At 45.9% G+C, this 72,089-nt stretch overlaps 1 protein-coding gene across 1 annotated transcript; it reads left to right on the top strand.

Moving 5' to 3' along the window:
• The first annotated feature begins 14,152 nt into the window (after nt 1–14,152).
• LOC133346675 (uveal autoantigen with coiled-coil domains and ankyrin repeats-like) lies at nt 14,153–44,492 on the top strand. Its single transcript, XM_061558459.1, is given in 22 exon segments — nt 14,153–15,307; nt 19,964–20,088; nt 22,543–22,631; nt 23,348–23,412; nt 24,483–24,540; nt 25,936–26,006; nt 27,376–27,482; nt 29,215–29,420; nt 30,114–30,142; nt 30,606–30,683; nt 31,686–31,805; nt 32,821–32,949; nt 33,484–33,528; nt 34,097–34,195; nt 35,311–35,368; nt 35,957–35,965; nt 36,233–36,285; nt 36,287–36,340; nt 37,234–40,977; nt 41,250–41,414; nt 41,951–42,016; nt 42,981–44,492. Coding segments are annotated over 22 exon segments (5,757 nt in total). The 5' UTR covers nt 14,153–14,998; the 3' UTR covers nt 43,059–44,492.
• Nucleotides 44,493–72,089: the final 27,597 nt, after the last annotated feature.

The following is a 72,089-nucleotide window of genomic DNA, read 5'->3' as shown; positions in this document are numbered from 1 at the left end:
TTTGCCTTCAAACGACAAAATAAACATGCCGTGCCATAGGTTGTGTGAACAATGTCCACAAAGTTAAGGCACCCTCATTGCTGGCTGCAAAAAAAGCCCGCAACGTGACAGAGAAGAGAGTGGTAACCTAGACGGAAAATAACACCGGATACGGATAAAAACAACTTTCCGCGATTATCTCGGTTGATATCTCGCCATTAAGTAAATTATTAAGAAATTCGATTAAATAGTTGCAACTGGGTGACGTGTTTCATGTCTGAGCGTGTTTCTCATTACTTCATCTCCTCTGGCGGTCGCTGATGCGCGCTACGAACGCTCAAACGGCACTTGGCTTGCGTCGCCAAATGTGAAAAAGGACTCGGGTTTGCATTCTTGGAGAAGTATGAAATAAGTTATATTTAAAAGAAAAGCAAAAGAAGGGAGGAAAGGAGACAAAAATGGAATGGAATTCCACTTGGGCTGTTTTATGGTTATAGGCATGCAAATGGCCTCTGTTTTTATCGCCAGGCCGCATGCTATTTGGGAAGACAATGCGATACGCTCCTGTGACCGAATGACTCATTTGGTAATGCAGTTATTGAGTATGAGACATTGTTCATTATGTCTAATAATGACTCCGATGTGAAATATTGTGGGAATACGTCTAAAAATGTAATACTATGAAAAAAAGGTTCAATTTGGCTCTCAGTGTCACTTACAATCATGTGTTTATGTACACCACAAGTTGGTAAAAAAATTAAATCTCAACTTGTCCAAAGATGCTAAAAGTAATTCCATTGGCTGAGGCGAGACTGCTCGAAAAGGCCTCAGTTTCTGCCCATTGTCTGAACCTTGCACATCAATTACGTCGTCTAGTGAATACAGGGACTGTATTTTTGTACAGCCTTTTGTCAATCCAAGCGGGATTAACATGCCGTGTCGTTCATGGTGCTTTGTTTGACCATGCTTCTCCATGCTGGCCACAGTGCGGGTTGGTGAAGGTCTAAGGGCCCAGGACTGGTTCAAATGTCACTCGCCACTGATGTTAAATGTGGCCAGAAATAGAACTCGGGTCGCAGGGTGCACTTCACAGTGTGTTAATCACGGCACCACTGCCATTACCGTTTCCTGAATGCTGTGTAAAAAAAAAAGGATAAAAGGTGCAACGCTACGCCGCATTCTTACTCGCACAACTACTGGTCTACTTGTGGAAGGGCCTCCACTAGGGGGAACTCGAGGGTATTTTGGCCTACTCTTTCACACTGGCCAGGCACTTTGGAAGAGGGTTTAGGTACCCGCACTTGATTTCCGACCACACGCAACCTGCCAAACAGTGTGCACTTAATCCAAAACATATTCATGCTGTTCGTTACTTGTAACTGCAGAAGTAGCGAGCTTTGCCTGCTTTATATTGCCTTTTGGCATCAGTCTTGATGCAATGTAGGACTTTAGGTTGGCTCAGCTCTATGATTGAAACCTATCAATCTCCATAAATTAATTTTGTGGGCTTATAATATTTAAACATTTTGGTTTCCAGATACATATCTGAAAGTACAAATTGAAGGCTTGAATATAGTTGTGCAACATTTCACATCTGGTGCCCCTTTTAGAACACCATTGTAATTCATCTTCTTGGTTCTTTCGGTAAAGTCACGTAGAAGGGAAATAATAAAATAATAAAAATTAAACAATAAAATCATTCTTACGACGTTTCGGCCACAACGCAAGCAGCCGTCCTCAGGTGAAGAACAGGTCTGTCGGAAAGATAGCGTCCATTGTTATTTTCGATGTAATTTTAACGAGTCCCCATATCAGTGTTCCTCAACTCCAGTCCACACGACCCCTCGTGGTGCACCTTTTTTTTAAATGACCAATCTTTGCAATTCATATGCAAATTAAGACACGGCATCCACCTGAAGACAAGGACCTCAGGCAAGGGATCTCAGGCAGAGACCCTCAGACCTGAGTGGGCTTTAGAAAAGCCAAGGGGGGACCTCAGGGGCATCATCTGACATTTCACTCCAGGCCTCGAAAAATCTTTATTGGGTGGCCGTGATCACGGAAAGCTGTGCAGTCAGAGTCATAAGGGACTGGAGGTGGGAAACCGGTCGGTATGCAGGATGACATAAACAAGGCTTAATGGTAAGTTTGGTCGAAATCCATAACGTTATTCTACAACTCATTTAGAGCCGTGGGAAAACCACGAGGAAAATTGTTTTAAGGGTGCAATACTCATGCAGAACAAAACAAAATCAATTGACTACTCTATTCAGTAATTATAAAAAACCTCACAATTAGTGCTAATTGCATGACGCTATGCTGTATTTGCACATCAGCTAAATTCATGTCAACACTTGTTTAAGGGAAATGTTTATATTAATTTCATACCATACAGTATACGGCACAATATAATAAGCGCCAAACTGATCACTTAATATTAATGCAATTTGATTTATTAAAAATGACAATAAAATAAAAAATATTAGAAACCAACCCATGACAGTATAACTCAACACCTTTGGCTCTCGATCCGATATTTGAGTTACTGTAGTGCCATTCACTTTTCTCACTAGCTTTCAGAATCTGCACAGGCCAAGAAATGTTGACAGACGAGGCCAGGTGAAAGCTTTACTTGTCTGCTGTTTTTCAGTGTCCACTGGGGTTGACCTCTATTGCTTACATGATTGCTATGAAACTATACGACAAAATTTTAATACATTCTGGGGGCGTTCAATCCCATTAAACAACAAAACGTTTTTTGGTATTACTTTTAAATCATTCATGCACGAGAGGGTTAAGGTTCAAAGTAAGCAAAATTAATCACGTGGTGTATGGCCTTCGTGAGTTATATACGCAACTGAAATTCATACTTTAGGATTTGGAATACTGTCAAAGAGCTTGAAAGAGCAACCGGCTTATCTAGCTCTTGCTTATTTCCACTAGATCTGTGCCTGGCATAAATTGCAATGAGAAAGATCTTACAAAAAAAAAACATTTGCATAAACAGGGCAGCCAAAAATGTAACCACGATGGAATAATTGTAATCACTGTAGACAGTTATTTGAGCTGGGTCAATATAGCTACACACACACACACACACTTCGTGGTGTGAATATTTCGCCATTTCAGACTAATCCCCTCCAAAGTCTTGGTGTTTACCAGCATCTTGGCTGTGACTTTCGACTGTTGCTTTCTGTCATGTGCTGTTCATGATCACTCAAGCGTCATGGGGGAAAGTGTAGCAAAAACGTTATCTTTCCCATGTCTCTAACATTCAACTGTGCAATTCAAACAACTGTCAAGTTGAGAGAACCAAAAGTAATGGAAAAGAAATGCCGTCTTGTATGAGCGCCATTGGGCGAGATGTTAACTACATCGCCTGGTTTGCAGGAGGTCGTGGGTTTGATCCCCACCCTGTGACGCCTGCTGTATATTTGGAGTTTGCTTGTTCTCCCCGTGGTCGCGTGGATTTTCTACTTCCATTTTTCCCTCCACATGTATAAACATGTGTTGAGAGTATTTGGCTGCTATAAATTTCCACATGATAAGCCACTTCGTTGAGTTATCATTTGTGGCCAGGCCACTTATGATAAGAGCTATATAGTATGTTGAACTTCTTTCACACCATACGTACGAGGCGGGTTTTAAACACCACCTTTGTCTTCAAATCAGCTAATGTGCTGTAAGTCCGAGGGTTTGTGCAGGCATGCAGAGCCAATTCAAAAAAGAAGTCGTTTTTTTTTTACGGCTGCTCCCTTCCCCACCCGTTTGGTGAACCCAATGAGCCGGTGAAGCCTGCAGTGCTTGTTACTGTGTTCCTAAACGTGGTGGTGTATTGTACTCTTTTCTGCGCAGCGGATTGCACTCTTCTTTTACACCTGCGGTGCGGTACGTTACCCAGGTACAAAGGTTCATACAGTGTCTGCAGGGCCTTTGTGTGTTTGCCTTTTCCAGGCCACCAAAGCTTCCTTTTTGGGACCAATCAAACATGTCACGCCACCTGGCCCCTAAAAACTTCTGCGTCCAAGCAACTGCTTATTCATAATGGCCTCAGACAATGCTGTTTTCATGAATGCGTATAATGCCACCTGGTGGTCTTATTTTTCATCGCAAGGGGAAAACCGTTGAGCTTTTGTGTCACCAATCTGCCTTTTTTATAACAAAAAACTCAACACATTCATTATTAACACTGGCTTACATAGGAAAACGCATAATAGGCAACTTTTCGGGCAATTCAACTTCACATAAATAGGTAGTGAAATACAAATCGATAATAGTATTTTTTTCCCTGCTTTAGTGTGGCATTGGTGAATGTGAGTTTTTGTTACGTGTGTTTGTGCATCACTGCCAACGCAGTATCACAATGTTGGGTTTTGTTGAATCTACATTTAGGTTTTCACAACACTGTTTTGCCCACGTGGATTTTAGCCATAGCGGCAGTGAAGGCTCTTGGTGCTATCTGTGGCAGATCATCCGGATATGTTTAAGCCAAATATTCCTCCTTTCTCTTCTGTTGTCGTGAACCACAAAGCGATGTTGTCTTGCACCTTCAGTTAAGCTTTATACCCCATTTCTGGCAATATCTGGATACCCTTGTTAGTTCCTGAAGAAAATGGCAGTGATATTGTGGCTTCTGCCTCCTTGTGTGGAAATTTGTAAGTGTCTGGGAAAGCAATTACAGTTAATTTGTTACCGATACACCGGATTCCCAATAAGAAGATGGAGGGTTAACTCGGTTTATTCAAATTAAAATGTATTCATATAGGTCCAGTGACTTAATCAAATACTGTATTCCCCCGTGACAGCAAGCATGGGAAGGTGGCCTTAATCCTGCAGTGTATTGACAAAGGGCTGTAAATGATGGTTATACATTTTAGCCAACCACTGATTTTACAATTTATTTATTTTGCACAAGTGGCACTTATTTGAATAACCTGTAATTTATTTTGGATGCTGCCCTGGTGTGATTGGTTTAGCACACTCAACCAGCAAACCAGAGGTTGCCGGTTGGATCTCCTGGTGTGGCAGTTAAAACAAGGGGCGCGTTTCTGAAACCAACCAACCACCGCCTCTATCCTTTGAGCAGAGTAAATGGTACAACCACAGATGTTAACTACCTCGCCTGGTATACAGGAGGTCGTGAGTTTGGTCCTGACCTTGACGCATTAATATTTGGAGTTTGCATGTTCTCCCTGTGGTCGAGTGGATTTTTCTCTGGGTCCTCCGGTTTTTCCCTCCACAGGTCACTTCTGAAAAAGAGCTATGTAGCTCAGTGGGCCTTACCTGTTGAAATAAAAAATAGTTTACAGTTTAAATAGTTTTAGTTTAAATTGTAGGTATTGCCACCTCTTCCGAGTCATCTGGCCAGTGTGAAAGAGTTGACCAGATACCCTTTAAGTGGGGCTCTCTGGAGCTCCCTCTCATCAAGGCCCTTCTGGCAGCAGTGGCATGAGAAAATAATTACAAGGCTGAACCTTTACATTTTTACGTATTTTAGAACGCTTCCACTGACCTTTGAGGGTTTTTTAGAAGCATAAATATAATAATCATTTGATTCGATATACAGCAAACAGCTTCCATTTGTGATGCTATAAACATAGAAAATGTATTATGCAACGTGACAGTTTTTCATGCACAGTGTATACGGTCGTTTTGTTGACGTAACATGTTCTGCTAATCGCCTTGCGTTGCCATAGAGATGTGATTTACTCTGAACCTAATCCAAAAATATATTTCTGATTTGTTTTTTAAGTGTGTCACGTTACAATATTATCTTGACACGTGTTGCACAATATGCATTATTCGGCTGCTGTCGTGATTTTCCACATTTAGCCGCTGGGTGCTAATGAACGGGTGGCTAATTATTCGGCCTGCTTGTGTAAAATACTGCCGCATACACTGTAATGGCCCTGTTAGAGATTCATATTTTGGTAAGTTGGAGCTGAATTGCACACAAGAAATTTACCACGTAATTAGTCCTCGGATCTTGGATTCACACCAACACCAGCGTTGTCTCTGAAATGCTGACACGGATATCTTAATGTGGAGATTATTATGTTTTCATGTGCTTATTAAAATAAGGCTTGCCACTTTTTCACAGGCCTTGTGATCAGACATATTTAGATTATGACACTACATTTTGTGGGCAGCATCGAAACAATTAAACATTTTAAAACAAACAAATATTAACCGTAACAGCTGATACTTCCTAAACTTGTATGCCAATAACATCATGTGATTCGCACAAAAATACAGTCTTGCCCAAGTAAACATCAGTTGTAGCCACAATACCATGTGACATTACCGCTGACTATTTGTGGCCAATCCCTGTTTGAGAGTAATGCCGTAACTTTAGTAGACGCAAAATAAAACTCCCAAAAATGTTTTATGACGGAGATAGCTGTTTGTTTGGAACTTTGCACAGCACACACTCTGGTTGAACATGTCCTAACCTTTTGTCAAGGCTTTGTAAAATGTTAAATTAGTGAATCGTCAGTCCTGACTAATAGCTAGGTGCTGACATGAGTGCTTTTGCATGGCTCGCGTTGAGCCAGGAAAACGTCAGCTGCGGCCATGTATAGATTACGCTGCGGCCCTCAGTCGCTTAATATATCACGCGCAATGTGCACGTGTTAAAGTTTTTCAAAGTATTCCCGTTTATATTTTGTAGCTTTTGCATTCATTGTTCAGCACCATCATCTCCGTCGGCCATGTTCTATCGACCGCAATTTCTCCTGTTCTTGTGATGCCACAATCAATCTCGCTGCTGCGCATGAGATTATCTTATCGCTCCATCTGTGTGGTAGCCCGTCTCTTGGACGTGTTCCCTCCTTTGGCTGCAATTTAATCTCCGCTCTCGTCCATCTGCTGTCATCGTCCCTTCAACAAAGGACGGTATCAGAGAATGTTGCAATTGCTTATTACTCTTCAACATGGCCAAAGACAGGACGAAGATAATGACAGGGTTTAAAAAGACGGTGACCATAAAATATGTCGTTCTTACAGGTGAATAATTTTGACTTGCTCTGAGCAACACATGCAAATGCCTAGAGATGTATAATACGGATATGAACGATGCGCTGGGTGAGCCGATGTGAAAGATGGGGCTGGGCTGATTGATGAGACAGATTCTGGAATAGTTTCCACGGTGTCTAGCTACCAAGGGGGAGGACCAAAGACCAGATTGTGGGATACTGTTAGTGCAGCTCTTGGAAGTTACGTGTCAGCTGCGCAACAGCTGTGGGATCTGGCAAAGGGTAGAAAGCGTTGGTGAGTTGTAGTGGCATCAACGGCTTTGGCCATGATGACATCTTGATCTTGAGCATCAAAGAAGTTGGGACCAGCTGTTGAATTCGAATTATTGGACTTATTTACTAAATGTTTGCACAGTAATGAAACTCCTCACTCATAGAATGATGATTCGGTCATTCTGCTATAAAAACAAACTGAGAAAAAATTTATTTTAAGAATTACAGACCCATTTCCCTCGTATCACAGTTACATAACCCCATCACCAAGATCAAAGATAACCAAGCAATGGTCAATTTCAAAGCCAACTAACCAATAGGGCAAACTAATGTTCAGAATGTATGACCTTGTACATACATATCAACCAGACTGGTTTTTGCATTATGTCATGTAATAGATATGTTTTTAAGAAGGTGACATTAAAACCTCGGATGAACTATAACGGGTTCACTGACCGCTCATTTTCCATGACCTATGGTGACAAATATGCCTCGTGTACGGCAGCAGCAAGGCCACCCAACACTCATCTCGCCCTGTGTGCCCTCCCCCCGTTGGTCCTCACCAGAACCTCGCTCACGCGCCCACCCCCTGCCAGGCTCGGGGAGGCCGGGTGCTTGTTGATGGATGAGCGAGGCTCGGCCCGCGTTGGGTTATCGTGCCGTGATGGCACCGGCTCAGATGTATATTCCCGGTTATCCTTGCCAAATTGCATCATCAGTGTCGGCAGCCGCACTGCTAAATACGATGCAGCCTAAAAAAAGAGCCGAGCGGCGGTCGCATGCTGGACGATGGATTTACGACGCGTGGGGCATTGCCGTAATATTTTCAACATGATTTCTAAACATATCTCTGCGGAGCCGCCCTTATTTTGTAAGTGTTTTATAAAACCCATTTCTTGGCACAGGGGTGCCTGTCTTATTTATTTAATATGCAACAGCAGCCCTGCTTAATTCTGACTCTCCTATGCCTCGTAAGGGGCTATCCCCCACCCACGCACGTGTACGTGTGCGGGCATGTTTACCCGCGCGTGCGTGTGTGCGCGCGCGTGTTTACTGAAGCCATTGCGAGATGTGTGGATTGTCTCTGGGTCATTTGTGATGCACATTGCATCAACACGGAGCATCCCTTGCATACTGATGGCGGTGGTAGGGAGAACCGCTGCAGCTTTTGCAGGGTTCCGTAATAAGTGGCCAAGGACTGGCCTGACGATAAACCATGCCATGAAGTCAATTCACAATACAATACCCTATTCTGCAATACCTATGCTGCCAATCTACAGCCTGGTTCTCCCTCCGTTCTCTCCCGCTCTCTTTTACTCTATTAAACCAAAAAACAGAGCATACTTGTACCTGTACCTAGTTATGCACTATTCCTCCAGGACCCGGTATGCGTTCTCTGAAATATTTAACGTTTTTATCTTTGTTTCGTTGTTGCTGTGCTCATGAACCACGGATCTCCCATGTAAAGTATCCAGGAAACTGGCTAAATGGGATCATCCGTGTAACAGATAAAATAAACTTAAACATAATTCACATACCAAAATAGTTTTCCATTTATTTAAAGTATAATGGCAGTCGTGTATATATTTATACTAAGGTGCATTGACTTAAATTAGCAAAACTTAGGGTAATCATGTTTTATTAACTTTGGAAGGTCTTATGGCTCGGTGGGACATCCACTTGAAAATTACTGCATGTGATTTTTTTGTTTCATTACAGAAATGTGAATTTGTAATACTGGAAGAAACCATGCCACGACACTAGGCAGTATTAAACATTTGTCACTGATTGTTTAGTCTTGTCGTGAGCTGTATTATAATTGATATTTACTCATAGTAGGGTTGGATTATCTCTTACATTACTAGGAACTTGATTAAATATTGAATTTTGTAATCTGTTCAAATAAAAAATATACTCCCTAACAGAACATTAAATAACTGCTGTGAATATACTGTTCTGCATTTATTTTCGGTACATTCGTGCCAAGTGTAACTAAAAATGAAATCGTGAAAAGTTGGGGGGCCATGCGACTTGTCGTGGATTTTCCCCCCCCCCAACATTTTTGCTGATAAACAATTACCATCCGATTAGCACGGTTAGCTACTTATGGTGTGAAAGAGGTTCAACATAGATATATAACCTGCAGTGTGGCTGGATGTCATTATATAATTCATGTGGGGCTGTATACTCATATTTGTAATTCGAAAAATATACCAAGTCAATTTTCGGCATCACCCTGAATAACGGTTTTGTGGGAGTAATTCCAGCAGTTTATTCGATGCGTAATATTTTATTTGAAAAGTGGTAAAGACGTTTGTTTGTGTTTGTTTGGGAGGAAAGGCAAACTGTAAATGGTAATTGATACCACAAATGCCTGCGAATTTAAGAAATGCCATGCTTGAAAGGGCACAATGGTTACGTTTCAATTAAATGATAAAATAAGTACTTTTTTACCCACCGTGCGATTAGACATAACGTGAAAGGTTATCTTAATGAAAAGTGTTTCCAAAACAAAGGCGTGCAGAAAGAGCAAAGCCGACTGATTTGCACTGACGTCACCAGCTTTTATAGAAAATTCTTGGCACGGTGGAAGGCGTAGAAAAATGGAATAGTAATGAACTCATTAATTAACTTCATTTCGCTATATTAATTAAAGTCATGGTCCTGATGGTCCGTGGGAACCTTGTGCGAACACCGCTTCTTTCATCGAAAACTTAAAAGAACTCTGCTCAGTGAATGGCAGAACATTTAACCGTGACTTTCAAACATCGGCTGCCATTTCTGGGATGAAATGCTATCACTCGAAAGTCATGTGAATATACGTGATTTCACGTGCTTGCATTCGAAACGCAAGTGTGCCACGAGCATTTAATGATTTTCTTAAAGTGTGGCGGTGCAACATTGTAACAAGCAGCATAATTGTGCACATCGATGTACGCATTTATTAATTTGTTAAACTTGTAGCAAGTAATATGCTGTGAATACTAAATACGAACAATTAGCATCGTGTGCCAAAAGTTGACAGCCTGCACGCTTATACAGTACATAAACATAAAGTCTGCATGCGTAGAAACTGGACAGACACAACAGTGGTTCAACACACAGCAGTACGGTAATGTAAGTTATGGAGGGATACAGAAGGGTTAAGGATATTTAACAGCTGTGCTCGCCTTGGGGTGCGTCACACCAGATTTGACAGGTTTTCATTTGGAATCTGAGCAATGGTGCGGGAAGATTGACATTTATTACATAGCAAGTAAAAATGGTGGGGCAGGTTGGCTTAAAACACAGATTCATAATACCCTTAGTGTATTGCCTGAAAGCATCTACCTACATACGGAGTGGCAGGATAGAAGAAATACAATCGCATTTGTACAATCCGGGTTGAAAACAAGCCTATACAAGCATGTAAGACTTGCTTTTTTTTTATCATCGACTGACCTATCCCTGTGTGTGCTTGTGCCAAAAATACCTGCAAAAGTATGTTCAGTGGGCAAGGAGGTTCGCTCTAATCCCACCACTCACTCGTGCTCAGAAAACTCCCTCCAGTCCGGGAACATTCCCACGCCGAGACACCTCGAGACATCTCCCGCCGTCTCGTTCAATTTCTGTTGCTCGCTCCCCCACCCCCTCCCCAACTCTGCCCGCCGTGCCGAAGAAGCGAGTTACCACTTCGTTCCATCTCTGTCATGACTCTGCCCTCTCAGGGCCGAGTACTCCAAATCAGGTGCCAGTGCCATTTCAGGATGGGTATTTTTCACGTCGTCATCAGAAACCGGACTGACACCATTAAACGCGTTCCATGTGCAGCACCTTTTTTGAAATATACGGAGCGGGCCGCACATTTTTTTGCTGATCTCTTCCAGCTTGGTGCAGTGTCAAGGGCATCGATTCCCTATTTCAGCCAAGCGCCTTCCTCTCCTGTGTATGGTAGAAACACCAGGGCACTCGGCTGTGGGCAAAGTTTTGGTTTAAACTGCCAAACGGAATGCGGTGTGGTGGCGATGGAGCTATGAAAAATGATAAATATACAGGTTATACAACGCCCACATGAATAGAGGCGATGGTAAACATGTCTTGTGTAAATAAATGAAAGCGCGCAAAGAAGCGCAGAGAGATCCACGCTTTGAATTGCGTTGAAAGGCATAAAAAGGACCACGTGAAATAGAGAACATATGCAGACTGACAATATTTAGGCTCTTAAAAAAAGTCTGTTTGCTTGGGCAGGACATGTGACGAGAAGAAATGATGGATGATGGTCAGGAATAAACATCAGGGCGAGCACCTGAGCGGGGAGATGGAGATGATATCAGCTTGTGTGCAGGTGCTATGTGGATTATTTAAGCCGCAGAGATGTGAGAGATGGCAGTTGATTGAAGAGGCCTTCACACACCAGGGGATTGAACATGGCTAATGATGATTAAATGAATGACAGTAAATGTCAGTCCATACAGTAGATGTCTGATACGTCTGTGATAGTTTGCATGTGTTATTCTTTAGCATGCATATTCCTTTTTTCTTAGGCACTGCAGTTTCTTCCCTAATGCAACATTTTTAGAAAATAGGCTGAACTTCCAATTCACTCTCCTAAAAAAAGAAACATGTTGAGAGTTTCTTTGAAATCAAATAACTTGTAAACAAATAATTACAGGATTAGACTACTGAGTGCCCAGCAGTGTGATGTAATCATTGTATTTTAGAATTCGCGCTCCGTTATGCACTTCCAACAAGGGTCAGACCTTAGAAGGGCCCTTTTAGAAAAGTTTTGTTTTTCTGTGCAGCTGACTAACATGACCTTTGTCATCCTATTCGGCATTCAGGAGATGGCACGCACCACAATGCCACAGCAACTGCCCTCCTCTCCTGAACTATTGCACAAAGTAGTCGTAGGCCTGCCATCTTTTAGGGATCACTGCCAGTTGCATGACCATGCTATCGAATTCATCATTTGAGAATCGAGGTTGTTTACGTTCAGATATTGGGAAAACGTGAAACTTGCATTTTAATTTGTGGCCTCTTATTTAACGATTTATTGCAATAATGAAACAATAATTTACAGCCTGAAATACAAGGGCGAGATGAAGGGCTCCCCCATGCTATGTCATTCATGGGGGGTTGTTCGACCATACTTCAAGCTGGCTAGTGCAGATGAGTAAAATAGAGGGGTGGGCAAGGTGAGTTCGGATATCACTTGCCATTAATGCTAGCCGTGGCAGAGAATCGGTCACTGTGTTCATAGCGCAGTGCGCTAACCACTACCTCACCAAAGGGGGGGAGGGGTGGTGGTTATTATCGTAAAGTACTTATATTTAGCAGTTATTTCGTCGCTTTCCCCACTCTGCCAATGATTTTCATTTTTAGATTGATGGTTATGACATTGGCGTGTGATGGTCTCTGCTTGTAAATGGTGATTCCATGGGGGTCTTTAATGTCCTCTTTATAGCAGAAGATGTACTTGGGAAATTCCCTACAGAACTTCCCCAGCCGGTGGCAAAGAATCGAACCGATGACCTCATGCAAGCCGGCTCACAGTGGCGAGCGTGGTGCAGGAGCTGCACGAGTGTTCTACGCTGGGCTCTTCAGTCGGCACAGGCTGTGGAAATTGCTATTGAATTCCCATTCTCTGTCCAATATGGTCAGCTCTGTTTTATCCATAATTGTGTGTAAATCGAGGTGGAACCTTTCAAAGGCATTGCCGATTTTTGTTTTCACCACAGCAGCATGGATGCGGAAGACCACATGCACGGTGTGGAGGTTATAATTCACCATTCATTGCTGCGATGCTCAGAGTCACGGTACAATGGCAGGGGGGAATTAAAAAGGTCAAAAACAATGCAAATTAACAATGCTTAGCTTTTCTGGCTGTTGCGATCAATTCGCTGTCCCCTGCATTCATGCATTACAAGTCCAAAGGAGCCATGCAGGAAGGGACTTGGCACAGCGATGAATCTGAAATGAACCACTGCGTAAGATGTTCATTAAATTTGCATTCGGTGTGCGGTGTTATTGTTCACAAAGCACTGTACCCTTGTCCAAATTGCATATCTCAGGGACGTATATATATACCTCTGGCGACCATCGTTTGACTCGGCGCAGACAATCTACGGTCTTCACGCGCGCTCGTTTACACGTCGCTCTGCCACACGGCGTTGCCGTGCGATGGCAGCCGATAGCGAATGTCGGAGACGAGTTGACGACCCCAAATTGGGCAAAGCTCCACCTGGCAGCGTAACGGATTTCATTAGCCCTTATCCTCCGCGAGAGGCCATCAGTGCTGATCTCTCTAATCGTGATAATGTCCCAGAGGGGAACGCCTGTGGACGGCGGCAACAGATTTAGCTCGCCCCGGCGTGCCGGCAGCTTCCGTGTCAGCTTGCACTGCGGCTGGACCGTTACAATCGAACCCGGAGGTTCTGAAATCACCACTCGTGCACGCATCAACGCTAACGATTCAATGTTCATTGGTGTACGGGTTGACTCGGGCGGGGGATGTGAGCGAGCGAGTGAGCGCCCGCAGTTTTTTTTTGCGTGCAAATTTTTTGGTCAGGACCTAAACTTGTAATGGTCACTGAGAGGGGATGGATTGGGAGGTTTTATGAGAGTGTAAAGGATAGGGACTGGGGGGGGGGCAGGTGTTGGGGTGAGGTCGAGGGGCGGGGGGAGTGGCGGTCAGGGTCTCGGAAAGATTGCGTGACACTTGCAAACTGGAACTCGGAAAGGATGGTGTGATATCTTGTTCAGAAAGAAAGCAGGAAGCGAGGGGAATGGGTGTGGGTGGGCAACCAAAAAAAAGTAACAACAAAACTGGAGGCTGATTGGCCAGCCCCCACTGACAGCATTGTCGTGGTGGGGCTTGGATTGGCCACTGGCTGTCCGTGGGGAGACGGGGATTATGGTCGGCGTTAAATAAGGGTCTGCATTCTGCGGGGGGAGGGGGGCAGCGACCATACAACACGGGCACGGACAGGGAGAGAGAAGCTGCGGGCAGCTTGGGCGCTGGGCGCCCCGACTCTCTCTCTGCATTGCATTGACCGTGCGGATGTCAGCAAGACAACTCGCGTGATAGAATTTCATACCGGGTGTCTTTGGCTGAGGGCGGATTTCGTGGGGGCCGGGTGTGCGTGAAACGGGTGGGTGAAACGTGTGAGGGCTTGCGCTGCTGCATCAGTTGAGAGCCCAGGGAAATTGATTAACAGATAAGCCTCCGTGCACGCGTGCGTGTGCGCATGTGTCCGAGGCTCACTTCTTTCCGCCGTGTCTACTGCGGCACTTGAAAGCAGCCCAATGCATAAGAGAAATGGTTGCAAAGGGAGCCGGGTGTAGTTAAAAGGTTAAGCTTCAGTGAAACGAGCACGGAGCAAACAGTTTTGGGGGTTTACCTTTGTCGCGCTGTACGTCATAGCCTGTGGCTGTGGCAGGAATTCACTGTAGCCGTGAGTTGACTATTAAATGTTTTAACCATTGTATCGTCTGCCTGAGAGCTGCTGCGCTGTGCAGCGTGCCGGATTGATAAGCAGGCAAGCGATCGCAGCGGGGGGCGGGTGGGGGGGTAGCGCATTAGATCCGGGGCTGGAGAAGAGCAAGGTTTTTAGGGACTCAAAGAGTAGATAGCAGAGAACGCTGTCATGCCATCAGCAAGCGAATCCGAGCGGCGTATTTCAGGGGAAAACCCGTGAGCGCTTCGATTGCGCCGACGAGCGGCGACGTGCATTTCGTTGGCGGCGCATTCGCAGATTCGTAACAGCCGGTGCGTTTTACGCAGCGCCCAATGCATGCCCAGGGTATGCCCGCTTCGCCCAAGGGAAAGTGAGAGTCAGGACCGGAGCTTTGCGGCTTCGCCGGCGGGGAGAAGCGAGCAGTGGGGTGAGGTCGCTCGGGGTGGGGAGAAGGGTGGCTCTGCTCCGGCGGTGGCTGCAAAGCTCCGTTGGGGTCCGTGGGGCGGCAGGTCGTGGTGGGGGAATGCTCGCGGGCTCGCTCGCCTGCCTCTCATTGCCGGGAGCTGGCAGGAAGGGCTTTTCGCCGACGGCTTGAACCGGTGCCGAAAAATGAAGCGGTTTCTCCTCTGCAACTCCTCCAGGACCGTACGTAATGTCTTTTTGCAAGCCTCGCACCACCGACCTCGCGTGACCCTTCATCGCCCATCTCTTTTCAGTTTAGCCAAACATGGCTCACATTCCTCGTCTCTGTTATTTTATCTGCTTCGCATACACTTAAAACAAAAATGCATGGCTTTGGAACGTGTTGAATGTGAACGGTATCGCTTTCAACAGGAGGTTAGCCTTCTGCTCCGAAAATGTTGGCGTTTGCGCAAAGTCAAGTTTAAATTTTATTGCGTTAAAATTAGACATTGTCAGTTTTCCTACAGCATGCAGCTGGCATCCCAATCTGACGTCTACATTTTCCATGCGATAGGGATTATACAGTTTAGCCTACTGTATTAAGAGATTACGGTGCCATACTGGATCGCTGCTCCGTGCAATTCATGTGGTTTTGCGTGTGAATTTTCGAGCAGTAAATTTCTGTTTTTTTGCAAGAAAAATATGTGAGACTGTAAGTGGATAACCTGGAGTAGCCCCCATATTGGCATTGTTATTTATTTATTTTAAAACAACTCTGTCATGCATAAGTGCTAAGTCTGGTGAGCAATTACGCTACAAGTATTTTATGGAGAGTAAGCATTGTGCAAAATGAATTTGACAATAATTTTTCATTTATATCCTAATGTTGTCCATCAGTGCAGTGTGGTGCAGAGAATCCTGCTATTTTCACACACTTTTGCAACGGTGAATCGGAATCTAATTGCGCTTGAGAACCTAATTGCAGCCACTTGTTCAATTAAGGCAGTTCAAGGTCCCGTGTGAAGTGACTGAGACTTATTTCAAACGCTGACACCACCAAATCAACAGGGTCTTGCCTGTCCCCTGGGGCGTAACGAGTATAGCAGATTGCGAGGTCGTGCCCCTATCAGATTACGCTAAGTCCGCCACGGAATATATATTTTCCCCTCATCTGTTTGTTCCATAGTCACAGCTACATGCCTGCATACACCAGAGCATGCAGCAGCAGCAGCAGAAGACAGTTAACCAATGCTGCCAGAATGAGCCAATTTGAAAAGGCAAAAATGAAATCCTGAAAAAGGGCTGCGGTTAGCTGTCCATCCAGCTGAGGGCGCTGTGCAGGCGAGGGTGTGGGTTGGTCGGCAGTGAAGTTCAAAGGGTGTCTTGGCTGGGTCCAGATGGTGAATGAATATAAGCCGGAATATAAATAATCTCGCGGAAGTAAACAGACAACTGACCCCATAATTATTCTGTGCTTCAGTGGAGGGTGGAGGGGGGGGCGATGACGCAGTGGTCGGCGTGACTGCGCTCTGAACCCAGGGGCCTGAGTTCGAGTCCCAGTCTTTGGTCACATTGGTTGCGAGCGATATCTGAAGCGGTCAACCCACAAGCCCCCACTGACCAGTGTTGGCGTAGAATAGTCACAAACACCCACCAAGACACAACATGGGGAGGTTTTAACCCCGCAAGAATTGTTCTTCCCCGGTCACTCGTGCCAATGATGCTGTCATAGTGATGTGGCAGAGTGGTTGCCTTCCAGCAGGAATACATAAGTTGAAACCCCATTCAGGGGTCAGCTGAGCCGATCAGCCTAACAGGGTCGTGGCAATTGGTGGGAATTAACCAAAGGGTTTGCTCTTCAGAGACCAGTCGTAATACGCAGTCTCCACCACTCGTTCTCGTTTGGGAAGAGAGATGAACAGCACCCGGTGCCATGTAACATTCGACTTGTTTTGTCTTTGACTGATCGAATTCAAAAGTTGTGATGGATTAAGGAGGTTGTTGGATCGCCAACCCCCCAGATTGAAAGGAGATGACGACATTATTGTTCCTACATCTCCACTCCATACAATCAGAAAATAGTTTAACATGTAGGCTTTCGCAACCAATATCATCCATAATAGGGTTTTTTGGGTTAGATCGCGTAAATAGCTAAATGTGTCAGTTAAAACCCGCCACCACCCGACACAGCCAACTAGTAAGGGTTGTCACGTAAACAGAACATACCAATTCGTCACTAGTACAGCACACCGGTGTGTTGGAGAGCCAAGCCATAACATTTACAAACCGAGTACAACGTTTCGCCAGTAATTACAACTAGCTTCATCAGGCGACAGCCAGATTTGTGGAGAAGTCTTACTGTTTCGTTCCTTATATAGAAAATAGCACGGAACATCCCATTGAGCGTCATTATGAAACACACCCCATTTGTAGCAACACAGCATTAAGGCATTCATCCTGGCACAGCAATTCCCAAAGAGGTAGTTTATCCTGCCGTTGTGTTTTAGCCCGATACCGCCAGCGTGCACCCCCGTCAATGCGCGGATCGCAGTATGCCTCGTGAATTCTTTATTTGTACTGCATCGTTCCTCATGAAGAACTCGTGCACGTACTCTAGTATTCATTGAGTGTGGCCCAGCCTTCTTTGTGTGTGTGTGTGTTTGCTACAGCATTGCTTTTGGAAGCCCTAGTACGACGCGGAAGGGGTCTGTTTTCAGACCGATTATTACAGACTGGAAATCTGTCTACGTTGAGCCAAAGTTTCATTTCTCTAATAACCTTATACACTTTTAAGAAGCTTAACATCATAACAGAAGCTGAGCTGAAGTACCCTTCTTAAGACTAAGCTCTTTGATGATTGCGCCCTGTCGGTTTTCTTTGGATTTCTGCCTCGAGTTTACAATAAAATGTATTATCAGGAAAACTAAACATTGGAAGCAAATGTCACTGCCATGGAAAGCAATGCAATGCTTCACGATTTGTGCTTATGGTTGTAATACTGGTGGCATGAAACTACAGCGGTGGCATTCGTTAAATTGACTCTGGCGCAGGCTGAAAAATGTGCGCCAAGTTTTATATTGTGTATTTTTTTTCTCTCGGGCTCACCGCCTCTGATTTTTTTTTTAAGAGAACGCCATGTTCATAAATAACGGTTGCTCACAGCCCAACACTGAGCATGGGCTGAACCTGCATAACACTTCGGTCAAGTCCATCCATCAGCATCCCGTCCTATTGGAGCACTACAGTTCGGAATCTGGCACCCCTAAGCTCGGTGCCACTAAATTAACCGACCGAGTGGCTTCCTGTTGTGTCTGTGTGTGTGTTCTACATTTGGCAGAAGTGCAACATAACATTTATAAACGTCAAAAAATAAAACAACGGATATATAAAATGACCCAGCATGCATCTTGATGTTTTGTCGCCGAGTGTCATGAACATTAATCTTTTGCAAACTCAGGTTATGTGTTCACGCTGCAATCGCAGCTGGATGTGCGTTGATGACTTATCAGGAGCTGTGTGGCGCTGCAGTTGATAAATTGTGAGTGCTTCTCTGCAGTAGAAATCTCAAATGCCAATGACATGCTCTCTATTGCAAAGGAATACTTGGAGCATCGTCTGGGGATTTGGATTTTGAAATTGGCAAAACAGTTGCTAAATCTTACAACGCATAGCACATGGGTTTTTGATAGTCCAATTTTCAGAAGAGGGTAATTACTAATTTCTTTGTTAATTACGTAAAAATGAATCCAGGTAAATATATGCATATTAAATATATCTATATAATCTCCATGCAAACGGGCTATCTTTATTTCCTTGTAGTTTGTGTCAACTATATATATCTTGATTTGAAGCTTTCGTGACTGCAGGATGATGAAGATTGCTTGCGTTGCAACCGAAACGTCGTGATCTATTATTTATTCTACCTACGTGACTTTACCGAAAGAACCAAAGAGTATTTTATATATATAGCTGCCTTGTGCAGCGTCTTAAGTTAAAGATAAAGGCGCAGCTCTGCGATTTTTTGCTCACTTTCTGGCGGAAGGCCCTTCACTAGACGAAGCTTTAGATTATATTTTTGGCCTAATCCACGTTGGCTGGACGTCTTGGAGTATCACGGCCAAGTTTCCTGCTGATTAACAAACTGGTGTGCCCATTTATACTTGGGGGGACTTTAAGAAATCTGGCCGTGATATTATCTGCCGCACTGGGTATTTAGCAACGGTGACCTCTGGATTGCAAGTGGGTGTCTGTCAGAGTGATGCAGTGGAAATATTTGTTCCTCATATCAAGATTGTCCTGGGTTCGACTCTTCACTCTGATGCCTTTGTGTGTCGAGTTTGAATGTTCTCCCCGTGTTCTGCATGGGTTTCCTTCAGGTGCTGCATTTTCCTCCCAAAGCTAAAAACAAATCATCTAATGTAACTGGTGCTGGCCAAACATCCCACTGCTAAAAAAAAGACCTGCAAATTACTCAATTAGGATCACACAAAGCAACATTTCTCCCCCTACTGCCAAAACTTGGCAGGACCCTTCCAAAATTAGTTGAAGCTCTGTGAGTCTTTCCTGGGTAATCAAGAGTAATATTAAATATATATATAATTTATAAGTACAGTCTGCTAATAATTATAATATGGCAGAATCCCAACTTCTTGAGATGGCCTGTATTTCGTCGCTTTATATTTTCAAAATATTATTCGTGACAAGTCTGCTGACAACCAGGGGCCAGCCTCCCGTCTGACGGTTTTATACAATGCTCACATTAGCCTGGATTCCCAACGCTGCATGACCGTACGTGGGTTTTTCCCCAGGCCGTGGAGAGCGGTGACACGCATGTAACGAATCGTCACAGTTGTGTTCCTATGCCCCGTGCTCACTCGTCATGCCTCATGTCCTCCCTAGGAGTGGAACAAGTACGACGATCGCCTTTTGCATGCCGTGGACAGCCGGGACGCCGAACGCGTGTCCTCCACTCTGCAGAAGAAGGGTGTCTCTTCCACAAAGCTCGACGCGGAGGGACAGTCGGCGTGAGTGAGCTCTGTTCCATCTCCTGGTGGTGGTCCCCTCCCAATGGCAGGGCAATCTCCCATGGCGCCCTTAATATGGCATGGCGCTGACTTTTCTGGAGCCACTAACGTTACCCTTTGGAGGGTACAACGGCGAATGAGGTCGCCAAAGTGTTTTCAGGTTGTACCGTGGCATGATGACTTGGGTGCCTTTCTATGTTTTTAGTTTGTATGTTCTTTCCCCTCTTATGCATGGGTTTTCTCCGGGTTCTCCAGTTTCCTGCCATATATAAAGAGACAAACGCACAATATCAGTGGTACTGGCGAAACATACCAATGCAGAACATTTTCCTTCCCATTGCTTTTGGCCTCCTGCGAACAACTTGGCAGGACCCTCCTGAAAAATAGCATTGAGACTCATTGTGGCTTTTCCTGGGTAAAGAACCATAATAATAATTAACTTGTTGTGTTATTTGGAACCATGTCTGAAGTTTTTCTCCAGATATGAGTTCCTAAAAAAAAGTTCCCAGTATGTTTGGACATGACACTGAATTGTCGCACTTGATACTGAACAATACGCAGTACACATCCCAAAAAACACGACGTAGAACTAAATTTCGATTTAAAGCTTTCGTGACTGCAGGGATTCATATTCTTGGTTCTTTCGGTAAAGTCACGTAGAAGGGAAATACTAAAATAATAAAAATAAAACAATAAAATTCTCACGACGTTTCGATTGCAACACAAGCAATCATCATCAGGTGTGAAAACCACAGCAAGGAAAAATTTCACATTTTTCCCCCGGCCAGTTATACAGTTTTTAAAATTGTCTTGCTGTGGTTTTTACACCTGATGACGATTGCTTGTGTTGCAATCGAAACGTCGTGAGAATTTTATTGTTTTATTTTTATTATTTTCCTTCTACGTGACTTTACCGAAAGAACCAAGAACATGACATAGAACTAGCTGTGCAGCACGGCCGCGAAAACCTACACGTGGTGCCATACAACGGGGAACTTTGAAACCCAGGAAGGAATCCACGTTTATCAGAAGGAAGTTTTAGACTTTAAATAGTACGATGGGTTAGGAAAGCTAATAAAATACTGTAACTGACTGGGGGGAAACATTTGCGCTGAAAGCCTTTCAGCTGAATAAGTTTCTAAGGCGTTGGAGCCCACTGTCTGCACATTTCCGAGAAAGAACGGCTGACGCACTGTACGTGTGCACCAGACAGATGGGATCAGGTGCTGACTGTTGATGGTGTTGATATTTGTGGTCTTTCTGGAATTTTGGGTTGCTTGAAAAAAATGGGGGGGGGGGGGGGGGCCTGAAAAATATAACCGTTCGTGAGAAAGGCCGTTTGAGCGGACTCAAACTTGGCAATAAAAACGTAATAGGTTTCTTTCTCTCCCCTCGCCGCTTAGCGTATTTTTTTTCTTTTCACATAATGGTTGCACAACCTCTCTGTGTTTCGTATCGAGGCTTTTAAACATTTTTTATAATAATCAGTGGGCATTTCATTAACTGTTTCCAGATCATAGTACAAAGGCAAATGCTGCTGCTATCCTCTGACCTGTTTTCTCTACATAAATCATCCTGAACGATTGTGCTTTGCATGCTGCTGTTTTCGAAGCATGTAAATATCCCCCCTGCCAGATTACTCATAGTGATTCTATTCATTGTCACGATGCGGGGGTTGCAATTAAATTCAATAAACGGTTCCTTTTTGTCGAATATTTACTGCCTACTTTGTAGTGTTTCACATTTTTCTATGTCTCCTTTGTACAGTCTTGTCGGCTCCATTATCCTAATTGGATGGCGTTTGCATATAAGTCGTAAATAAACCGCTCTCACGTCGCACGATAACCAAGCCATACACTGCGAGCGTAAGAATCGATTTTCAGCCGATAGATCGACAAACAGTTGTTTGTTATCATCCAAGCGACGTCCTCTGTGACCGAGCATTCTGCTGTTTACGATGTCACTTCGTTTTGGGCCCCCCCTAATAGAAGGGGCCAGACTTAGGACCAGCCCGGAGCTAAATACAGGGTTGAGAAGGCAGACGTTGTCTATCTTTAAAAGCCTGACATTTTTTTTTTAAATAGAGCAGAAGAGGGAGGAGGTAGAGCGTTTATCAGAAGCCCCCCTATAATTATCATCGTGAATATTTCATGAATGTACCTGTGGGCAAATAAACACGTATGAACTGTTATTAATGGCACTTTTACTCTAGATGCAAACGAACGTGTTTCGGAAGGCCTCGGTCATGTAAAAGTAACGCTATTAGCTGTTGGCCAGAACGACGCAACACGTGTAAGTTGGCGGTATAACGTCTGCAAGTCTGACATTTGTGTGCTTTCCTTGTGCTCCTCTCCTCGAGAACTGCAAATCCGGTGTCCCGAGTTGAAGTATATGACAGCGTTTTTGATGGTGATGGATAATGATGTTTTTTTATGTGTGTGTGCGTGCGTGTAGTTTCCACTTGGCTGCTGCGAAGGGCTATGATGAATTGCTGGATATCTTTCTGTCAAACGGGGCGGACGCTGGGGCCACTGATGGGTCTGGTGAGCTTGTGTGCAGTCCCTCTGACGGAGATGAAAATTAAAGTAGTTCACTTTGTGTAGTTTGGCAAGCTTGTAAAGATTTATTATACCAGCAAATGGAATCTTTAACGATTTCCCGTCCTTAATTCACTGTTTATGTAATCTGCTGCCCATCGATATCCTGAGTTCACTTGTTATCTGTTACAAGTTTTCAAAACAACCCACTAAAGAAAATGTGCATGGGGTTGCTCGTGGGAGAGGAAATTTTGTTTTCTTTCATTCCTTTGATACATTAACTCCGCTTCCATTAACTGTGACATGTCAGGACATTGAACAATGTTTAAGTTAATATATATGTTGGGAGCAATGTTAAAAGGTAAAGGTGCAGCCCTGCTTATGCCTTGCTCACGCCGCTGCTGGCGGAAAGGGCCTCCACTAAGAAAGAGCTCCATAGAGAGGCCCTCTCTAGGGTATCTTGGCTAACTCTTCTACACTGGCGGGATGTCTTGGAAGAGCTGGGCTTACCCACACTGCTCCAGGAGATCAAATCGAACTGACGACCTCCTCCAAGATCGCAAGCCCGATGTGCTGGCCATTAACACTATGTTTGTATCCCCCTGTGATGTTAAATATAGAATTAAAAAAATAAACAAAGGCTTCTGTTTTAAAAAATAAAATAAAGACTGAAAACAATCAACTCCAACTCTCCGCCTGTAATATGATGCGTTTATTTCCAGGTCGCACCGCATTGCATCTGGCGGCGAAAAATGGTCAAAGCCAATGCATGAGGCATCTCCTGCAGGCAAGCACCACGTGTTGCAGTTGTAAACCGCCGATGGGCGCCCAAGTCACGCGGACACGTGCACAGAATACATTTTATACCATAACACAAATAATGACCGCTCCTGCTTTAGTAGACAATATTGTGGGATTGTTTCGTGCCTCTGCGCAGATATGTTTTGTATCCGAGTGCACTGCAAGGGCACTCTGTCAAGTGCAAAGTTGATATCATGTGCAGAATACATAAGCAATCTTTCTTTGGTTGGACCAGTGTGTACTAAAATAGGTACAAAATATATTAGACTATGAACAAAAGAGCACAGCGCATTATTGAGTTTAGTTACGGTTGCCCCTTGAGATGGCCGCGTGCCATATGTGCGGTGCTTGTAAGCATACACGGCTGTGTTTTCTACATATGTATGCTATACATTTCCACGTGATAAGCCACTTCGTTGAGCTATCATTTGTGGCCAGATTACTTCTGAAAAAGAACCGTATCGCTCCGTGGGCCTTAACTGGTAAAATACAAATAGTATTCAAATATTTATCTCGTTTTTTGTATATTTCCCCCTTAAATTTAAATCTCATAAAATTAAAACATTATCAACACTCGCTCACCCTTCCACTCACCATTTCACTGACTCGCCCATCTAGTCACTGACTCTGCCACCCAGTCGCCCAACTCACCCGCTCGCCCATCTCACTTACTCAGCCCACCATCCATCCACCCCTGCCTTTGAAACCACCCCCAGTGTGGAACGCCACATACCCGCTAAAGGAGTGATCTGGCTGACACGTTCTTGATGTTTTCTGACTTATTCTTGGTTATTTTTAAAACATAATAAAATAATTAAAATGTTGTATTTTTTTTATTTTATTATTTCTCTTCTACGTGAAATAATACAAATAAAACATAATAATTATTTTATTATGTTTTATTTTTAAAACATAATAAAATAATTATTAAGTTTTATTTGTATTATTTTATTATTTCTATTCTACGTGACTTTACCGAAAGAACCAAGAAGATGAATCCCTGCAGTCACGAAAGCTTTAAATCGAAATGTAAAGTTTTCTGACTTGTTTCCACAGTACAAAAGCCCCGTAAGCATTTTGGACCAAGCCGGGCGCACAGCTCTGCACTATGCAGGTGAGCAGCAGTGAATGGGCTTGTGTCGGTTCCACCTGAAGACGGAAGCTTGTGTTGCCTCCGAAACGTCGTGATTTTTATTTTTTATTTTATTTTTTATTTTATTTTACTTCTATTAATTTTCATTTTAATTTTTTACCTACGTGACTTTACCGAAAAAACCTAAGAATATTTGTGTCGAATGCTCCGTGAGCAGTTTCCCAAAGCCCCCTCCCCCCCACAGCTTTGGCTGTGCACGGCCATTCACGTGGCGCTGTGGGCGAGCGAAACATTTCTCTTTACTTCACTCACTCAGAATAAACCCTGCTTGTTGATGCCGTGTTATCCGACTCCAGCTGGGGTTATGGAAGCAAGCCTCCTCCCAGCCCTAATCCAAAGGATTTACATTTTGGTTCGTGGCAACACCATTTCCTGGCCGCGTAGAAGCAACACTAATCCCTTTTCTCTGAAAAAGCACTGATGTTTATGGGCACAGAGGAAAAGCAATTCAATTAAAGATGCACAGATTAGCAAATTAGCAAAAGGAACCAATTTGAATGGAGATGGAAGGCGGTGGGTGGGATGTCGGTGTCAACAAAAAAAACTAACTTTCCTTTATTTTAACTTCATTACGGCCGAGCATTGAGTCGTCCGGATTGCGAGCATTTTTTTTTTAGTTGACCGCGTTCGGCTTACGTGTTTTGCGTGTCGCGTGTAGCGAGGACACGTTCACAGGCGACTGGCCGCTTTGTGCGCAATTGATTTGCGGTTGAGTTAATGGGGAGGTGGCCATGGTGGGGTACAAGCCGTAGTGGCCATTGTGCAAATTAAGAGCACAATAATCCTTCCATCCCCCCCGCCCCATGCGCACCCTCCCGCCCGTCGCCCCTCTGTTGCTCAGCGATGCCGATGAACGGCCCAATTGTTTGGGAGCTTGAACAGAGCCCGAGCGAGGGGTGTGTGGAGCGGATGAAAATAGGGAGTGTGTGTGTGTGCACCTATTCAGGAGGCCCCAAATCCATTCAGAAGCTGCAGATGGCAGCCCCTAGTTTGGCAGGAGTAGCTGCGTGGGAATTTGACTGTTCATAAGGCTTCCAGCTGCACCACTTTAATTAGCAGCGCAAAGAGCCGGACTTCACGTATTTTTTTGCCAATTTTTTTACGCCACCATTCCCTTTGACTTCCTGAGCAGCAGCATGTTTTTTTTTCATGCGATATTGCCATACTCTCATGTGTGAGTGGACAACGTACTCGAAGCTGAACTTGGTTAAAACTCTGCAATCAGTTTCGTTCACCCATGGCGCGCCGAGCAAGGATATTGTGCGATTTTTGCAATGCGCTCGTAAGATGATGGATTGGATGAAACGTGCCATTACCAATAACGCCTCTTGTTGTGCTTTTGCCTTCCCCCGTTAGCCATACATGGCGACGTTGCCTCTGTGCAGCTCCTGTGCGACTACAAGGCTCCCGTTAATTCCCAGGATGCAGTATGTTCACCGCGCGGCGCACGCTATCCACTTCGACACGTTTGCACGCGAGCTTTCGCACCTACGGAGGTTTTACGGTCGACGTCAAAGACGTGAAATATTAATGCGAATGTGTGTTGGCTTTTGCTTCACGATCGCTTCACCGTTTCCCGATTGTGGGCTGGGAATTTTATAAACTCGGGCAACGCAACGTTGACGCGTCCTGATGTGTCAGGCTATCAGGTTATCACAATTGTAATTGTAACCCTTGCGGCCTGACAGGCACACATTGACATGCATCATTGATTGTAAGGATGTATTCCATTTTAATGGCTCGTGGCTGTTGAGCAACATTGAAACAGGTTGTACGCGTAAATAATGCAAAGCTCGTAGAACGACTCGCAGATATTCAATATCAGCCTCATTAAACTGCATCCATTTCCTCTCCATGAGGCGCAAACTCGGTGCGTAACTTGCACTTTAGCGACACTGGTGAATGGACGAGGCAATCTCACGATTTATTACCCATTCTTTTGATGAATTGACACAATTCAGTGTCACCATTTGATGCTCTTATTGAGATATATATCTTGTTCGTACGATCTCATTTGTGCTTCTAATTTGTAGTCTGTACAGTCGGCCTCTTATGGTATCATCTATTCTGTACGTCTAATTTGTTACCATCTGAACACTATGTATGTTCAACTTCTTCTGCACCGTACGCAGCCAACTGTGCTAATCGGAGGTGCGGGGGGAGGACAACAAACTAAACACAAATATCAGTTGGAAAGAAATTAATTCTCAATCCAGATTGTACAGTATAGATGACACAATAGGTAATGTCATGTGCCTCGTTTGTACCCCCCCCCTCCTTTGTTCCGTCTTCCTCGTTTTATTTATTTCTCCTTTGTTCTGTCTTTCTCGCTTGTTTCTGTCCCATTTGTTCAATCTCACACGTGTATAATCCGTGCACGAAGAGCCATCCTACAAAGTAACTGGTTCTTGCGCGTGCCCGATTAACTTTTGAACTTAACAATCGATTTCGATCGACACATCTACGCGTTGTCACACTGCTTGGCGGGGCACCTTAAGGAAACCTCGGGCGTTTTTTTACTTTTTTATTCGGGCAGTTATCCAGTAAAAGATAAAAATAATAGATACACCTTATTACTTTCACAGTACATTCGTGACATTTAATTTGTTGTGAGAAAATTGACTGCATCTTTTTTTAACCGCACCTCCGATTTAGCACGGTTGGCTATGTACGGTGAGAAAGAAGTCCAACATACAATATGTACATTCCGTTGAAAGGCCTCACTGGTGGTTTACCCTCTCTGCGCCCCCCCCCCCCCCCCTAACTCTACCCTACCCTCTCGACCCCCCTGCAAAGGATGGCTGTACTCCGCTGGCGCTGGCCGCCCGCATGTGCCATCCCGAAGTGTGCAGCCACCTCATAGAGTGCGGCGCTGAGGTCAACGGACGCGACAACCACAACAAGTGCGTGGGCGGGCGGGCCTGCCTGACCTTCTTTGCCTGAAGCTTAAGAGATCTTTGTGAGAGTGACATATGAACAGATTGATAAAAAAAAAGCCCCCCTCCAGCATCGTCATTAATGCTGTCCTGTCGTCATCATCATGCTTTTTGTATTTTATTTTGGTGTTTGGTTTGTCCTTCCCCCGCATCTCCGATTAGCACGGTTGGCTACGTACGGTGCGAAAAAACAATGTACATAATCAGCAGCCATGTCCTTTGCACTGCTGGATGAAGGCCGCCTCTTCACGACGCCACCATCTTTCGTGTTCCTGCGACGATGTTGCAATGCATCTTGCTCCCGCGCATGATTGATTTCTCATTGTGCCATCTCTGCGGTGGTCATACTGCTAGGGGCATGCTGCCTGATTTGCCAGCCAATATGTTCCGAGTTTCGTCCACCGACTGCCAAGCCGCCATTCACCTTCTTGCGAACGGTCTATATGGTGACGGAACAACATTTAGCAAGCTAACGTTTTGACTTTTTACGGCTCTTCATCGGAGCAGCAGAGAGAATGCTTAGAATAAGTCGGCGCTTGAAATGTTGGCCTGTGTAATTGTTATGTTGGAAGGCAGGGATAATTATCATGGAGATTAGGTTTTATATTTTCAGTGTGATCTCACAATGTTATTATTATTGAGATCCCTGCTGCTCTACCAAATGAGCTTTATCCTCGCTGTCATAATTGGACATTTGGCTTCAATTTTGCTGTCCAAAATTCAAAACGAATTTCCTGTGCTGTAACGGATTGCCTGTGTCTTTGTGCATGACTAATTAGCACATTTTTTCTGGAGAGTGACAATGGTGGTATTTCGTAATGTGGGACGAACTTTGACACATCGGTCTGACAGGCTGAATTGGCAGCTTATTGAAGTCAATGTAATGCTGAATTTGCACTATTGAATAACCTATGCCTGGGTTATGAGGTAGTTTGTGTGCTTGTGCAATGATCTTGTATTTACGAACACGTGTGTGTGCGTACATTTGCTTTTGCATACGTGGGGAGCAATGTTGTAGGGGTGAACGCACTATGCTATGATCCCAGCGATCTGAGTTAATATCTGAGTCCTGGATCGCATCAACAGCAACTGGAATCTGAACCAGTACTGTTAGAATCTTAGCTGCACTTATCGTGTGCTCGGAAGGAATATTTTCCACCAGGCAACACACTGTGTTTATAATGTTAGTGCGCTTGGTCACTTCTGTGATTTACTCAATTGGCACGCACATTATATTTCGCGTTAATGGGTAATGCTGAGTTGTGTGCATCAATATTATTCTAAATTCATAGTCGCCACTCGGTAGGGATAACATGTTCCCTGCCCCTGTGTCTATGAACTTAAGCCGTGGTGGCGAGATGTTAACTACCTCGCCGGGTATACAGGAGTTTGTTGGTTCAATCCTGAACCTGAAACCTGTATATTCGGAGCTTTAATGTTTTCCCCTTGTTTGCGTGTAATTTTTCTCTGGTGTTTCCCTCCACGTGTAGAAACATGTGTTTAGAGTATTTGACTGCTATAAATGTCCACGTGATAAGCTACTTCGTTGAGCTATCATTTGTGGTTAAGCTGCTTTTGAAAAGAGCTATATAGCTCAGTGGGCCTTACCTGGTAAAAAAAATAGTAAGTTAGTTAATCAGTCATTATTATCATTATCCTCATTACACTGAGAGGGACGGCTTCTGTCACGTGCGCCCAGGACCCCGCTGATGGTGGCGTGCGAGCACGCGAGCTGCGACGCCGCCGAGGTGCTGCTGCGGAAGGGCGCGGACACGCGCGCCACCGACTCGCGGGGCCACGACGCGCTCCACCATGCCAAGCTGTCGGGGCACCCGGACATGCTGGCGCTGCTGCAGGGCGCCGCCGGCTTCCCCACTGTACCCGCCGCCGCACACGACCACCCCGGTGCGTCTCACAAAAGCAGGGTTCCCGATTCGGCCGGCCAAATGTTTCTCGTTCAGACCCCTTTCACCGACCGACCGACCGACACCGCACGACAAATTAAAAGTGTCGCACGCACGCAAGCGTGCCAATTATTGTTGTTGTTTCGGTTCACTGGTAAGTAATAACAACATTTTTTTGCAAACCAAATAAATGTAGCAGGTTAGAAACTATGTCGTCAAGCATCATCAGGAGAGAAAGTCAGAATAACAATCCAGGAAGTCTGCTTGAGTTTTAGTGTTCTTTTCTTCACATGTAGCATTCGTTTTTTTATTAAATGCAAAAATACTCAAGGAAAGAATTGGCCAACTATCCCAAACAGGGCTCCTCAGAATGAGTTCTTACAAACAGTGAGGCTCTCCTGAAAAATTGTTAGATTTTATTATTTTGAATAATGCATAGCTACCCCTCAAGATGGTGCCAGTTTTGGGGAGAATAATAACCACTGGAGTAAAATAAGAACCTAATGTTGAGCCAAGAGTGCCCTCTGGTGGTGAATGATGAAAATCAAACTCGACTGCAGCTGAATTATGCTGAAGTTCTGGCAATGTACTGCACTGCCAAGACGTCAACACCATTGGGACTGGTATTCAGAGTGCCCATGCAGCTGCCTTGTAGAGTTGGTGGTCATTTAATACTGAATTTCTTTTTTAACAGGGGAGAAGTACAACGTGAAAGCTGTGCAGGTGAGAAAACGCTTGTGACTTCACCATTCCTGCTCATAAACCTTAATTGCTGATGTAAAAGCAATGTACTATTGAAACATATTCTAGCACAGATTAAAAAAAAATTGTAATGGTTATAATAGCATCATATATAGTAGAATGCCTGCTCCTGTGTAGCTTTTCGAGGCTGTTCTGTATAGCTCTCCCGATGCGTTTTCCGTTCGCACCACATGTTGCTGGGCACGATGTCTGACGTTCCACTCCACGCACTCTAGTTCATACAGCACGCGGTGCAACCTGAAATCACGGTCGGAGGGCTATTAGTGAGTAGTTCCCCTCTCATCCGGCATCATCTCAAATTCTCAAGTCCCATGACCGTCGCCCACCCCCGCCTCATCGCGAACAACAGCAGCGCGACATCATCACCAGTAGAGCCGAGCGGTCTGTGCCGGGCTGTGGTGTTTAACCCTCCGCTGCCGTGCAGGCCACAGGGAAGGACCGGAATGACCCTGGCAAGAAGCGGAAAGCCCCTGCTCCTCCACCGTCCCTCAGTTCAGCCCAGGTTAATGCATGAGAGGGTGGACCGCACTCGAGTTTTACATTCGCCGAATGAATGCATTATAAGGTTGCAATCATCACACACAAAATGCTTCCCACAAATGAACCACAATACCTTGCTGATTTCGTCAAGGAGCATACACCATCATCACACAAATTCCGGTCATTCTCGCAGCAGTGTCTTTTGGCTGGGCATTGAACAAAATCGATCACTGCATCACACGCTTTCAGAGGCGCTTCTGCGGCCGTCTGGAACACTCTTCCAAAATCAGGAAGCCGCTGGAGCTATGCGCTTTAAAATCCAGATTGAAAACGAATTGCTTTAGAAATGCTTTTTTAAGTTTTGATTTTTGTCCTTCCCCCGCATCTCCGATTAGCGCGGTTGGCTTTGTACGGAGCGAAAGAAGTTAAACTTACATCTATGCACACATGTGACAGCAATAAGTGCACACACTGTAATAATCTTATATTAGTAATGATACTATTGGACATCCACACAGACGGTGAATTGAAGGCATGAAGGAGGACTTAAAAGAGAAAAACAGAGGCCTACAGGAAGCAATCGCAATGACTAGCGAAAGGAAGAGGTGGGAGAAATTTGACCAGCCTCCTCGTCAGCCAACGTCTAGCAACTGACGAGGAGAGAGAGAACGACGGAGAATAATAGTTTACAGCTGTTGGTCAATCCACTGATGAATGAAGGCCACCCCACATCACACCCGTCATTAAACATACTTCACCATGCTGGTCAGTGCGGATTGGTGACGAGGCCTGGGGGTGGGGACGGGTTTAGATGTCACTGCTCATTGACGTTTGTCCGTCGCCGGAAATCAAACTCAGACCGTAGGGTTCGTGGCGCAGGGTGTTGACCACCTCTACACCCCCAACACAATGTAAATAGTGAAGCGGAAGAAGTGTTTGAAAAACCTCTTAAAGCCGGATGTGGACACTCTATGTTAAGAGCTTGCAGGCTGAATTGGTTTGCGTGTGTGTGTGTTGTTTTCAGAGTATCGGCAGCAGTTTGTCGTCACCCGGCAGCGAAAACGTCAGCTTTAGCTCCCCGATGTCGGGGAACACGTCCGGGGCTTTCTACACCCCGCTGGCTGCCGAACGACAGTCCCTTCAGGTAACAGATTCATCATGTATGGCTGCGTAGGTTTTTCACAGTTCTGTAAAGCTCTCCAATGTGTTGTTGGGTTGTACTGCACGTTGTTTGTCACGATCTTCTTGGTTCTTTCAGTGAAGTCAACCAGTATATATACAAGGACTGTTTTCTTGAAATTTATCTTACTTGATACAGCTATCGTGCTGTGACGGTTCCACCTGAAGACGGAAGCTTGTGTTGCCTCCGAAACGTCGTGAGAATTATTTTATTATGTTAAAATTTATTATTTTATTATTTCCCTTCTACGTGACTTTACCGAAAGAACCAAGAAGATGAATCCCTGCAGTCACGAAAGCTTTAAATCGAAGTTTGGCACAATGTCTGACGTTTCGCTGCACATGCTGGGAGCTTCGGTTTACCAATTTTCATTCGTTTGTGTACTTAGACTAGTATTATTCACACACACACTGTGTGTACTGAATATTCAGTTTTGGACACAGCCTGGAAGCGTGTCGGAAAGATGTTGTGGATCATCATGGGAGAGAGGGAAGTGGTGGACAATTGGATTATGCGTTGTGTGAGAGAGGAGGTTATTAATTAATGTGTTCATTCGTGTAATTGATATAAAGCCAGGTGAGAGCCCATTGAGCCCTCACCATCCCTTGTCAAAAGGTGACTGGGGTAAAACACACAGAAATTGTGATAAAAGGTCAATAGCAATCCTGTAAAAACCGTAAAAGACATACAAAGGGGTCATCACAAAATATAAAAATGTAATTATCATCAGGCCCCCCTCCCCCAACTCTGTCTCTCTGGCCTCTCTCTACATGTGCTATACAGAATGTCCATAAACCATATCGTCATATGTAACGTTACGTGCTAACCTTGCAAATTGCACCTCCGATTAGCATGGTTTGCTACGTACGGTGCGAAAGAAGTTCAACATACATAGTTCAAAGTGCTTGGGATAACGGTGTGACGGTCGGCTGCTACGATGCGGCCTGTTTCTGCCGTGGCTTTGGCTGGCGTGCATCAGGCCCTGCACGACGACAACACCCTTCTGCAGGCGGAACTGGCTCAGCTCCGCAAGGAGCACCGCACACTGCTGGACAAGACGCACGGGCTCGAGACGCAGCTCACCAACCGCAGCTTGGAGATCCGCGAGGTGGGCGCTCCGCGTGCATGCAACCTCGGGCCCATTTGGACGCCACGGTTGCGAGATGTTAACTATCTCGCCTGGCATACACGAGGCCGTGGGTTCGATCCCGACCCTGGCGCCTGTATATTTGGAGTTTGTATGTTCTGGCGGGGGTGGTTGTGTGGATTTTTATCCGGGTCCTGTGGTTTTTCCTTCCACATTTGGCTGCTATAAATTCTCAGTTGATAAGCCACTTGATTCAGCTATCATTTGTGGCCAGGTCACTTGTGAAAAAAATCTACATAGCTAAGTGGGCCTTACCTGGTAAAGTAAAAAGTTTACTTTCGTGGACTCATTACGTAAAATGTGAACGAATTATAATTAATGAATTCTCACGCACACGATCCAATGCGTTGCATGTGTTGTGAACGAAACAGTTGACGTTAATCAATGACTCGATACAATACGTGTGCGCCTAGTGACGAAGTTGCCATGAAAATCATCTGTAGAGTGGCACAAACGGCTTAAGGCGCGCTTGTTTTCCTGTTCACATTTATACAGAGGCAAGCAGCGGATAAACAGAGGAAGGCTGAGCTCAACAACGAAGTAAGGAAACGCGTGGATCTACTAACACACGATGATTTAAAATAATATAGACCCACCCCTTAATTGAATGGTGCGATACAAACAATCATCTTCACGAACCTGCTTCCGCCCCCCAGCTACGACGAAGCCTACCCCAACCCCTATCACTACCCCATCCCCTATTACTACCCCATCCCCTATCACTACCCCAACCCCTATCACTACCCACGAACCCCTATCATTACCCGATCCCCTATCACTACACCAACCCCTATCACTACCCCAACCTCCTATCACTACCCCAACCCCTATCACTACCCCAACCCCTATCACTACCCCAACCTTAACCTCTTCTTAACTACTCCGACCTGTTCTCAAAACTGGCACCATAACTACACCGCCACTTTTAATTACAACCCCACTCTTTATCTCAACCACCACCATCATCTTATGTACAATGTTATAGTTGCTGTATAGCACCTTGGAATAAGGCGCTACATATATAAATCTAGATAAGGTAAGATTAAATGTGGCATTTCTAGCAGACGTTTGCGGGAAGAAAAAGCACGTGGGTTTTTCTCTGTTTCAGGTCGCTCAGTTGAAGAGCAAGCTGGGGGAAAAAGAAGAGGCCATGTGGGTGATCGTTGAAGAAATCAAAAAGCTCAAGAAGGCTGTTGACACGTCAGCGGTGAGACTTTGACGACTGGTATCCAATACTAACCTTTGGAGCAACATCATCGTCATCATCGATAACACCTTAATATATAGAGGACCACAGAGCTTGGGGGTGGAAGTTGGCACCGGCTCACCTCCTGGCTGCCTTTTCCACTTGTCTGTGGTTCATCCTCGTGGTCCTGAGTCATTCTCTGTCTTGGAGAGTGAGCGAGTACTGTGCGGCAGCAGGTTACAATGTGAAATGATTATAATTATTATTATCTGTGATCAATCTGCAAAAAATTGCCATGACATTTAAATTAATTCCGCAATAATACACAGCCATTTAGCTCCACCGCTTAGGTCTTTACGTATACGGTCATTCAGAGTAACAATCCAGTTAGATTATGAGATAAAGTCTCGTAGATAGAAAAATTATAATAAATAGTGAATAAAAATTATAAAATTAAAATAATTAAACTAAAAAAACACTAATGTAGACTGTAGCCTGGTTCTTAACCGGAGTGAGTGTACTGGCAATCTATATTGTGGACTGTAGCCTGGTTTTTAACATCGGTGAGCGTACTTGCAGTCTATAATGTAGACTGTAGCCTGGTTATTAACCTTGGTGAGTGTACTGATAGTCTATAATGCAGACTGTAGCCTGGTTATTAAACTGGGTGAGTGTACTGGCAGTCTATAATGTAGACTGTAGCCTGGTTATTAAGCTGGGTGAGTGTACTGGCAATTTATAATGCAGACTGTAGCGTGGTTATTAACCTTGGTGAATGTACTGGCAGTCTATAATGTAGACTGTAGCCTGGTTTTAAGCTGGTGAGCGTATTGGCAGTCTATAATGCAGACTGTAACCTGGTTCTTAACCCGAGTGAGCGCACTGGCAGTCTATAATGCAGACTTTTGCCTGGTTCTTAACCTTGGTGATTGTACTGGCAGTCTATAATTCAGACTGTTGCCTGGTTCTTAACCCGAGTGAGCGCACTGGCAGTCTACAATGTAGACTTATTCTGGTTCTTTCAGTAATAATTGATGCTCGAGAGGGTTAATATTATTTTAAGTAAATACAAATGTAACAGAAAAAAAACACTTATGAGCTGCGTTGTGATTTGGGTGCTGGCACCGTGTGATCAGGTCGACGCCAGCGGAGTGAAGAGAGATTGGGAGGATGAAGAGGACATCATGATCAGCGGTGAGCTCATGGCTACAACATTTACCCGTATAAACCAATTATACAGAGATGCTACGTCAGCAATGGTGCACAAGCATGGTTAAAAATACAACTCGGCACATTCGTCAATAATACTACCAGCCTTAAAATAAAAAACATATATATAAGGGTGACATTTCAAGCAATGGCCCTTCACCTATTATGTACTTTTTTGCCTTTTAAGGCAGTATCATACCCGTGTAAAAGTTTACCGCGTGCATTATTGGTGGTAAATATTAGATTTCAAAATCAATGGGTTTTTGCCATCGTGGTGCGGGTGTACAATCCTCAGTGGGCTATAATTGTTTTTAAATCAGTCGCACATATATAAACAGAAACAAGAAAGTAGGAGGGATCACGTTGATCGATTTGAACAGTAAGTGGGCGGGGGCAGGACAATTGTTGGTAGAGACTAATAACAGAGTTGCAGTCAAAGGAGGGAAATCTCCTGAGAGGGTACCCACCATGGAGATGGATGATGAATTCATGCTCTTATGATGGATTGTCGTATTTCATGGCAATGAGACATGGTCGATGGCTTGCCAGAGGTCTTCATCTAGCAGTGGATAGATAGTGGTTGCGTGGATTTTTCTCCATGTCCTCAGGTTTTTCCTTCCATGTTTGACTGCTTTAAATTTCCACGTGATAAGCCACTTCGTTGAGCTATCATTTGTGGCCAGGTCGCCACTGAAAAAGAGCTATGTAGCGCTGGGCCTTACCTAGTAAAATAAATATAGTTTACTTTAGTTTAATGGCTGATGATGAAGACGATGATTACGCAAAACCTTCGGATGAAACTAACTTCCGTGTTTATGAATTTGTATTTTTGGTAAAAGATTCGGGAAGGAGAGATGGCGGGGCTGGAGGAGAAGGCGCGGAATCTGATCTCGGCGCTGCACTGCTGAGGTCACCATGCTGAGCCTGCGAAACCGCGACCTCAACGTCCGCCTACAGGTGAGCCACACGGAGCTCCAGGGGCACCGGCCATAGATGGAGGGCGCGAGGAAAGCCTCCTCATCCTCCTCACGCTGAGGGGGATGAGCTCTTCACAGGGCTCTACGGTGGCGAGAGGGGTGCCACGGTGGCGATGATGTTAACTACCTCGCCTGGTATACAAAAGGTCGTGGGTTCGATCCCGACCCATGACACCTGCTGCTGTATATTTGGAATTTGCATGTTCTCCCTAGAGTCGCGTGGATTTTTCTCTGGGTCCTCCAGTTTTAACCTCCACATTTAGAAACATACGTTGGGTTTGCTATCATTTGTGGCTGAGGTCAATACTGAAAAAGAGCTATATCTCTCAGTAGACCTTACCTGGTCAAATAAAAAGATTGTAGTTATAGTTGAGTTTGTCTATTCCAACTTTCACAGAGCAGTGCAACACCCCTATGCTAGAGAAAAGCCTAGAGCTACTTCTGAGATCCATCTCAGTCAACTAACCCATTGGGTATGCATGTCCTCTTCCAAAAAGAATAATGACCATCGCATGATGGTAAAACCCAATATCTTTAACTTTCAGAGATGGAATTGAGCCAATTTTAATGCAGAACTAAGTTTCATGAGACTTTATTTCTGTACAGTTATTGGCGCCCGGGCTGAGACGAGCAACTCACTAAACTTGAAAACGAGCTTCAATCACAGGCAGCTGCTTCGATTTGAACCAGGATCTCAGCATTGCATGCTCTGCTCCCTGACCTCTTAGCCACCCGGCCTCCTCGCATATTTTAATTGATGTACACAGGTGTCACACATTATATGTATATATTTTAAGAACCTGCTGCCGGAATGTTGACGATGGTCTGATGGTCTTCTCCCTCCCGCCGCCATTCCCTTTGTCGTCTGTGCAGAGGACTGAGGCGGACCTGGTTCACCTGAGCAAGGACTGCGTGCCCCTGCAGCAGCACCTGAGCTTGGCGTCGGAGCTGGAGCACTCGCGCCTCGAGCTCTCGGACCTGCGCAGCCAGATCGCCGACCCCGCAGGCCCCGCGTCGCCCGGTGCTGGCGCGGTGCCGCTAGCTGCGTACGAAGGCCTGAAGCGCGACTCGGAGCGCCAGATCCGCCAGCTGCAGGAGGACCTGGAAAAGGTGCTGCAGAGGACGCGGGACTCCGACAACAAGATGCGCCGCCTGCAGCAGCAGCTGCTGTCGCTGCCGCTGGGCGGCGGCGCGGCAGGGCCTGGACCCGGGAGCATCGGGGCGCTGTTTGCGGCCGACGCCGAGAAGGACGCGCAGCTGCAGCATGCGCAGAAGCGCGCTGGCGAGCTCGAGCGGCAGCTCAAGGAGGTCGCGTCCAAGTATGAGGCGTCGGCGGCCAGCGTGAGCCGCCTGCAGTCCGAGGTGAAGGCGATGAACCGCGCCGTCAACCAGGAGCTGGTGGAGGAGCTGAAGCGCACGTACGGCGCCAAGGTGGCCGAGCTGGAGAAACGCCTTGCGCTCGCTCAGGCGCTGCGGCAGGAGGCGGACAAGAAGGTTGACGATATGAAGAGGTCCCTCGAGCAACGGGTGCGGGAAATGGAAAATCAGATCGCCTCCTCCCGCTCTTCCCAGAAGGGTGCGGAAGGGCTCGTTGACAAGATTAAAGTGTCTTATGAGCAGCAGATAAGGGACTTGGAGAGCCAGCTGCTCGCGGCACGGGCGTCTTGCAGGACGACCGAGGAACGTGCCACAGAGCTCCAAAATCTGCTTGAGGACTCGCAGAGAGCCCTTCCCGAGTCGGTGCCTCTTCGGCAGTACGAGGAGCTGGAGACGTCGTTCAACCTGTCGCTGGAGGAGACGAGCGAGAGGCTCGCGGGGCTCACGGAGCAGTACAACGCGGCTCAGGACGAGATCGGCGGCCTCCGCCATGAGCTCGCCAGCCTGCGGAGCTGCAGCGTGAATCGGCAAGAGCACGAGGCCGCAAAAGCCGCGACGCGGGCGACGCTCGATGACCTCGATCGGCAGCTCGCCGAGATTTCTTCCAGGCATTCCGTGGCGGAGAAGGCAAGGAAAGCTCTAAGCGCGACCGTGGAGCAGCAGAGAATGGAGCTGTCCACGATGACGGACAAGTTTACCGAGTCCGAGAAGGTAAAGACAGTACTCAAAGTGGAACTCGACGCGAAGAGGAAGGAGGCGGCCGACTTGTCGAATAAGCTTTCCGAGGCCAAGAACAGCAAGTCGAGCCTTGCCTCTGAGCTCGAGGCAAAGAATAAGGCGGTGGCTTCGATGGTAGCCAAACATTCAGACATGGAGACGGCACTGGCTGCTCATAGATCTCAGATTGAAAATCTGCAGAAGAAATTGGCCGAAGTGACAGAGAAGCGCTCCGTGTCGGAAACAAAACTCACCGAGATAAGCCTGAAGGCGCAGAATTTGGAGAGCAACAAGTCTGAAATGGTGCCGAAGAGCGTGTACGAGCAAGAGATGGCTCTGCTTCAGGAGGAAACCATGATGCTGAGCAGGCAGATTTCGGAAATGTCCAGGAGGGTCGTGGAACTGGAGGATGAAAAGAAGGAGGTGGATGCCAGATGGTCACAAAAGCTGTACGCGCTGCCGGAGCTGGAGGCGAAATATTCAGAATCGCAAGCGGAGGTCAGCAGGGTAAATGGAATGCTGCGAAGTGCTCAGGCTGAGCTCACGGGCTCGGTCCCCTTGCAGAAGCATGAAGAATTAACGGCGTCACTGCAGAGGGAGATTCATGATATTAACCAGCAGCTTGGCGAAACGGAGCACAAGTACATGGAGGCCGACAAGGTGAGGGCAGCATTGCAGAAACACGTCAAGGAGATGAGCAATACCGTGGAAGAGCTGAGGTCTAAGAACAATCAATTTCAGAATGAACTCAGTAGGTTACGAACAGAGCACACTTCACTGCAGACCACTATTGGCGACCTCAGGAGTAAACAAGAACAATTTGAAGAATATAACAAGGAAATGGATGAGCTCAAGACTCTTTTAGCCCAGAAAGATTCTGAACGTTTGGCATGGAAGAATAAAAACGAGGTGACCCAAAACGAGCTGGCGCGACTGCAGCAGGAGTCCACCGGTGCGGTGGCCGCCACCAAAGACCTTGAGCGTCGCTTGGAAAACGCCCTGCGGAACCTCGCCGAGACGGAGCGGGCCAGGACGTCCCTGCAGGGCTCGTTGGAAGGCGCCGACGCGCAACTGGCAGAGGCGAAGAAAAATCTGTCGTCGGCGCAGAGCCACGTGGAACAGCTGAAGCAGGAACTGGCCAACAGGGACGCGATCCTGCAGCAGAGCACCTCTCCCCAGCGGCACTTGGAGCTGCAGGCCCTGTCCAAGTTGAGCGTGGCTCAGCTGCAGGGTCGCGTCGCAGAGATGATGCAGGCGCAGGAGCATTCCGACAAGGCGCTGGCGGAGGCGCTCGAGGAGAAGAACCGAGCGCTGAACGAGCACGGCCAGTTGGAGAGGGCCGCCAAAGAGCTGCAGAACCAGCTCGCCAAACTCACGGAGGAGGTGAAGGTTTCAGAAAGTCGAATGAAAGAGATGCAGAGGCAGGTTGCCGAGCTGCAGAATGAAAATTCTGCCCTGGAGGTGTCTGTCGCAGAAGTGAATGAAAAGCTGAGGGAGAGGGAGCGGAGTATGGAAATCATGGAGGATTCGCTGCAGCACAGCATCCAAGCGACGCACGTGCACCAGGAGGCCGAGGCCAAGCTGAAGTCCGAGCTCATGCAGCAGATGGCTCCGATGGCGGAGCAAGAAAAGATGGTGCTATCGCTGCAAGAAGTGATCGAAGGTCTCGGGAAAGATGCAGTTAAACTCAATGCACAGTGCAAAGCGGCGGAAGAAAAATCCAAAATCCTGGAGGCGACCGTGGCCAATCAGAAGAAGGAGATGGATATGTTGATTGAGAAATGCGGGTCAGAGTATGTGCCTGTTGAAAAGTACGTGGAGCTGGAAAGCGCGTTCAACGAGAGGGTGTCGGAGATGATGGGGAAGCACGGCGAGGTGATGGAGACCGCGCAGAGGCTGCAGAAGGAGGTGGCGGGTTGGGTGCAGAAGCACGCGGCGCTGACGGAGCAGCATGTTGGGACCAAGGAGCAGCTGGAGAAGGTGACGCGAAAGTTGGAGCGGGGATCGACGAATGTGGAAAAAGGCATTGTGGAGAAGGATAATGAAATTCAGAGGTTGAGGGGTGAAGTTGAAAAGTTGAAAGCCACGATGGAGAAAGAAACTGTGTCCGTTGAGGCGTTTAAAGAAATGAGATTTCAAAAAGAGGCTGAGGTCATGGCATTGTGTGAGCAATTGGAGGCCTTAAACAAGAAGCACAAAGAGATTCAGTCTCTGGAGAAGATGGAGCAACGGATGGCGTCCGACGAGAGGCATTTGGAACTGGAAGCCGAGGTTCTTTCGCTGACGCAGCAGCTAGAGGAACTGCGAAATAAGTATGAGGAATCACAACTCGAGTTTTCAAGATATCGATCGGAGGCTGACGGAGCACAAGACGAGAGGGAAGTGGCAGACTCCAAGGCAGGGGACTTGCAAAAACACCTCTCGAACCTTAAGCAGAAGCTGGACGAGGCCAGCAGGGTAATCAAAGAGCTGCAACAACGTTTGGATAAATCAGCTGCGCTGATGAAACAAAAGGATTTGAAGGTAATATTAAGGGGTGGAAACCCCCCCCCCCCCCCCCCCCCGTAATGATTTTTTTTCTTGTTGCCATTGATGTCCAGGCTTAGGCACGTCGACTTGCTGTGCTTTTTGGAAACTAATCTTGAATGACTGCCCGATTTCCAAACTAAACACCATCCCCAGCACTGGCTCAAGTACTCTTGACAGACACATAATGAGCCCCCACCCCCCGGGCCACCCTGGTCCCCACCAACCTCTACAAATGAATCCTGGCGACCGTTGTTTTGTGCACACAGCTCACGGAGCTGCAGGAGGAGGTGGGGACCCTGCGGCAGGCTCTCAACAGCCTGTCGCAGCTGCCGTACGCCACGAGTGGCGGCGGCGGCGGCGGCAACAAGCGAGCGAGCCAGCAGCTTGACGTCCTGCAGAGCCAGGTCAAGCGCCTGCAGCAGCAACTCACCGTGAGTTTCTTCGCTTCTTCCTCTTCACCCGCCCCCCTCCTCGCCAACACGCCCCCCCCACCCACCCGCCTCCCGCCATCATAATTCGACTCTGATTTTTTTTTTTTAGGGGAGCGTTTGGGACGTCCCTTGATGTTACATAGTCTGTTGCTTTGAGAGAAATAGGAGGAGAATATTCAAACGTGTTTGGGTCATTTTTGACAGCGTATGTGAAATTCACTGTTCCGTGTTAAACCATAGCCGGTGCTTCGATTTATATGGGATCTGCGCCGAATCGCACGTATTTATTATTTACGCTACGTTTCACCTTGACTGTAAACAACAAAAAATCCACACGACTGACTTCACAAAACAACGCCCGCTTCTTTCAGTGATTTGTTGTTGGACCTGTTTATGATAGATATTTGTTATCGGTGTCACTGTTTGAAGGATTTTGAAAAATCACGGTTCGTGTTGTTATAGCGAAACTCTGATAGTACTTTATATGTTTTATCTTGGGGTTCCCCCGCCCCCCGCCCGCCCCCCCCCCCCCCCAGGAGGCTGACAAGCAGCACAAGGACGTGGTGTCCGTGTACCGTACCCACCTGCTCTGCGCCGTACAGGTCTGTACCTTGCCCCCCCCCCCATTCCCCCCCTCTATTTCCTCCCCATCCCTAGACATTTCTCCCCCCCCTCCCCGTACCCTTTGGCCCTGTATGTTGGTTAACTTTCCCCTCATCCTTCCCTCCCTGTACGAACTTCCACGTCACGGTCACCACGTGGGTGGGGCGTTGAGCCCAATTCTCCCCCCCCCCCCCCCCCCCCTCCTGGAGTACCGAGACTGGGATTTTGTCCATAGAGTTTCTGTTCGACCCCCCCCCCCCCTCCTTGCGTCGCAGTCGGTGATTTGTACTCGGCTCCAATTGAGTTGGAATAAAACAATTAAAAAAACTTTTCCCACACCCCCCCCCCCCCCGCCCAATTATTGCTCAAGCAAGATTTTGATTAAATATTTCTGTTTGCGTGTTTAGCCGATTTTGGTTTCAATGTTTCAATGCACGATGGGACTCGGAGCAAGCTCTCAACATTTTCATAAGGGTTCTTGAGCCTGTGGGTATAATTAGATCTAGCATGGAAAGTCTACACACACACGCTCTTATACAGGGGGAACGGTAACGCTGAAGGGTCCGCATATTTGTGCCATCTCCTGGCCAATTCGCAGCGCAGAGGCTTTTGGTAATTTGACAATATTTGTGTGATCCCTCAACCCTTGCCACCACAATGTAGGATCACAACGTGCATTACGCATGCCCATAAAGCCATGGATAATGCACACCGCAATATTGCATATATTTCGTAATTGGACGATTGGATTATTGCAGATGGATTGATGGGATTAGCTCATGCGCACGAGCGAAGTGGAACATGGCATCCCTAGAGCGCGTCAGATGCCGACGGTATTGGGGGGCGCTCCTTCCAGAAGTGGATAGATGATCACGAACGATGATGCCGATGATGATAATCCCCCAAAGCAATGTTTATATTGTAATTAATGGTCGTCATTTAAACTCATCTCTGCGACCGCAGGGCCAAATGGACGAGGACATCCAGTCGACCCTCCTGCACATCCTCAAGATGCGCAAGGCGAAGGAACCACTCCGTTGACGCCGCGTTAGTTCATGTCCCGCGCTGCCGCCGCGCAGGACAACGCCATCACAGGATGGACGTGCACACTACTCTTTCGTTCCTGCTTAAACACATTGACGGGATACGTAGTATGTATGTTCACTGGGCTCTCGGTAAACCGCGCTCGCACGCGCACACACGCGCGCCCGTTAATTTATTTTTAAACCGTGGCTGCAGGACGAACTCGATTTTGTGAAACTGTCGGATCGTCCCCTTGCTGCACTCTCCCTGCTCGTTAACGTATCTTCCCAGCCACCCTCCCTCGTGCTCCCCCTTCAACTCTGGCCCTCCTTGAATCTTTCACGTTTCCGTGAGGGCCTTAACTCCCCTCCCCCCCAGCCCTACCAACAAGCGTGGTTAATCAAGAGTCTACTGCATACATACTTACGAGTGTTTGTGATATGCATTGGTCTAAAAAGATTCCATTATGTGCAGCGTAAGCTAACATCAAATGTCTGTATTTTTGATTCATGTGTTTGTGTACGTGGACTAAGATTTGGTGATATTTTCCTCCCCAATTTTGTTGATGCTCTCCCCTTCTGTTGGCTTCAGTAAGTGAAGTCCGCAGCGGCATTCGGCGCGATTAGCACGACATTTGAACGTATTCAGCTGATGCAGTCCCCTTACAATTATTAAAATAAACTGAGTTGTGGCCTTGCACTGGGGAACATTAATCGTCCAACCACTTTAGAGACAGCACCAACAAAACAACACGTAATTGCTGTTTGTTTATACTACGATACGGGAGATATTTTCTGTCCAGGCCTAAATTTTAAAATCATATTTTAAAAATGCTTCCTTGCTACAAAGTGCAGCCAACAACCCAACACCTTGCCAAATAGTAAGAGGACATTGCTGTAGATTCAGCATCATAAATTGCCTTGCGTGTTTCGTAACGGGGACACGAGACTCTCCGACGCATGCGCGTGTGTTCGTGTGTGTGTGTGTACGTGCGTACGTGTGCAACTCTATTTTTCAGATTTTTTGATACTGATGTATAAGTGCTACTTGGCTGGCCAAGTACTTGGCATACTTATCATGCTCGAACTTTTCATGAGCTAATGTGAATTTTCGTAAAAACGAACTTGGACAATGAAACTGCTTCTTATTCAAGGTACTAGTTATGTTGGCTAGAAACTTTATTTCATAGTATTTTTTTTCTCTTTTGCCTCCTGTTAGTGATTGCGGAAATGGACATTTTGCTGTGGTGCGGTATTGTTTCTTTAGAGAGTATAGTGATATTTTTTGATGTACCATTCTGTCAGCTTGGCTTTTTGTGCAGGCCATTTCAAGCTTAAAAAAACATGCCATTTGCTACAGGCTGACACTATTTATACTTGCTTTATGATGTTTTTTTGGGGTGCGTATTTGTAAAATTAGAAATGTTAAAATAAAATGATATGTTGCATATGGTTGGTGTCATAACGGGTTACCTCTGTGCCGTGTTATTTTTTTTATTCGACATTGTCACATTATACTGTGCTATGATGAGTTAATGAGTTAATGATGACGTCACCCTGCTGCTGCTCTATACAAGAATGGGAGACACAGCAGAGCCTCACCATTCTGGCGAATTGCCCGATGATGCTGGATGCAATTACCAGCGAAACGTCGTACTCAAATTGTTAATTGTTGTGGTTTCATGCTTCAACACACCGGCGGGCTAAAGCAGTGAACTATTTGTCTTTTGTCAACGTGATACTTTTTTACTGATTGGTCGTGTCGGGTGGTGGAGGGTTACGACACATTTATAAATAACGCGATCTAAACCCAAAAACATTGATTATGAATACTGTGCTATATTGCAAAAAGTTTGGCTGGCTAGCCACGTGCCACCCAGCACCGGCAACATGGGTGTGGCGTCGTGGGAGAAAGGGAGGCAATATTTAAATTGTCAGTATTTCACTTGAGGTGGCCTAACTTTAGTGGTTCCAATTTCCTTACGTGGCTGAAAACAACCATTTGAAATGAGAGGGTTATAAAATATATTACTTTGCCATATAAATACAGAAGTACGGCTAGCGTGTTACTTTCTTAAGCGGTACCAATTTATGCTGTCACCCATAGACTACTTAGGTTAAAGGTTACAGGCAATTTACCTAGGTTATCGTAGAAGCCTGCAAGTTGAGCTCAAGATAAATACGAACTAAATTCAAGTACACATTTATTAAGCAATATCCGGACAGATATAGAAAGGTGGCTTATATGTGGTAATCTACGACCTTTAGATTATAAATGCATATTGTCCTAACTTTGTTCATTACAAAACGCTGACTCCAATCCTAACCCAAGTCGGTCGCTGGTTAGATCACCAATAAGACCACGAGGTGATGGCGACCACATGGGGAATCCTGGCGGTGGCGTGACAAACAGCTGCACAAAAACACATTCCTGCGGAGGGAGCTGGTAGGAACGTTGGGTTGCTCGGTCAATGGCCAGGGTCAACGGCGGCGTGGTGTATTCCACAAATATGCCCGACTGTGAGGGCGGGCGCAAGGCGGCGTCAGTAGGTTAAACGTTGAGTTTTATAAGGGCACCACGAGGTGATCAGCCCCTTCCCACCCAGCCCTACCCCTCCCACCCCCCACCCAGCCCTACCCTCCCCACCCAGCCCCTCCCCACCCAGCCCCACCCTTCCCATCCAGCCCCTCCCCACCCAGCCCCTTCCCACCCAGCTCCTCCTCACCCTCCCCTCCCTGCACGACGGACACAATAATCCCCTGTGGGCTGGTGTTCCAGTATAAATTGAAGGTCAAAGGCCGTACTTAGTTCATCATTGTCACAGGTGAACGAGCTAGCCCTTACTAGACTGACAAAAATGATCAAAGTAATGTAACTCACAAATTATTTGTTACGTGTACACGGATGTCCTGTGGGTCACATTCCATAACAGGGTTCTTGACATTGCTCACTCCACAGTGCAATTCTCTTCTAGGGCTGTTCTCAGTGTTGCCTAAGGTGTGTATCTTGTTTTGCATCTGGAGGCAAATAGACAATTGCTCTTTCACAACACTCAAATTCCACCGATTGATATCCCCCTGCCAACATTTCCCCATCCCCAGAGCCCTCCCAGAAACTCACCTTTCACCGGCCTCCCCACCCCCTCCTCCCAACGTGATCGGCATGGGCCCTGGTGCAAGGAATGAAATGGAGGAGGCCTCATCATCCCCCCCGCCCCTCCCCAATTTCACAAAGGCTGGCTTCAAATCACCAATTAGGTTCTCTGTGGTGTTCCGCATTGATCTGTGCTTGACCCATCACTTTTTAGCATCTGTGTGGCACCATTGGGCATTCTGCTCCAACATATTGGCTTATCCTACCATTGCGATGCAGATGTTGCTCAAATGTATATCCGGATATGACCAGACTATACAACTGCATTCTTCTGCGCTGTCTGCATCATTAACAGTAATGAATTCATGGTTTTTCCAAAACTTGTTTCGACTAAATGCCGACAATACCGAAGCCATATTCATCGGCTCTCTTCTGCATCTTTCTAAAATTGGTTCGCCTCGTTTGTTGATTGATGGTCAGGATGTCAGTCCCACATGGAAGGTCAGAAACCTTTGTGTGTTCAGTTTGACCAGTCATCCTTTGAGGCACACATATCTAATGTGGTTAAAATGTCCTTTTTACACCCAAGAAATCTTGCCAGAATGTATTGCTTCCTGTCACCCGCTGACTTGGAGAGGCTGGTCCATGCGTTTGTGTTATCCCGACTCAACTACTGCAACGCCTTAATGGTTGGGATACCGAGCAAAGTACTGGAAGACTCCAGCTTGTTCAGAATGTGCTTACACCACGCACACCATTACGTGAGCACATTATACCAATCCTCTTATCTCTTCATTGGCTTCCGGTCAAATTCCGAGTGGATTTTAAGATACTGCGTTTAACCGATACGACTTTAAAAGGGCTCACCCCACATTACTTGCAGGAACTAATACATGTATATATTCAATCAAGGTCCTTAAGATATTCTGATATCCAACTGCTCAGCACTCCCAGGTCTAAGTTGCGCTCTTTTGGTGATCGTGCTTTTGTTAGCATGGCACCCAAGCTATGGAACACATTGTCACTTGAAATCAGGCAATCACAGTCGGTAGATATATTTGAGTGCTTTGAAACTCCATCTCTTTAAAGTGGCCTTCCCTCTTTAGTTTGGTCGGTTGCCCTGGTTCTGTTTTTGTTTACTGCTTTTCATGCATTGCACATTGGGATAATAGGATGGAATGCGCATTATAAATTTGAATTCTTATAAATATTTGTAGTCCAGTGTCTGGACTCCCTCCTAGCCCATGGGCCACGGCACAATTGCATCACCTGTACACTCGATAGCGACACCAACCGGCTGCATCCCAACACTGTCAAACTGACACATGGACACCTCCAGTGTCACCGTGCGTGCAGTGGGAGATGGCTTGCCGAACACAGCCTTACCCGACTTTGCACAACCTTTGCACAACTGACAATGGAATTTATGGATTCCTGCAGTCACGAAAGCTTCAAATCAAGATTGACAATGGAATTGCTTGCTGCCTCCTTCAGCGTTAGCAGTCATGATCAATCCACTGCTGGATGAAGGCCAACCAAAGCTCTTTATGCCATCTCTTAAGGTCCCGAAATTCAACAGTCCACCAATAACCTACGTGCACATGAGCTGATCATTTCATCACTCCAACTCTGGTGGGCATTTACTCGGACGCATTTTCTACCTTTTTGGCTGCCACTACAACGGCCTTCATCACTTTCAGCGACGTGTCCTGATCACTTGCTTTTTCTTAAATGTGTTAAGTTACGTCCTTAACCTGTGTATGTTATTTAATTCACATTCCTCTTTCTGTATGTATCAATATGTAATTCCAACTTACATCTCTCCTCCGTGCGTCTCTGTGCAATTCACTTTGTGTTTGCCTTTTGATGTTTACGACCATGTTTCTAAACCATATATCAGAGCGGGTGATAGACAATGAGTACACTCTCTTCTTCTCGCAGTCGATTTGTCACTTGTCTCGATCAAGTTCCCCTTTCCAAACCCGAACAGCCTTCCCCTCCGCGCACACTAGATGGCAGATGTGGTTCTGCTGTAAGCCAGCCACATGTTGCCCCTTTCTGAAGCCTCATCATCGCTCGCTCGGGGTCTATTTAATCAGCTGTTTATTTAACGCCGTGTGTTGACTTTTCGTGGAAACGTCACTCAACCAGGTCCGCAGATCAATCCGGCCCTACCGGATTTCACGTGCGTTCTTACAGAACCGTGTGAATCTCTGCACAATGGTGGTTTCAGGAGATTGTGTGCCCGAAGCAGAATTAATTTTCAGGTGCAGTATATTATTTACCGGCTACGTAACGTCACAGGTGTGTGAAATTATTAAGCCAAGGGATTAATAACAAGCACATTAATTTTTAAGTGTTATTCAGAATTCAATGTTTTCCACAGCTCAGTCCTGGACAGCTTCGGCTGTCGATGTTATTAGAATTACGGATGACATTTTTTTATGATCTGAATTTGGGTCGATTTTTGCAGCATCCATATTTTTTCATGACTATCACCCCCCCCCCCCCCTTAAGCGACACGGGGCCCTACCTTGCACTTGGCGCCACCACCCGTGTCTGAGCTCTGTTTTGAAGCCAGCATTGAGACGGTGCAGTGAGATTGCAGTGTAAATGCATTCACACGATTTCTCATCCGGAGTTCATGCGCAAACTCGTGATTTCCATGCGTGTGTCGCCCATGATTAACGTAAGCGATTCATCTGTTTACGTTGGCCGATGCTTGGCACTTTCGAGTCGTTTTTTTATTGCCTGAACCGAAGCCAAACGCCGCCTGAAATGCTGACACCCGCCGGTTTGAAGAAGCTTCTCATCGGTGTTCAGAGAGCTGTATCCACTTTCTTGTAAACAGGGACGTAGATGACTCACCTATACGGCTCGTAACATATAAAACAAAAAAACCTCGCAACTATACAGCCCGTTTTACAGTGAGCTGATGGCATCATGGTGTAATGGTTAGCACACTGGACTTTCCATCCAGAGGTCAATCACATAAATTCGATCTTCCGGCGCGGCAGTTGTTGGTATGTATATTGAGCTTCTTTCGCACCGTACGTAGTCAACCGTGCTAATCGGATGTGCGAGAAACAATACAGCAGGTGGAAACAATAAAACAAGTTTATTCAATTCCCCTCCCCCCTCCACTCCTTCCCTCCCGCCGCCACCTCTGTTCACCCACTGCAGTTCGTCGATGGGCAGGTCGACGTGGGAGAGAAAGGCCCGAATTCCCGCTGCGGTGACTGGTGGCGTGAGCGAGCAATGACACGCTGGCAGTGGTCGTGAGTGCGCAATTGCAGGGCTGCATCTTTACCCGTCACGTACAGAGAATTGGGCGTTCTGGAGGATAAGGGGTAACGGCGACGTGGAAGATGGAAGGAGCCGTTGGGTTTTATGCCGTGTTCTTTTGTTTTATTTAGTTTGCGTTTTTACTGTGTTTGCACAGCGCAAACGAACCACAAAGATTGCCAAAGTCCAGTGATCTGCCTGGCTTTTTCTTTTTTTACTGTCGTTTTGTTTGCTTTCATGCGCACCTTGACTCTGTGCTTAATTTTACAGCATTTGCGCTTTTCGGTCGTTCAGGTGAATGATTTCCAAAAAAACAACGTGCACATTCCGCTTCACTTTATTGAGCGTTTAATTTTCGTGATGTTTACTGCGAGACTTTTTTTCTTCTTCTTCTTGTTATGATCACGATGAATTGCTCAGCCATTTGTTCATGTGTTGTCATGCTCTTTGTTAAATGGGGCCTTTTCCCCCCCCCTGAAGAACAGCCACACGTGAAACACAAGTTAAATTGTTCACACCCGCTTCCATAAAACAAGATATCGCATCGACCCTGATTAACACTGTGATATTAACCACCACAATGGCCCTTTCTCTATCGCCCTATAGATCCACGAAAGTAATGGGTGCGCTTACACAAGTTACCCAAATCGGCAACAGCAAAAACAACAAAAACCCAACTCGCGACATCTACTTCCAAGTTGAAATTGGTTAGATAAAGACATTCATTATGGTAATAATGGTATCGAGTGGAGGAAGCAGCGGCGTAGTGGTTAGCACCCTGCACTATGCACTTTATCTGATAAGTTCAATTCCCGGTCACGGTTGAGATCAATGCTGAGTGACATCTGAATCGGTCTTGAGCCCCTCCCTTTACCAACTCGAAAAAACCAAGGGTGGTGAGGTCTGATATAAATAACCCCCATGGCTGAGACCGCCCTGAGAAGTTTTCATCCAGCAGTGGATTGACAAACGGTTGCATAACTAATGATAATGGACCTCACCATCCAAGGGGCATCTCTGGTCACGAAGACCTTGTGCCCTATTGCTCTATTTACAGCCGGATCTTGTGCCGCGACGTCACGAACTGCTTGTAGCCCACTAAGATTGTAACTTATTACACACATTCATCATCGCCATCATGGTTGATCGACTGCTGGATGATGTCCTCCCAAAGCTGCCACTATCTCCCTCTATCCTGGAATTGAATAATCCACCGAGCACCAGCACACGAGTTGCTTTCGTCGCTCCATCTCCTTGGTGGAGTGGCTTCCTCTCGAATGCGCTCCTTTCCTTGGCTGCCAGCTCTCAGTGGGAATCGCAAATTACTGACGATTGTACAGCACATTATAGAGTGCGGGTGGTACGATGCACTACTTTATCGAACGCTAACTATTCTTCAGATCGTCATAAATAAGTACGTTGCTTCGTATAAGAATCAACGTTATATGGATGTGTTATAAGCGCTTCATGTCACCACTGCAGCCATTCAGACGTTACCATTCACCACAATATAAAATGTATAATGGTAAATCTTTCATTGGATTGTGGCCTTGAATCGTGACATGTCATCTAATCTCGAGAGATGGGGGTGGCAGGGGGTGCTTAGTGAATAAACTCTTGGTATACAGAGTACCTATACACACACAGCCTTGTTGCAAGTAAACATTTTATTAAATGTCCCTATGTGGGGAGCAGTAGTGTAGCGGCGAGCGCGCTGCGCTACGAACCCCACGACCCGAGTTCGATTCCCCCGCTCACGGCCAACACCAGTGACGATTATCTGAACCGGTCCTGGGCCTCCCCTAGGTCGACTCATCATCAAATGAGAACCCGGTGCGATGCGTAAACATCGCCACGAGGGAGACAAAGGCGGCCGGGCGTGGTGCTGATCATCCAAACCCTCGTGTGCCGTGCTGGCCGGACATCATGGGTGCTCGTAAACAGCACTTGCCCCAACAGTATGGCAAAGCTATACAGGGGATCTTTGTCTTTGTTTTTTGTTTGTCGGCATGATGTGTGCTACGCGATAACAGGGTAAGTAGAATTAGCTCTCACTTCAGTCCGAGTGCTCATCTCAGATTCCCTCCCTGGAAATTACTGGAGAGACCACACGGTTACGCGGTGTTGATCCGTTTATAGATACATACATCACTAAACGTGGAGAAGTAAAAATACGTAAATAGGAGTACAGAAGGGAAACGCTCATAGCAGGGAGTAATTCGAGATTTCAGCGTCTCTCCGTGTCTCCCACCACCAGCCTCAATGCACTTGTTACATGTTTTTTTTAAAACACTTTGTCCTGCAAGATATTGAGCCTTTTACAATTGCCAAGCACCTTTTGAGAAGAAAGTTAATAGGGTCGTTATAGAGCAGTGGGGGTATCTTTAAATGTATTATCCTGTATATCTGAGCACAGATCGTTTTTTTTAATCCAACTCAAAGAACGCCTGCATACTCATATTTAGATACTAAAAGAGAAAATGCAATCAAGAACATTCGACTTTATAAATGTGTGCGTGTATAATGTACAAACCCTTTGTACATAAAAAATGTACATCCACTGCTGGATGAAAGTATGCCCACGCTGTGTAGCTCATAGGGGTTGTTTAACCATTCTTCACTGCGCAGGTCAGTGTGGGTTTGCGAAGGAAAGGGAGTTGTGGCCAGGACCACTACAGATACTGATCACCATGGATGTCAACTGTGACCAGGAATTTAACTGAGATGTTCGGGTTCATAGTTTAATGTGGCAATCACTCTGTGTCAAAGCTCCACCCAAGTGCTAAATCTAACTTGTTTTCCTCTCTCTAAAATAGCTAGAGATTGCAAATTTCAACAAAACCGCAAGGGTAAAATTCCATACTTTTCACGTGCAATGCAAATAAAATAATTTGCATAGGGTTTTCCCCTTCTTGGTAATTAAGTCTGCATTAACCACACATAATTGTGCCAAAACATGCAAGCAAACATGCTCTGATTATAATAAAAGCAATGTTTTTGAAACTGATTGGCCAACACCAGAGACAGCCTTCTTTATGGCCGTGTCTCACCACCAGTGTCAGACCAAAGAACACGAAGACGCAAACGGTACAAAGACGATGCAAGTATCAGAACAGATAGCAGGGGTCGAGCAGTCGTATCTATAGGACCTTTTTGCCAGTATCTGTTCACCTTGTAAAAGGTATCTGTTTGATGTCTGACCACCTTAACACCTGTTTTATTGCCAGAAAGGGCAAACCCTAGAATTTTTTCATTATTTCGGATACTGGCAAAAAAAAACCCATAGGTAAAATAATTTACATGACAAGTGAATCTAGGCTACATGCAGTCGATCAATCACAGTACGTATGGTACGTAACTGAGATGACAGCATGAGAACAGATTGAACAAGCTTGTGGCTGGTCTTCGGGAATGAGATGTGACCAGAGCTTAGTTTCTCACACAATATTTTCCAGGTCGCTGGTAGACTGTAGTAGATGGCACATGACAGTGAGAGGTACAGTACACTGGATGTGCTGTACATAACGTGGACGTATTTTGTAGGTCATTGACCCGGACAATTCCGGCTAAAATGCAGCAGTGGCAATGGTGCGGTGACAATGGTGATGATGACATGGCCCATCAGTGGTACATTGAGGAAGCATCTCGGCATCGGTTAGCTGACAAACTTTAGCCTGCATCCAATCAACAGTTGTAGGTGTAGCCCTGGTAACAACACATCAGACCCAAGAACAATATTGCCACTTGGAATGCAGAAACTTTATAAATGTGAAAACAATCTCCGATTTGAAGTTGCATAGCAAGTATTATTAGTCTTGGTGAAGGCCCGACAGTTGAATTGCAATGAGTATATGTTATATTTCTTTGTGAGACACGTCGCTGAAAGCAATGCAATGGTCGTTGATGGTCGTTGATGGTCAAGAAATAACGATGGATTGGCAGCCAAGGAATCCTAGTAGCACAAGTAGCTACATATGTAGCTACGGGCCCTGCACTTTCAAGTGCCCCGTGCTCAATGCTTTCAAGCTATCAATTCCGGTTCAGTGATTCTGCACTTGCTTTATTGCTATAGTACAATAGTGCCTTCAACTTTTATAAACGACTGTGTGTTTAAGGTTAGCGATTTGTCGTATTATCTGGCTGTATAGCAAATGAAAAACTAAAATTACTTGATGTAAGTAAAAAATTATGTTTTTAATAATTAAGTGTGTTTTTTTTATTTAGGGCCCCTTTATAACATATGCTACAGGCCCCGCACTAGCTTAATCCGGCACGGCAAGGAATGGACCGTATCCAAGAGGGCATTAACCGAGAAGATGGAACGATGAAATCAGCTGTTGCGACTGTGCTAGGTGTAACATTGCATCACGGGATCGTGAGAGATGGTGATGGCTTGTGGAGGCCTTCATCGTGACTGACGATGATGACGTTATCTCTGTCAGTGCCTTTCGCTTGTCACGTGCTTTCCCGTGCTCAATGAGCGTGGGTGATGTCGTGTAAGGGGTTTATTATAACTGTATATCACTTGCACTTTGACAAAAGGGACGACAAGAAAGCAGTAGGAAACAGAATACGGTGTACGAAATGTCAACCCCGTGATCAAAGAGCAGGTGGGTTTTGCATTATTCCTGACACTATGACAACATAATTATCCTCGAGCATGCAGCTTTTACCAAACACTCCAGGGATCTGAATATTTTAAGAATTCAAATGGATGCAGGGAAAACAGGAATTAGTCATAATTAGCACCACGTTTGAGGTTCAATCGCTCAAAAGCAGCCTCCTGAAAGCTGTTGCATGAAGACAGAACCCGGGGGGGGGGGGGGGGGGCATTGAGACACAGCCACCAGAGTGCACTCCGAACGCTTTTACAGCAAACACACACACACACATCCCATTGTACGATCATAATCACCCCTTTTTAGCATACAATTATAAAACCGTGACTCTTAAATATTTAACAGTCGACGTTCATTATGAAGTCAAACGTGTTTCAAGAGCATCTCCTTAATGCAGAGGGGAGGGCGAGTTGTGGAAACTTTGCGGTGTGTGTGTGGAAAGGGAGCACGGGGCGGGAAGGTCAGAGGTGTGGAATTGTGGGGGAGAGAGTGCGGGGTGGTGACAGTGTTGGTGGATATCAGGGAATCTTCTTGAGGAAGCCACTGGGAGCTATGCACTTTTAAATCTAGATTGAAAAGTCATATCTTTTAGAAAACTGCTGTTTGTATTTAATTTGTTGGCTGCGTACGATGCGAAAGAAGTTCAACGTACATACGTTGGGTGGGCAATAGATCAAGCGGAGCTTATATGTTCGTGCCGAGGTTGGCCATTGAGCCAAGTGGATGGCTTAAGTAAGTAGCCTGGTGCCGATCTGAAAAACACCTGGCAGTGAATTATCGAAGCGGGCAGTGGCGTTACTCTGTGGTCCCTAGTTTGAGATCTGTGACTGGAGTCGCAGCGTCACACATTCGTAATTGTCCATTGGCGTGGATGAATTTGACAGCTGATTAAAGAGCTTCCTCACACAACGTAAGGATTCAGGGTGAGTTATTTGGAGTTATTTGGCCATACTTGAACACGCTGTTCAGTGCGAGTTGATGAAGGCAGGGAGCACAGACGTGGGGAGCATAGAGGTACGGTACAATAATTCGTGTTTTTTCTATACGTTGCCCTCTCCTACCCACAACGATCCGTGTGCTATGAGAGATGCAATCTGCGGTTTGCGCTCTCGTCTCAATACTGTTCGAGTCCCATCCGCGTGCCGCAGATTTAGACCATTGACGGCTCACCAGGCGCGCCCCGTGACGGCTGTAAAACACCAGGACGCCACTGGATGGGGCCTCCCCACGACAATCGCTGCTTTCCGGTTCACGACAAACGACTGCTTCGAAGGCCCATGCAGCTGCCCCGCGGAGTTTCTCTCTCCCCGTTTCCCTGCACAGCCATCACCACCTTCTTACCCATAATGACCCCTCCCCCCCCCCCGTACACCCCACCAATTTTGTAAAACGTCTTGAGATGCGGTTTCATTTAGACGCTATATAAATTCAAATTGGCGCTGCAGTTTGAGGCGCAGTCGCTCAGGCAATACACGGAGCCTAGAGATTGATTACATTTCACACCCTTCGATAATTGTTATCCCCACGCGTCTCCGCGCATCACAGCCGGCCAGCCGGCCAAGCCGTTCGCTCACACCGAATACTTGACACGTTTTCAAAACAAGAACAACAACAACAACAAAAGGCCCCGTGCAGCGAGCGTTGTTTTTCTTTGACACGGCGCGTCGCGTTTTCCTCCGCGGCACAGGAGAGCATTCGTGCCAGAGGTCGCAAACGGGTTTTGATTCCTTACCCGTACCCGCCCGCACCAGGGTCGCAAATGGGTACTACCCGGGTACTCGTTTCCCTACCCGTACCCTACCCGAAATGAGTGACAAACGGTTACTCACCAGCGACTCACGACCTACCCGTACCCGGCCGCACCAGGGTCGCAAACGGCCGGGTACGGGTAGCCGGGTATGGGGTAGGGTACGGGTATCGGGTACCCAATTGTGACCTCTGATTCGTGCCGAAACCCCACGTGCGAGCCACCGAGCGCGTGGATGCCACCGTGCGTTCTACGCAGGCCACCAATGTCGAACACGCGCACAATGCTAAATTGCCTCTGGGGTGGTCGAGCGGTCGGTGCGGTGAGAAACGTGGCCACACAACAACCCGAGTTGGATTCCAGGCCGCGGCTGCGAACAGCGGTGACGAACGATAATAATCTGGACCAGTCCCGGGCAGCCCTGTCCCTTTCCCCTTCACCAACCAAACGCACGATGGTGACCAGCGTGTTGGAGTCCGGTCAAACAACCAACACCCACGAGGCGTTCATCGTCCACGAGTGGACTGACGAAAGAGATGCGTGGTTATCATTATTACTATGATGAATTTGTCTCGTTGCAGTCCCATGATGTTAAAGTTCGTCACGTACCACAAGGTGCATGCGGTACAGGTCACGTGGCTATTTGGCTGAGCCACGAATGCAATGCCCGGCCCCCTTGTAAAATAATAACACGGTTAATGGTGCGGGGAGATCGCGTGTTTCTCCTTTCCCATCCCTTCCTCTCGCCATTGACGACGACGCCTGTCCCCGAGCCGCTGTTTACTCAAGCGATGAAGCTGCTGTTGTTTGCAACCTCCCCCCCCCCCCCCTCGATAGTTGAGTTATTCATGCGCCCTTTTAAATGGGCGGCTTCAAATGCCCACAGGGGTTAACAATAATCTTTACGGCCGGTTATTCCAAGGTGTTGCTGGTTTAGCCCGCCATCAGCACTGTTTGCTGCCCCTTCAGAATGGCCGCCACTTTTTACAAGGTGGCAGCAGTTCGCTTTATTACTATCTGCCCGGGTCAAGGTGGACAGCGGAGATAAAGTGCATCGTTGACCGCTGTTTTACTCCGTGCTGTAATTGCCCACTGCCGTCGCCTGCGTTCAGCTTTATTGTCGAGGGTGGCAATCAAATGTCGGTGCTGCTAACGTCACGACAGTTTAAAAACATGCATTAAAATAACAAACTTGATAACAGCTGCTTGTTGAATGAACTTGCTTTGTAAAGTGGACTTTTGCATTCGTGTGAACAGCCCCGAACAGGTTATAAACGACTTGTGTTGCACACGAACCTTGCTTGGCAATGTTTAGCCGTGATTCTGCACGCGTGTTTTTGCATCTTGCTACGGCTTACTGATGTGATTGTGGCACTGAACTGCGACAAATAAGTTTAAGTTGTCCTTCATGAAAAACAAAACATTCTCGCACGACTAGCTTTTTAAAATATCAATTTCAAAGATATGCCTATAAACTGTTTTACAAAGAGGGAAGGGATAACTAGAAAGTAAACAAAAGTTCCCACGATGGCAGTGTGTGTTAAACACGAGATAATTAATAGGGCCTACGTAAATAATTATTTATATTTTTTAGATATTAAAAAAACATTTACAGGAAGTGGCCAGGAAGGTCAAATGTCATAGCGCTAAGATCCTAGAATTGATTCTGGGCAGCCACCCATGATTACATCGGGTTCAAAAGTGTCGTGAATTGATGGTCTAACATCGATGACCGATGTCCCATCATGTTAAAACTATAATAAACTACAGGATTATTTTTTATTCTACCTCTGAGATATATAACTCTTTTTCAAAAGCGATCTGGTCACAAATGATAGACCAATAAAGTGGCTTATCATGTGGAAATGTATGGCAGGCAAATGCTCAAGAACACTTTTCTCGAAATGTGGAGGGAAAAACCGGAGGACCCGGAGAAAATCCACACGACCATGGCGAGAGAGACACCGCAAACTCCAAATATACAGGCGTCAGGGTCGGGTTCGAACCTAGCATCTTGAACTTTTAAATACTGCATCAGATGTGGTTGTCACGTGGCAAACATTACTTTTTGTAGTGGTGCACGTGGAAAAGTATTATCCCTTAATATAGATAAGAGGTCATTAGAACAGATATCGGATCTATCGTTCTGCAATATCTCATTCCCTAACTCACTGACCTGAGAGCGTTCCGAATTAATTATTATTTCATTACAACGCTGATACCACAATTGGGATACATCTGGCAAATAAGGAATATAAAATACTGGTTTACTTAAAAGCTGTGGTTCACCATGAGATGCTTCAGCTTAACCAAGGAATATTTAAGATTCCTCGAATGCTGTCAAATGTCCAGCACCCAAACAGCCACCTCTGGAAGTCATTAAGAACATTTGGGAGAAGGTTCTCCAGACAGCCTCTGCCTTGTTAATACTATATATTCGTTATAATGCATGGTTAAATACAATAAATTTTCATGTGTACGTCTTCGTGTGTGAGGAGCAGTAGTGTCATGGGGAGCATGCTGCGCTACGAACCCAGCGACCCGAGTTCGAATCCCACTCACGGCCAACTCCAGTGGCGATTATCTGAAACGGTCCTGGACCTTCCCTAGGTCGACTCAGCCTCAAATGAGTACCTGGTGCGATGTGCAAACATCTCCACGAGGGAGACGAAGGCGGCCGGGCGTGGTGCTGGCCACCCACCTCCTCGTGTGTTGTGTCGGCCATCATAGGTGCTCGCTAAGAGCTCTTGCCCCAACAGTCTGTTAAGGCTACACGGGGGATTTTTGTAGATGTGCGTGCGTGCTTGTGTACTCAGAGTACACTTTGTGCCTTGGTAATAAAGAATCAAAGGTGACCACATACCATGTGAAAAACGGCTGTTATCTATCTGTGGGGGCGCCTGCTTGTTTTGCCTGCTGCATATCTTGGATGATTGTGGGCTCTTTTAACTCTCGCTGCTTAATGATCGTTTACCGATACCATGTGTCACTGGGGCCAAACAGCCGTGCCACTCAACAGCACCACGTCACTGTCACTGCCAAGCCAAAGGACATTTCTGCACAGCGCGGGCTCTTGCAACTATGTATTTTTACCCCCCCTGTTTTCCGCCGCCTTTATGCGTTCACACTCTTGCCATTTCGTATTGAACGTGAATGAAATTGGGCAGTAGAATGTGTAAATCATTCGCAATGATGTAAATAAATCACCTGCCTTCTGATAAAGGCCGCGTTAACTGCAATTATAACAATTTTTCGTTTAAATTTCGCAACGAAATTTCTTCAAAGCCTATATTTCATCATCAACAACTTAATAATAATAATCATTTACAGAACATAGTTTTAATGGTAATACAACAAAACGTTATTTCGGGGCAGCTCTCTACGTGATGCCGTATGGTGATGTCATGTGACTTTAAAGGTCACAATGGGGCCGCTTGCTGTCAAGAAATTAACTTTGTGTAGTATTTTAGCCTGCATGCACTTATCAGTATGATGAGTTTCTCATAATTTACAACAACAAAAGTGTGATGGTTTGTTTATTGTCACCCTCAGATGGTGTTATGGCATGGTTACATACACACAGTCTGTCGCACAGAGAACTATGCACCTATGGTGTATTTGTCATATAAGTGAACGTCTGGGGGCTGATAATGAATAATCTACTTCTTCTTGGTTCTTTCGGTAAAGTCACGTAGAAGGGAAATAATAAAATAATAAAAATAAACATAATAAAATACTATTCTCACGACGTTTCGGCCACAACGCAAGCAGCCGTCCTCAGGTGAAGAACAGGTCTGTCGGAAGAAAAAAAAACAAAGACGCTGTCTTTCCGACAGACCTGTTCTTCACCTGAGGACGGCTGCTTGCGTTGTGGCCGAAACGTCGTGAGAATTGTATTTTATTATGTTTTATTTTTTTTATTTTCTTATTTCCCTTCTACGTGATTTTACCGAAAGAACCAAGAAGATGAATCCCTGCAGTCACGAACCCTTTAAATCGAAATAATATATTTCTTTACACAGGAGGGCCACACTGAGTCGTAGGATTTTTTCAGTGGGATACCGCACTGAGTTTCTATTTTTATTTTAAGATGTTTTCAGGCAATCAACGGCTAGTTGTGTTTATTCTACAAGTAGGGAGGAAATCGGAACAACCAAAGTAAACCCGCGCGCGCGAGGGCTACAAGTTACCCCCGTACGGATGCCTTTTCCTGGCGAGCCAGAATAAGGCAGGGAAGGGAGTTTCACGACATTTGTGTCATCCGCCAAGCCTCGTCGCCACAGTGCTGGATTACAGGCCTCGTGCATAGCCACCACCTCGGATATTGCTCATCCAATATGCGAGCACTGTTGACCAAGTGCCAGCTTCTATTATAAAATCCCGGTGTTCCGTTTGTCCGTTTGCCCATCAGAAGGCCTGAATCAAAAAGTTATAGAAAGTGGGACACCCCCCCCGCCCCCCCAGATGTGGGGGTAAAAAGTTGGTCTAACAGGTTTCCAAAAATTGTAACAAAAATATATTTTGTAGGCATATGTCTACACACCCTACATGCAATAGGGTCAGTAGCATTTGCACACATTGGGCTCGGGTGGAGAAGAGCGAAGTGCTGAGCATCCCTCCGCAGGAGCAAGAATAATGCTGCCACAAAGCCGCTGACGTTCTAGTGAATGTAAATGATTTCCCATGTATCCTTTGTTACTAGTTTTCCTTTTGATGTTTATAAGCAGTTTATCAAAGTTCGTGCACGTTGAAAAATAAATCAACACAACACATCGATATGAAAAAAAAAGCAACTGAGATTAAAGAATACGCAAACAAACTGTGCATCGACCGCTGTGAAGAAGACGAAAGGCTTTTTAACGGATTCTTTTATCCGGTCTCATAGGAGGGCCATGGGAGCAAATTCAAGTATGTAAAGTGTTTAGCCATACCATGCCATATAGCAACATTGTTTTACGTGCCTTTGTCAACGCACTGTTGGATGAAAGCCTCCTCACACTGTTTGGCCGTGCGGGTTATTTAACCATTTCTCGCCAGGCTGGTTAGCGTGTGTTGTTGTTGTTGAAGGGGATTGATTGTAGGCCGAAGACTGGTTCAGATATCAATCAGCTGTGGCCAGGAATATAACTCGAGTAACCCGTTAATAGCGCAGCGTGATAACCACCGTGCCACAGCTCCGTAGCCAATAACAGCACATACTTAATTACCAGGTGCCAACATTGCCTGCTTGTTTGGTCAATCAGCCTAGCAAATAGCTATATTTGTCATCCATAAACCTTACTCTGACAGGCTTATGCTTAAGCTTTGTGTGATCGGTTTGGTTCAAATGTGTCCACATTACCCGCACTCGCTTACCAGGTGTGAACGAATGGCTTAAAGGAAACCAATACTTAATGTATACTCCGTACGTAATTCCGTTTTTGATACCCGGTAGAATTCCACGGGAAAACCTGTTCGTCCACTTCATTCGCTCGTCTGTCTGGACGTACGTTCTGGCCCTGCCTGTTCATGCCAGCTGCTTGAAACCAGACACGTTGGGCTACTGCGTGGGAGGTGTACGCCGCATTAATTGCATCTCTCTGATGTGTTTTCGGGTCGTGCCGCGTGTTGTCCGACGTTTCGCATCGTGCCCGGAGAAATGTTTTGGCTATCGTGCCGAACAACGCGCGGCACACGCTGAAAGCACGCGCCGAGATTTGTCTGTTCAGCACAACCACGAAAACCTCCGCTGCAAGAACCAATTGTGCTGGGAGAGAAGGCCGGAACACTGCACTCATAAACGCCTCGGATCACCAGCAGCTGAGCGGTGAGTAACACTGGCACCCAGCCCCGACCATGAAGCAACAGCAACGGCAGCGACTCCGCAACGAGAACTTTTAACAGCTTCGCAGACTTTAACGAAATCGGTCTGAGCAGTTGTGAACGTGGCCCAGGAGAGGAAGCACGAGTGTTGAAAACCCCGAGCAGGTGACTGCTCACCACCGCACGTGTCGCACTCCAGAGCCCCCCCCCCACCGCCCCCCAATTTGTGGGCTCAGCTTTCAAACGCCCTCGTTGTTGGGTCCGACGCGGCTGGCTGTTAACATTTCGCCAGACAAAGGAACAGCAATCGGTGTCTTTCTGTGGAGTCCGCGGGGTGCAAAGTCGGTGGGCAGCGTGTTGCGCGTTGCTGTCCAGTTTTCCAGGAATTGAAAGTGGGGATGGCTGGCAGCGGCGGGAGGGGGGGGGAGATCGTGGATGGGGTGCAGTAAGTTGCTGTCGAGAAGGGGCAGGTGTGATGGGGGGGGGGATTTGGTGGGGGGTTGTTGCAACACTTTTTGCGCTGTAGGTAATGTTCACAAGCTCATAATCTTTATGATGCCGAGTAATAAGAGCTATAGACAGTTCGTGGTGTTATTTTGCAGGGCTTATTTAGTAATGTGACACCTTCAGATATCCTAGCTGCTCGCTTTGTTTAAAGACGAGCATTATTAATGGTGGTTTGGAAGCTCGGGTAGTCGTGTGTGTGTGTATAGGGAGAGCGGTGGAACAGTAGTTAGAGCACTGCTCTACAAACTGGGTTACCTGAGCTTGATTCCCTGCCATGTCCAACATAAGTGGGCGGATGATGTCAGAACGTGTCATGTGGCTCCCCGAGGTCAACTCAACCTTAGGGGCGCCACGGTGGCTAGGAGATGTTCACTACCTCGCCTGGTACACAGGAGGTCGTGAGTTCAATCCAGACCTGACACCTGTATATGTGGAGTTCGCTTGTTCTCCCCGTGGTGGCGTGGTTTTTTTTTCCCCGGGTCCTCCAGGTTTTATTACGCCACATTTAGAATCAACATGCGCTTCGAGTATTTGGCTGCTATACATTTCCACGTGATAAGCCACTTCGCTGAGCTATCGTTTGCGGCCAGGTCGCTTCTGAAAAATACCTACATAGGTCAGTGGGCCTTACCTGGTAAAAAAAAAAGAAATCGTTTTAAATGACTGCGTGTAAACATCGGCGCTGTTGAACAACATCTGCCGGGCGTGTTTCCGGCCAAACAACTCTAGTCGCGCATCGTGCACATTCTTAATAGGTGATCGCCAACACCTTTTGCCCAACAACACCATTTGCCTTCAACGATCTATGAATGCAATATAAGGGGTGGGGGAGGAGGTATCTGTTGAGAACATGCCCAATGGAGAGAGGGAGAGAGCGAGTGGAGTGGGGTGGGGAGGTGTTTGTTAGTTAACGTGGGGGCGATAAAGCCACACGGTGCGATCATGGGAAAAGGGAGTCACAGCAGCCAGGCAGGAACATTCTAGGCGGCTCCAGTTCAAACAAGGAAACCCGTTCGTACTCCCACGGACAAGGTTTCGCGTCAGTTTGCGTGCCTGTTGACAAGCAGTCGCAAATATGTATTTGTTTGATTTCGCGTGTCGGCTACACCCGATTGGTAAACATTAATTCACCGGGACGGCGCGGGTGGAGCTTGGATCTTTCTTTCACATGAAAGGCGATGCACGCATGCTTTGATATATTTGACTTTGTTCGCCGTGACAGTGAGACGTGTTCCAATTGTGGTGTTTTTGTCCATAGTAATGATAACGAAAATGAATAATAAAATAACGGTTGCTCCAGATGCTACATCAGATCTTGTCGTGAATGTTTTATCCCCCCCCCCCACCAAAAAAAATCGGCGAAGCAAAACGTGTTTTTTTTTTGCGTTAATTGTTATTGTACAATGTTAATTCGCCATTGTATAGCCATGACGTATTCTTCAAATTATAAGCACGTGACTGACAATTACTATACTCTGCCATCGGCGCTATATTTAAGTGGCGCTAGGGGCAAAAATGTCGTGCACATTTTGAGTGCTCCTTTTTTGCGCGAGCACAAACACACGCCCTCCCCTCCCCTTTTATTGCAGCAGGCACCACGTCTCTTTCATAATCAAAAGCCAAACAGTGTTCCCACCAACCGAACAGCTTCCCACTCGAAGCCTAAATAGTTCAGGCCACTGTGTAATCCGAATCACGTGCGACGCTGGTCTCTCACTTTGCTCGACACCACGGGGTAAAGTTTGGAGCGTTGTTCCTTGTTTACCCCAAATTGAGAGTGACGCTCGTGTTCGCACACACGCGCACTCACGCAATCGATGCGCACGAACACGCATTGACTCAGAGTGTACGTGCGCACACAAAGACAAAGATCCCCCGTGTGGCCTTCATAGACCGTTTGGGGCAAGTTTCGTGTGTGAGCGAGCACATTTGGTAAAGACCGCAAAGACACACAACGGTAGTGTGGCCAGAAACCGGCCCGGCCGAACTTTGTCTCCCAGTCGCATTGTCAGGACCGGCAATCGGACACGATCTGCCTGGGATCGTAGGACAACGTGCCAACCAACCACTACACTCTCGCTCCCCAACTTCCCCCTTATAGCCTCAACATACTTTTGAGGCAAGTGCTGTGAGCGACAAGCACGTATGAAGGCCGCAACGCGTTTGTCTGCCAAGTAGCAATGTTTACACACCACACCAGGTACTCATTTGAGGCCGAGTCGACCTAGGGGAGGCCCTGGACAGGTTCAGATAATCGTTACTGGTGTTGGTGGCCGTGAGCAGGAATCGAACTAGGGACGCCAGGTTCGTAGCGCTAACCACTACACTACCACTCCCCATTGCAAACACACACACACACTGACAGGCATACATGCACCCACAGTGGCGCCTAGATACATTTCTCTGTAAACTTTGCAAAGTGTCACCTCCCAGACAACTCGAAATTGGAGGCAAATATTAGGGGACAAACACACACGCGCACGCAATAAAGAGTCATACATAGAGGCACCCGAGGCGGTTGCTGTTTGTTCTGTCATGGCCACAGGTTTGTTTACCTTTCACAGATTACAACTACCGCCCCATCATATTATTTAAAGGCTTACTGTATTTATAAAATACATATTGCAAATTTCCATTTTCCGGTCGCGTTATGGTGACATCAAATATAATGTGCGTTGTCTTCACGTTTAAAGGATCCGATCAATTATTAGATGTTAAAAGCGAATGAGAGTTAGAATTTATTACGGCCTGTCAGCACAAACTATTTACAAAATTCGTTCACAACTTGCATAATAAAGTAACATCCAAACGATAATGGCCGCTACTCCTACACACAAGCAGAATATATCATTGGCCATAATTATTCCACTTCTGGATGACGATCTTCCCAGGCCATCACCATCTCTCATGGTAGCATGTTATTAGAGTCGTGCCAGGGTACGACGAATCGAGGCGATCGCCCCGGGCCCTGCGCTTTGGGGGGGGGGGGGGTGCACGCTTCAACATCACAGTGGTCGGGTGTTATATTTCCGGTTTAGTTTGAAGGCGTCGGGGGGCCCACAGTGTGATTTGCCCCAGGCCCCGCACACCACCATCGACGGCCCTGCATATTTTCTATGGCTACGCCTCTTAAAGCTCGATTGAAAACTCATTTATTAATAAGTGCTTTTTGTGTTTAGTTTGTTGTCCTTCGCCCACACCTCCGATTAACACGGTTGGCTACATACGGTGCGAAAGAAATCCAACATACATTAGGCAGCACCAGTGACCAATATGAGAAAAAAAATATTTGTACAGAATTTTACAGTTTGTCACATTGTTATTATCTTGTGTTTTTAATTACGTGTGTGATAGTGGTCCAGTGCTTAGCGCACCACTCTATGAACCGAGTGACATAAGTTTGATTCCTGGCCACGGCTAACATCAGTGACGAGTGAAATGTAAACAGGTCCTGACCCCTTCCCCTTTTATAAACCTGCACCGACCAACGTGACCCAAGTTGGTTCGGCCTCCCCATCCAGCAGTGGATGGACAGTCTGAACATTTTTAATAAAAACCGACACGGCAGCCAAAAAAAACCCCTTGCGGCTGTTATTTTCCACCATCTAAAAAAAAAACTGGACAAATCGCAAAAGGACAGCCCTTTCTTAATAAAAAAAAAACCTTGAGGCGTATCGTAAGCAAAAATCTTGCGCTCGTGACATAAGCTGAGCTCGAGTGCGCTCGGCAGATTATACACAAAAGCTAAAGGGCATCGCGGAGACGCGCGATGCAGGCCGCCGCCGTTAATCTCAACCTGAGCAGAGCATGCCACCGAATGTCATCGAGCACCCGGCCAAAGGGTAAGCGCCTCACACTGCACTGTGTGCCTCCCAGAAATTGCACGGCAGGGATGAGGCGGGTGGCGAAGAAAAGATGAAACCTTTTAACCCCCTTGTTCCCTGACAGAGCCGGTATGTGTCCCTTACCTAGACCGTGCTCCAGAGTGGTCGATGAAAGCCCTCTTGGTTTTTAAAGCACAGGCTGGATGGACTGCCACGTTTTGGGGTGTGGGGGGGGGATGTCCTTTGCTGCCTTAGTAGAAAAAAGGCCAAATGGGAATACAGTTGTTTATGCTGCAACGGTTGACTAAGCCACTGATAGAGTGTGGAAAGAAATTCCCGCATTATTAAGACGACAACTGAATTGTCAGTTCATGTTTTTTCTGAGAATTTTGGTTTCCTTCCACAGTGGAAAAAAAAATGAGCATACAATCTCAGGCAAGATTTTCTGAAATAAGTATTTGGTTTGGGTAAATAAAATATTATTCCGGTACTGTTTTACGTATTTTTAAAAAATATATATTGCAATACGGTTTAATCCTTAATTGTCCTGTGAATTATTCAACAAAATATAAAACCAATTGAATTTACTTGTCTGATCTTGGAGTGAAAGTCTTGTTTAATTTTTTTATTTGAATTTTTATTGTCGATAAAAAAAACATCTAATTTCAGTCCATATCTGACCTTATTTCCCTCATTCTCATGTGAGATTTGTTAATTTCCTTTTTATTATGGTGGCCTTTACGGCCACGATTCCATTCAATCACTCCTTTTCCCATTTTTTTCATATTTCATTATCCTTTGTACTAATACAGCTGATAGGGTAAATCTCTAAATGTATGTGTGCGGCAATATTGCTGTACGTTCTGAATCAACAGAGGTGTGCAGAAACTCCAGCGTGTATGTTGTCCTTTTGAGCGAGCAACATTTTAGAAATGTGCCTACTTCATGGGTGAATCAATGCCATGAAATACAAAGCAAGTGTTTTTTCTTTTCTTTTAAATGTGTGTTTTATTTGCGTAATTTTTCAATAATCCAGGCCGTGTTTACACAGACACCCGTTTCTGCTTCTGCAGCATTTTTTGAGGGGACGTGTTTTGGCTGTGTGTTCTGCATGTGGTTTTAGTGAGGGTTCAACAACACCCGCAAATGCCATCCTCATGCACTGGGCCAAAACCCTACGTAGCAAGAATCTTTACAGGTTCATAAACAAACATTGGGAGTACGCGCAGACTTGCAAACACAAACAAGTAACCGTGTGTGTGTGTGCGCAATACTTGAAAGCACAATTCAAACAAATATCGTGGCTACTTATTGGTTATTGTGAAACAAATTCCATTACACCCAATCACACGAGGAAATCTTGTGTGTGTGTTTTTTTTCCTCGGCGAGCTGTTTGGTAGATAAAAGAAAGTCACGATACGGTGACTTGGCAGGTGATCATAAGAGAAAAAGGACTGCATTGGCAAGGCTTGCTGGTAAGCATCAACTTCTCTGGGTGATGTAAAATTATCTCTTGTGTACACAGAAAAAAAAAGCATTTCATTGCATTATCCTTTTCTGTTCAGGCAAGTATTTATTCATGTGGTGTAAATCATGTCAAAGAAATGTGCACAATGTGGGACTATTTTTAGTCCGACTTTGTAGCTCATCGCGTTCTGATGCTTTTTGCTAAATTCGACTTGGAGCCCTGTGACGCAATTAATTTTCTGTGAAAAGCAATTATGTATTTCATTACGGCTTCTTTCCTTCCATTATTATGAGTGATTAAATTCACCATTAATAGAAATTATGAGATGACGTACAGTTTGAAGCATTAAAAGAAATACGATTTGGAAATCCCTGTGTTAATTGTACAGGATTGTCAGCAGACTGTAATTTATGAGAAATACATGAAACAAATCTTGATAGGACATTTGTAAGACTGCAGTTAAATACTCTTACAATTTTTTACATTCTATTTTTACGTTACTTTAATTATTACGCTTGACTTGCAGTCCATGCAAATGTCACTAGTTCGATCTCCCGGTGTGCCAGTTGAACGATTGAAAAGTTTATTAATGTCTCTGCCTCTGTCTAACCAGCAATAGGAGTTCACCACAGATAGTCGATTGGGAAGGTCGTGTGTGTGGGTACTCCTGCTTCTTCCAAGATATCTGACCAGTGCAGAAGTCAGAAAATACCCTCCAGAGGGTATCTCCAAAAGCTCCCTCGGAGTGGAGGCCCTTCCACCAGTAGTGGCATTCGGCAAGAAAATGCAGGGCTACACCTTTCCCTTTACATTTTTTTATATTTGTATTCTTTGGTTATTTTTCGGTAAAGTCAAGTCGATTGAAAAAATAAAAGTAAATAAAATAAAAACTACGACGTTTCGATCACAACACTCCTGATGACGATCGCTTGTGTTGTGATAGAAACGTCGTAGTTTTTATTTTACTTTTATTTTTTCTATCTACGTGATTTGACCGAAAGAACCAAAGAATATGAATTCCTGCCATCACGAAAGTTTGAAGTAAAACATTTTTATATTTTGTTTGGAATGGATATTTTTAAAAACATAGTTTTTCACAGAGGCACACGTTCATGTACACATACGGATGTGCAGATACAGCAGGTCAAGTAAGTCCTTATAGAATAATCTTGTTAAATCTTTAACAAAAAACGTGTCACGGTATTATTCACCTTATTTAACAAATACATATTCAGGTACAATATTGTGTATATCTAAGTTCTAATTATTGCATTAGTTTAGCTTGTACCCAGTTGTATATTATAAATGTGAAGTCAAAATCCTGTCATGAAATTAAAACATTTCCTTTCGACTCTTGTATCAGAGAATGGGCCGCAGAAGATGACATTTCAAATCTACTTCTGAAGCCACTTCAGTGATACTGACCTGGCACAAGTAAGTGACAAACCGAATTCAGGTGGTTTTTTGTGTGTGCAGTCATTGGTGACCGAGCTAAAACCATGAACTCATTACACTTGAACCCAGTTTACCCAAGGGTAGCTACCTGAATTCGAAGCAATGCCAGTTAAAACTAAACTAAACTATTTTTTTTACCAGGTAAGGCCCACTGAGCTATATAGTTATTTTTCAGAGTGACCTGACCACAAATTATAGCTCAACGAAGTGGCGTATCATGTGGAAATGTATAGCAGCCAAATACTCTCAACGCACGCTGCTAAATGTAGGGGGGGGGGAGAAGCCATAGGACCTGGTGAAAAATTCACACGACCACGGGGAGAGCATGCAAACTCCAAATATACAAGCATCAGGGTCGGGATTGAACCCACAATCTCCTGTATACCAGCTGAGGTAGTTAACATCTCGTCACCGGGGCGTCAAGTGCTCTGAAAGGGTACCTCGCTGAGTCATAATTAACTTTACTGTGATATTCCTTTCTCAAAGTACTGACCTGGAGACATTGCTCATTAAAAAAAAATCTAAATATTCTCACGTTCACTTTCATGGGCTCATGGGGCATTATTGAGAGCCCATTTTTGCTTTAATTGTCCTATTTCCTTAGGTTTAGTGGCCACATTCACTGACTTTATGACAAATCCAAACCGGCACATTTTCCTCATTCGTGATATTTTAATTAGTGGTCTTGGGGGCCATCCATTTAGTAGGTACGCAAACATCTGTCAACGTGACCCCTCCCCACCTCCCTGTACACACGCGGCCGATATTTAATCCACGCAGAAACGATCAAGGATTAATCATATTAACGTGTTTAAGCAAACAATCCACCGCCGGACTGTCTAACTCATTCGAAGGCCAATGTGGACAAATCAGTATCGAGGCTTCACCCCCCCCCCCCCCCCGTTTCCTATGCGTACGGACATTGTCAACTCCATGCGTACGGACTAAATTGACGACCCCTTGCTGTGTCATTCCACATCGAGAACTTTCTCCAAAGACAGGGTTTAGCATATCTTGAGTGTTTACACGGTTAGACCCCAAGCCACTAGGTGGCGGTGTTTAAAAACTAGATGCTGTGTTTTTTTGTCACATCAGTAACCATTTGCATAGAGGAGGACCACTGCCCTCCATTCTGAACGAAAGGCAGAGCCATAAATGTACAGTCGTATTGTGATTGTAACACGTGGTATAATCCATGAGGTGGGCTTGATATTGCTGTGACCATTTTGGGGGCACGCCGTTTGACGTTCGCGAAATGTTTGCCAGTGGTGAGTAAACGGGAGCGCTTTGTGCGGGTCGCAATGCGTTGTGAATGGAGCTGCAGGTTTTTAGTTGATTTTTCATAAGCATATCAGTTAATGCACCGTCTTTCTTTTGTTAAAACGCACAGTCGATTGTCGTACATTTGCGATGACCCGGGATTGGAGGAGAGATCCGTGCTAATAAAACGGCACGAGGTGACTTGATTTTTTTACCTGCGGGAATGCGGGGCGTTTAATGGGCGTTTCAGCACACGTTGCTTTGAGCGTTATGAACGTGTCCACTACCATCTTTTGCAATTCACATCGCCTGAGTTCCACTTCCGCGAGGCTGTTGTGCAAAATGCACCGTCACCCAAATCTCGTCGGATCTAGGAAGCTAAGCATTGCCGAGCCTGAATGGTGGCTTGTAGAATGTGGGTGGCCACCGTGCACAAACTGGCTGCCACAGGACTTGCGATGCTCCCAAGGTGTGCTGTGTGCAGTCGAAGGCAGTGCAACACAATCCATTGTTTTGATGTTACTGTACTTGTACGCTTTGATGCGTATGCTCCTCGCACTCACCAAAGCGTGGCGAACGACGGTGAATCTGAATCTTTATTCAAACTGAAGGGATCCGATGAGCTATAAAACGCCCTTTCACAGATGTCCAGTGTCGAGTCAAAATTTACCCTCACGACCTGGAAATTCAACTTGCAAGCAAAAACGGGCCAGAAATATTCCGAAGGCGATGTGCCGATACCGAAATCCGGACGTCTGTCGGTGGGTGAGCTGTGTATTTTACGCATCACCGCTTCGATCCATGTCCTTCCCTCGTGCCTGCTGTGTGTACAACACCGCTGCCACTGCCAAAAGCGAGCACAATTTTAAGTCATCCGTTGGACGCAGAGAAGAACCGTGGAGTTTTTCTCCCTTCTCTCAGATAAATCCCACATCAAACAAGTCGAGGCTTTGTGCCTCTCTCTCTCGCTCGCTCTTCCTCGCTCGCTCTATATCTTCTTTTACTCGCTCATGTGTTTCTGGAAGGAAATGGACGTGGGAAAGGCTGTGATAGAAAGCCTTGTGTGTGTTGGCCCCGAATCAAAGGCAGCATCGGCCACAAGCCCACAATAAATAATGAAAGAAAACGCCCCATCCCTTTATTGTGGCCACTTCCTACACACAACCAAGTCTATGCCTTAGCCGATTACGCTCGCTAATTCAAAGCAAACAATTGGGCGGGTGATTGGGTTTTGTGAGGTTTTGCTCGATTTAAAATGAAAGAAAAACAAATAATGAGCCAAATGTGGCGTGGTATGTATTTCTGGTTGCGTTGCAGGCACGAAAAACCTATCGCTGTGTTTGCATGGTCAGGGAACATTCAAACTCAATCTCGTAATTAAATTAAGCTCAGACTGTGGGGCAATGAATACCATGTTAGTGACTGTCACGCTAATTCTTGCCAGACGTTAGCGCAGATCCCTTACACTCTGGGCTGCGTTCGAAGTCTCTGAAATATGACCCAAGTTCCTATTTTCAGTAAAAGGATACGTATTTTTCCAAGCGTGCCAGTTCACCGAAATCCAAAACACACTTTAGCTGTTAGCAAATAATCGTTCTCTGCGCGAGATTCTTTGTTTTTACCCCCATCAGTCAGAAGGAGGCGACATATAATTGTGTGTACATGACGACAAAGTCTTAACCGTCGTCATTCTGTTCCGACCGAATTTTTCACCCACAAAACTGAGCCTCGTCTCAAAATCCTTCTCAAGGTGTTGTGTGGGGGGGGGGGGGCTTACACGGTGCCTAAACGCTCATTCCGTTTTAGCGATGCTCGACAGCAGTGCCCCCCCCCCTCCCCCCTTCCATGCAGGTGTTTGTATACACAAATTTGCTTCCTTTCTTGCCGTTTGAAATTCGAACGCGTTTGACCCGGCCCAGTGGTGGTGGTGGTGGTTGGTGGGTGGATGGGGGAGAAGCAGACGCTCCCGCGGGCGTTCCCCCAAGCGTT

The sequence above is a fragment of the Lethenteron reissneri genome, chromosome 24 (genome assembly GCF_015708825.2).
Source record: "Lethenteron reissneri isolate LAM-NWPU_2019-01 chromosome 24, ASM1570882v1, whole genome shotgun sequence".
NCBI lineage: Eukaryota > Metazoa > Chordata > Hyperoartia > Petromyzontiformes > Petromyzontidae > Lethenteron > Lethenteron reissneri.
The sequence above is the reverse complement of the archived record's forward strand: the minus strand, read 5'-3'. Positions and strand labels throughout refer to the sequence as shown.